We start from the raw sequence: 72,089 nt of genomic DNA, 5'->3' as shown, positions 1-72,089 counted from the left end.
AGAGACAGCATTCTGGAAAGACTGGTTCTTTCCTGTTGGAACATTACTATTATGAAATTTCTTCTCTGTAATTTCCCCTTCTATTCCATGTACATTTTCTTGGTTGAAACAGAAAGCCTGACAGAGCATCATTCACCAGCCCAAACGCCTGGAAGTATTTTTCTCAATTTAAAGCAACCTCTTACATAGCGTGTGCATGCATGAGAGTGGACGATCCCCTGAGACAAAGAATGAAACCGTGATGCTTTTTATCTTGGGGAGGGGGGGAGAAAGAATTTACCAGAAAACAAAACAAAAACAATCACAAGTTATATAAATCTGAACTAATTACCTAAGAGTATATCATCTCTCCACTTTTTTCCCCACAAAGAAGCTGTAAGGATTGGAAAACCTATTTCTTGATCCTGAAATCTGTTGGAAATGAGGGAGGAAGGATTGATGTAATCTATAATCATCCCTCACTCTCTGTCATGGAAACTGCCTTATGTGAATAGCTTCCTTTCCATGGGTTTGAGGGAGGTTGTCTGTGTGATAAGGGGTTAGACTTGGGGGAAGGGATGCCCTATCCTCTCAGTAACTCTCTGCAAACCAAAAAGCCTTTTTTTCTTGCATCAGCAAGAATTTAAATTAGAGCTGTCAAAAAATTTAAAAAAATAATTGTGATTAATCAGTTTTAATCGCACTTTTAAACAATAGAATACCAATTTAAATTTACTATAAATATTTTGGATGTTTTTCTACATTTTCAGAATATATTGATTTTAGTTACAATGCTGAATGCAAAGAGTACAGTGCTCACTTTATATTATTATTTTTTATTACAAATCTTTGCAATCCGCAAGTCAAAACATGAATGGGCATACGAATGTTTAGCATATCAGGCATGTAGCTGGCATTGCAAGGTATTTACAACAGTGTCATGTGAATGTCTGTTCTCACTTTCAGGTGACATTGTAAATAAGAAGCGGGCAGCATTGTCTCCTGTAAATGTAAACAAATGTGTTTGTCTTAACAATTGGCTGAACAAGAACCTCCAACAGATTTCACTAATTTTTGAGGAAACAGTGGAATTTACACTTGGGTACTGATGGTCTCTGCTTATCTACACACTTCCATGGCCATCCTCACTACTCCACACTGGGAGCTCATGTTCCGTTGGTTATTCACCGGTACCCTAAACCTCTTTCAGAGTTACTGCTTTCCAGGACACAGCCCACCATCCCATAAGCAAAACCTAGCTTATTTTTTCATAGCATATGTCTATATTAAAATGCGTCTTTAAATGAGACCAGCTTACTATTCAATCCAGATCACTGCATAGAACTGACCTGTCGTTATTTACCATTTCACCAATTTGTCTCATCTGTACACTGTAGTAGCAATGATTTTATAATTTCCTTTCAGATCACTGCTGAAAGTGTTGAGTAGCATTGGGCCAAGAACAGATACCTGCAGGACACCACTGGAAACACCCCCAATGGTTAAAGAGTCCTTATTTACAATGACTAAGGTTACCATATTTCAAGTTCCCAAATAGAGGACACTGCTGCAGCAGGGGGAGTGGCAGGGGAAGGGGTGGGGGGTGGGCATAGCTCTCTTGCTGCACAGTTCTGATACTGATAAGGCGATACCTTACCATTTCTTCTTTGCTGCTGCTGACGGCAGCACTGCCTTCCGAGCTGGGTGGTTGGCCAGCACCCACCGCTCTCTGCCTGTCCAGCTGAAAATCACAGACACTTGTGCATATTTCAAAAATCCACCCAGATGGAGATTTCAGGACCAAAAGAGAGACCATGTCTGGGAAAAGTGAGACGTATGGTATCCTTAACAATACTTTTTGAGATATTCTAATTAGGACTATATTCTGATTACACATAAATGTAATTAGGCCATGAGCACCATGCAACCACTAATTTTTAGTTCAGTGATCAGTTCCTGTTCATCCATCAAAATGAGGTCCAATATAGAATTTCCCCAAATTGAGAGCAATACTTAAGAAAACTGAAATGGTAGAAAATTTTCTAAACACAGCTGAAAAATTGTACGGATTTTACGTCTGTTTATTAGAAAAAACAAAGTAAAAAAGCTGCTTAAATTAAGACTTCTGTTTGGTTTTGGTTTTTAGAGAGAAGTAAAAAAGCAGCTGTTGGTATTCTAATATTTGGACAGATGCGTTTCCACATGATTTTAAGTTCAGAGAGCCCAGATGCTCCCCATTGTTGCTTTAACCCACATTTTCTCTATCTTCTGAGCTTTGCTTTGAAATATGGCTTCATTTTTTTCATGAATTCTCTCTCTTTTCTATTGCACAACAGAGACATGTCAGGCAAGGATTATTGCTGAGGTCAGAATCAGAGTAACCTTGACAATGCACAGCTTTTTGGAAGTATGTGACTTTTGAAGTACATTACTTTTGAACTCATGGTCTAAATACTACAAATAGTTTGAGAGTGTTGCCTTTAGAACTGCTTTTTCCCCTACATGTGCATGCCAATTAAAGGGGTTAAAAACGGGAAAAAAATAATTAAAAAGAAGCATTTGTTCAAATTAGTAATGAATTTGCTTTGGTCATCATTGGGTGCCTTTTGTTTTCATTTTGAATGAACATTTGAGTGGTCATATTCTACTCACATGAGTACCTGGCGGCTTGAGTATTCACACCAGAGTTGGTATGTTTTATTATGATGGGATACTCCTTTATAAACAAGGAAACAGGGTTCCCAAATCTCCTGGGCTGTGTCTTGACCCAGAGGCAATTAAAATTAAACCTGCTGAGCACTCTGGCCCTGATCCAACAAAGCACTTACACCCTGATTCCGTAAAACCATTAAGCACATTCTTAACTTCCAAGCACAAAAGTGGTTCAATTGAATTAAATTGGATTACTCAGATGCTTAAATTTAAGTCCACACTTAATTGCTCTGTGGGCTTAGGGCCAGAGTGCTCAGCACCTTACATAATGGAGTCTAAATAAGCCAAATAACCACCTGACTGCATAGTCCTAGCTGAGAGGGATGCAAGCAATTAGTTATAATGGACTGTCATGATAATTACACACAGGTAACTGCAATGTCCTTGGTATATTTCATATGAGATGAGACAGAAGAGGGAGCAGGGTTCCCAAAGCCTCTTTCCAGAGCCTTTGCACAGCCGCAGTTAAGCAAGGATCTGACCACACCCTTCAAAATGAATACCATGCATGTCCACACAGTTACTTTGTGTGACTGTGCTGAGAAAAGATTAAATGTGCATTCAGCACCCAGCCAATAAATCTTACACTAGCCCATTTTTTCTAGGAATGACACCTCATGAAGGGCCTGTGTGGCAAGGAAAATACAAGCTTTAACATTTTAGAAAATTCCCCAAGACTGTTTTTATATTTCCCTGAACTGCTCCCTTTCCCCAAGAGATCAGTGTCTTCTAATCCGCCCCTCCCCTCCAGGGAACAGAAAACATACCAGTTATAACAGCTCAAATTTCAAATATCAATCAGTGAAACTTATAAACTGGACTGATTGAGGACAGTTCATTACAACAGATTTTGCAAAAGAAATGCATCAGTGACATTTGAATAGCAGACACATTTGATGGATTATGCCTTTAAGAGGAAAAATTTTACAAGGGAATTATTTGCTCAGCTCTAGTAGCTACACACAGACACATATTCCTCAATTATTGAAACAGGGTCATGTGATTTAGAACTATAGCATATGCAACTATATGTCTGCTAGCTCTGTTTCCTACATACTGAACCTGGAAATTTATAGTAGTCTGCTCTCTGTTAGAGGTGGCTGACATTCTGTGTTCAGTTCAAAAGAAGCTTGTAGCAGTGGAGAAACACACTGTGCTCTTTCATGGAGGCTTAATTTTGTTCTTTGTTTTGTGGACTTTGTGATTGTGAAGACATAATATTGCATTTTCCTTCCTAAGTGGTCAATAAAGTGTTGACCTACCAGCTATTAACTAAAATATTGCTAAACAAATGTGTGTTTAAAATATAGAGTTTCTGCATATTAATATCTGATTTTTCTAGCATTTAGTGATAAAATTCAGTGCACTGTAACCCAGGTTACCCAACTGCAATGAGGTCAGCCACCTCTTGGGTACCCCCTCATGGTCAGAGGTCACTCTGCTGCGCCCTGGACCATTTCTTCCCTTTCCAGGGCCCCTTAACTTTACAGTCCACAGTCCACATTCTGCGCCTGGGGTCCAATTTAACCACTCCTTACATACTGGTCCTCTAGGCTCTAACCCTAGTTCAGTCATTCTGTCACTTTATAGCAGGAGTTCCCATCCCTTCTTTCCAGAGCTAGGTTCCCATTTCAAAGTCTCTCAGCCTTTTCCTTTCTTCAGCCCTCTGGCTTCCAGGCTCCCAAATCCTTCTCCGATTCAGTGTCTATGGTAGGAGCTCGGCATGGTACTCTGACTTCACCTTACCTGGAAGCTTAGCCTTCCTCAGCCCTCTGATCTGGCTTCCTGGCCCAAAATCCTTCTCTCAATCAGGGTTTCTCGCAGGGGCCTCCTGCTCACTGCAGCTCCTCTGTTACAACTCCCTTGCTCTCAGGGTCTTCCCTGAACTCTGTGTTCACTTGCACACCCTCTGCAGTCTCTCTATCATTTCTTGAGCGTTCCCATTTTATTTTATTTTTTCTTTGCATTTTTTATGGCTAAGCAGACTGGACTGAATAGTCTATAGCTGCCTCTAACAATAATTCCTCAATCCTTAGTGGTTTATATTCTCTTGCTCTGCCCTGTGTCTTTCAGGTAATGTAAGAATGCCTTTTGAATAATACACTATTTCTTCAGTGTTTTAGTTAAAACATGTAATTTCTGTTACCTTAGTGTTTGAATTCCTCAGAAAGTTTTCTCCTTCCTTTAATAATAGCCTTACCTATCCAAAAAGGTGATCAATTGTTTCTTCTACCCTACACATTAGACACAAAGATGGATTATGTGCTATTTATTCAAAAAAGATTTTTCTTTAAGCCAAGTGGCCAGTCAGTACTCTAAATAAACATACTTATTAGTCCTATCCAGACCCTGAAGAATGTTGCTATCCCCAACTCTAGGGAGCAATTTGAAAAAGTTTTCCTCTTTTGTCATTAATTGACATTTTTTGTCATTCCTCTTAAATTTTTCTGTACTAGGCTTTTGAATTCCTATTTATTCAAAGATATTTCTTTGTCTATCCTTCAATTTCTTACAGCATTTCTAGCTGCTTTGTCCGCCATTTAATTCCCTGTTATCCCAATATGCACCGAGATCCAAGCTAATGCTACACGTATCCCCATCTATACTAACTCTGCTATTAGAAATATAATTGCATTGATTAAATCATTTACATACCGAGAATCCCTTAGCCATCATCATAAGGTCTGAGACTGAATCTGAAAAAGCAACCGGTGCTGTTGGCCTACTAGATTGCTTAGAGCTCAATGATGAACAGTGTCATGTGTATCATTTGTTTTACTTCCCCACAATGTATTATGACTATTTAGGTCACCACATATAATATGTGGTCTTTTAGCATTCTTCACTGTTTTTGTAGGTCTGAGCTTTCTAATTTCCCACATGGCTTATAGATATCAGAAATCCTTAAAGAAATATTTCTCTTCTGCACTGGAATCTCAACAGCATTAAACTCTAGGCTTACTTTTTCATTCTCAACTACTATGCAGTTTAATCTTTCCCTTATGAAAGTACATATGACTCCTCCTCTTTCTAGTTTTTGGTCTTCCCTAAAGGCAACATACTCTGGAATTTTAAAAGCAAGCTTTTCAACCAGCCATGTTTCCTGGATGCATATGATATCTGGCTTAGCTTTCATTTCCAGGATGTTTTCTTTTAGTTTTTGACCATATGCTATCAAACCATATGCTATGGGTGCATTCCAGCAAAAAGACTGATCTCTATACTACTCATATTTCACTATTAATATAATTCAAAATTGCATGACTACAGTTCATTGACAAACTGCTACCATACAAGTATTTTCCCTTTGCCCTTGCTATAATTTTCATTTTTTTCTGAGTTTCCCTGTTTATCACTTCTATCCTAAATGCAATAAACCCTTCTTTTCTCACTATTGGTATATCATTGACAATTCTTCCACAGTGTTTATCACACTTTTTATAGAATGAGGCTGTGTCTGCAGTTCCTTTCTTCCTGTGCCAATTGTCTCTTCCTTCTCTGCCTGATACTTTGAGATAAAATTGTTAATAAAATCTCTCAGGCGGAAGCTGTCTTTTATATCTCTTTAGCTCGTCTTGCCACAATACACCCTCTATATGCTGGACTGTGATTCCCACTGCAGTTACTATATTTGACCTCCCTTCTATTCAATTTTCATATGAATGTTCTTCCCCACATTTATTTCATCTCATTTTCCCTTTACAAACAGTTGCTATATGCCCATACCATCAGCACTTGTATTCCCCCCTATCCTAAAGTGGTATATGGCTTGGTTCTGAATATCTGAGACCTTAGTGTTACTTTCTCACGTAGAGTCCATCCCTTAAATGTAATCAGCAATGTTGTTGCTGGCTGGCTAGGTTGCTCCTCCTCTTTTATTAATTAATTATCTACTAACCCTTTATCTTATCTTATGCTTTAGATTCTCATCATTGTCCCCTTCATTGCAACTTCCTGCTGCTCTTTATAGGGAACTTGCCCTGATCTCTCCCAGGTGTAGTTCATTCTAGTCATCAGGTTGCTAGCCCCAGCCCTCCAACCTGTAAAGGGTGAGCTACCCTTTTATACCAGTCTTGGGTTAACCAAACTCCCAGTTAAATAAAGATGTCACAGTGCCTTGACCTAGAGGAGACCTCCCCTGCTTAGTGAAGCCTCCCCTTGTTCCAAAGGACTCGACAAATCATTTCCAGTTTGGGAGACAGGAGTGTCCCCTGAATCTTGCTAAATGCTTGGCCTCTGTGATCGTGTATCAACAAGTTCCATGGTCTATGTATGCATTGTGTGGACAAAATATTTTATTAGCTTTGAATTTGCCACCTTTGGTTTCATTTAATGTCCTTTTGTTTCTGTTTCAGGGAGAACAGAAGTTCCCAATCTATCGTCTCTAAACCATTCATTATATTTAGATATTTTTCTCATATCCCAATCTTTTCAATCTCTCTTTATATGAATGTCCATACTTTTGGTCATCCTCATCCCCATTCTATCAACTCCCTCTAGTTTTGCAAGATCCTTTTTGGGATGGAGTGACTAGTACTGCACACAGGATTCCAGAGAAGGATGGACTATTGAGAGCAAGGCAGCCAAGCTCCCATATTTGAGATACCCAGGGAAAGTGGTAAAAAGTGTTTTATTTCCTTACATGGAAAAAAATACTTAGGAGCAAAATACTGAAAACTGAAAAATTTCAGCAGAAAACTCATCTGAAACAAAAATATTTATTAAAAAATGCCATTATGTTGCCTAATGGGAGTTGTAATTCAGGTGCCCCATATCCCCATTCTCTCCCTGGACTCCCTGACCCCACTATATATGCTGGACTCCCTGGCCCCACTATATTTCCCATGATACGTCATGGCCTTCCTTCCCGATGAGCCTTCACAATGCACCATGGAAAATGTAGTCTGGCAGTGAACCTGACTCAGGGAGGAGAATTGGGGCATGGATCATCCAAACTACAACTCACATAAAGCACCATGGTGCCATTTCCAAATCAGAGTTTCAGTTTTCAGTGTTTTGGGGTGTTTTTTTTTTTTAAATATGAAAAGATGAAGTTTTCCATGGGAAGTTGGCACTTTTGGTGGGGAAAAAAAAATCATTTAGCCAAAAACCTAGTTTTGATGTATAATCTTCAACCATCTCTAATATCCAGCACCAAAAGCTAAGTTTCATCTTACAGATTTAGCTAAGCTACTAGGAATAATATTCTACAATATGGGCATAACTGGATTCTAGGAATTTTGAGGGAGTAATTTTGAGGGATAAATACTCTACTCATTTATCCAGTAGAGTAAAACTGGAATTGTTTTTCCGACCCTAGTAACATAGAAACTGGAAAGAGACTTCTACTCAAAAAATGTATGGTACCTAGGAAATATATTTACACTGTCATTTTCTCTCTCTGCCAGTGAGCCCTACACCATCTTGGGAAATTATTCAACCAGGAGTTGCAACCACTGTGTATTGTTAATATTTATTTTATAGTAGAGCTAGGGATAACTGAAAACTAGTATCTCAGAAGGTGACATGTTTCATTCTCCAATGAATTTTACCTTAAAATGCGTTCTGATTTCACCAAGTATTTTGTCATCTGTATTAAGTGCCATTGCCAAGTCAAGAAGGGGAGAAATAGATAACAACTTCAAATGAGTTTTGTGTTTTTTCTTCATTTCATTTATATTTCTTCTCTTACCTCTCAGGTAGATATTTAACATTTCGGTATTCTTTTTTGAAGAGGAAGTGTGGTGACTGAAGAGCTCCATTGTTTCACAGACTCACAATAGTGTAATTCTAATATATTTACTTACAAATAATGAGGCTAGTTCCCACCATAAACCTAAGAGAATTTCCCAGGAACACTGAATATCCTTTAACTGATGTAGAACCATTAGATCAAATAAAAAAAAAATCTCCAGTTTTGCATGCTCAGACAGCTGTGCGTGCAGAAATTGGGCAAAATTGCTAGAGCTGTACAAAGTGTTCGACTCAAACTGCAAAAATAATCAAAATCTGCTAATTTGTTCTGCATGTGACAAGCAGCCTGATTCATTAGTAAGTTGTAAGTTCCTAGACACAATCTGTAGAAGCTTTTTGCAAAGTTGTTTGTTCTGCCTACATATCTGTAAACTTTATCCAGGGTCCAGGATGCATCTCTAGTTTGAATCAGTTTTATTAGGATAAATCACATGGAGGAACTCTTCTATAACTGGGCCTATCCCATGTGATCAAAAGGGTCAGAGGAATATTTTTTACATTGTTTCTTATACGAGAATATATGCAGGGATTTTTTTCTTCAATTATTAAATTCTCTCTGGAAATCATCCTTCTCGTCAGCTAAAATACAGCTAAAAATCTGAAAGATGGCCATTAACTCCACTTTAAGCTGGAAAGAGCTCTTATGAATTCACAGGCATGGAGTAGACATTTGTAATAAATCACAAACACAGGAGTTTGCCCATTCATGTGAACATGAGATTTTTATATTTGTTTAGATGAGAAATATTTGGACATGTACAACTTTCTGTTCAAATGCAATCTGGACAAAGTGAAAAAAAGTTTGCAGGATGCTGTACAAAACCTGAATTTGGTGAGGTTACATGGTTCTAGTAGTTAGGCTCGATAAGTGCACTCAAATTCCACAATTTGCAAACAGTTGTGACTATAAAATGTTAGTGTACAAACGCAGGTGCAAGACTAAAGCTGAATTAAGTTTTAATCGATTAATTTTCATGGATATTCTACCTAACTTTGGCTAATAGGATTACATGACATTGAAATGCTCTGAAGCACTCAGTTAACCCTGCTGCTGGCACATGAATGGAAGAAAATCAATTATTTACTATTTGTCTTCTGTTACACCTAGAGGATTCTGAAAGTCCATTTATACAGTCCATTTTCAGTATGATGAATATGAAACTCCCATAGGCATTAAATGCTAGTCCTTGAGCATTCCTTCCCTCTCCTAAACTAGGTATTTCTGTGGAAACCTGATCATATTTGCATTGCAACCAAAGGAAAAAATTGAATTGCATGATACTGATTATATTAGCACAAAATTAAAAATGTATACATATGGATTGATGCTATGTAGTTGGCCTGGAAATGGGTGAAAGAGTAGCTGGAGGAAGAAAAGTGCAAAAGCGTTCAAACAAGAAGGCCTGTCCAAACACACAGAATCTTTATCCCTAAAGAGACACTTCAAGCCTGGTCAGTAATATTTAAAATACAGTTAGACTCTCTTGCCTTCCAGATTTTCACCATGATCTCCCTCCAATCAGTCCAGAAAGCTGAAGATAAATCCATCCTCCCTTGCTTGCCATTCAGAGAACATCACTGTAACCAGGGTCTCAGTGGGGCAATTTATGGTCATTCAGTTAGGGTGAACTGCAAAGAATGGGGCAGACAATCCGCAAAAAGCTAGTGGATATTCCAAAACTTAGATTTGCCAAGCCATCATAAAACAGCTTCTTTCATACCTTACTGGTTATTCAGAAGTCCAAACAACAGAATTCCCTTGAAGTACCCCAGCCTCAGGCTTCCATCCAGGTACCCAAGTCAAATATGATGCAGATTTCTGAAAATGTTATTTCATCATATAAAAGAAAAGGTTCTACCAATTCCAAAGGATCGGACACATTACCTCCCAGGTTATTGAATATTCCAGATCTTACCCAAATACACACTACAGTCAATTCTTATTAACTAAACTAAAATTTATTAAAAAACAACACACAGAGAGGATGGTTAAAACACCAATATACATACAGACATGAGTTCAATTCATTGAGGTTCAGATTCATAGCAGAGATGGTGAGCTTTGTAGTTCCAAAGTGTTGTTTCAGAAATAGTTCATAGGTTATAGTCCAATGTCTAAATATCATATTCAGGGCATACCAGCATAACTGAGACGTCAGTCTTGTGACTCAAACTTCCCCCAATGAAGCTTAAGCAGATCTGAGATGACAGAATCAGGACCCAAGGATCTTTTATTATTATTTTATTATTATTATCTTTTATTTCATGTCTTGTGACAGGTTGGAGTTCCTCAGGGAACAAAAGGTAACTTAGGATGACTTTGACGGAGTTCCATCATTGGTACTTAGCTATAGAATTAACATAAGGCAATTTGCTTGTTCCTCCACCATTCATAATACATTTAAAAGAGAGATGAATACAGAGATACCCCATGTTTACAATTCATTTAAATGCTAGGATGTTCTTTTGATCTCTGAATGATCAGAACAACAGTCCCTGTCTGTGCTGTAATTACATTGTCCACCCTACTCATACATATGTAAATACACAGAAACACAACGTTACCTACCTACATGTCATTTGAGGGTTATTTATTTTGCAGGATGTTTAACCCTTTCCGGCCATGCATCACAATCACTTCCTTCATTGGCTTCCATTTGCCTTTTATATCAAATTCAGAATTCTCACTGGATGCCTTAGGGTTCAGCATGTCTTTGCTGTTCACCTACAATCCCTTAATGAGGAGCTACTGAGACCTTGGTGAGGCTGTTAATAAGACAGCTGACCTTTGGGTCCCAGGAAGGAAAATCTAAATTCACATTTAAAATCATAATTTTCCAGCCCTTTTCCTTGCAAAATTAGCCTTAAAGTATAAGCACATTTAAAGCAGCAAGAACAGATGGTCAGAATAGAAAGAAAAAGACTAAATCACTCCACTTTTTCTGCAGGAGCAGATGAGATATAATACATGTTTTATGTATAATGAGTCCTTCCTGTTGTATCCATCTGTCTCATCTTACACTTAGGGTATGTCTATGGAATCTTTGGGTGGGCTACAGTTTACTTCACTGCTCCTCCCCCTAGTGCTTAAAAACAACTCCTACAGAAAAGCACATGGAGACCCAGAATTCAATCATTAAGGATTTTCAGCAAGGATTTCACAGGGTCAGCCGCCCCACAATCAAGTCCAAACATAACAATAGAATTAAGTTCATTCCTTGTGTACCAACTTTATAAAAATCTTATGATAAACATAAATAAATAATAATAACTTAATTTCTACTGCATACCAAGGCTACTTAATAATCAACATATTATCTTCAGTTAGACATAAACACAAGACAAGTTAAATCTAAGACGGTCACTCCCCACAGAAATATTGAGAATTAACTCAGAGTTCCCCAAAGCTTAGCCTGAGTTCACCTGAGTCTCAGATAGAGTTTTTGATCACCAAATCCGTCGTCTGCAGAGTCAAAAGAATTGCAATAATATCTACCCTCCTCTTGCTTGCAAAAATCTTCAGTGGGACCCAACACACACACGCACACACACACACACACATGGTAGTACCTAAGGGAGCATTTGGGGGAAGTGCCATACCCTGCCAGCATAGCTCTCCATCTAGGGCCTGGTCTACACCGGGGGGTGGGGGGAGATCGATCTAAGATACGCAACTTCAGCTACGAAAATAGCGTAGCTGAAGTCGACGTATCTTAGATCGACTTAGAATCACTTACTTCGCGTCCTCACGGCGCGGGATCAATGGCCGCCACTCCCCCGTCGACTCCGCTTCCGCCTCTCGTCATGGTGGAGTTCCAGAGTCGATAGCAGAGCGATCGGGGATCGATTTATCACATCTACACTAGAAGCGATAAATCGATCCCCGATAGATCAATCACTACCCGCTGATCCGGTGGGCAGTGTAGACATGGACATACCTAGCAGTGTATTAGGATGAGGAGGCTGAGTGAAGATACTGCTACACTGACCGATAGTCATTCAACCACTGCAGCCCACCAATATCAGCTTGTCCAGCCCCAGAATAAGATGCTGAAGAGTCAAAGCTGGGAGGGAACCCTCATTCCTAAACCCCCACATACAGCCAGGGAAACTATGCCCTTTACCTGGCCTCACCAACACCACTGGGGAAGATCCACCTCAAGCACCAAATGACTTTACTATAGGAATAATAATATTTATGACTATGACTCACCTTAACTATGCACATTCATTTTAATAGTGGAAATGATTACAGGGGGAAAATGCAAGAATATGTTTCTGATGAACAATGTGTTTTAGAGTCCTTGTTGGAGTTGTGTAATTGCTGTGTAAAATCAGTAAAGATGTAATATGATAATGCAGTGTGATGTGCATAATACACATACTTAAATGGACATCTTCCAGTTACTTTCATGCTCAAATTGCATCTTTACCGATTTTGCACAGAACATTAAATAACTCAGACAAAGACTGCATTCTATTTTACATTATATAAAATAGAATGCAGTCTGGTAATGTTTGTTTTTCAGTTTCTGTTCTCTAATATTATTAGACCTATTGAGAGTTATTTACTGGCAGGACCACTGAGACATTGTTGGTACTCTAAGCAGAGGGATTTTATGAAAGCCATTATTGACAATCTAACAACAAACACTGACCCTATTTATCTTGCAAGATTTGCAGACAAGTAGAAAGCTTTCAGTTGAAGGTCAAACAAAATATGTCAGCTTCCCCAGTGCTAAAATGATGAATCTAATATGGCATGCAATTTAGAGGAAATTTGCAGAATTGCATTTTCCAAGAAAGACTTTTTTCCATCCAATCATGTGTTATCTAAATAATTGCAATGTAAAATACAGGTCCATTGCATAGAAATTCTAAATACATAAGCATAGCCTACAATGTTCTTGCTGCTCAATTTTATTTTTTTATATGTTCTAGTTAATAATGTACAGCTGTTTCTAACAGGAGAACATTGCCTCATAAGGCAAGTTCTGTCATACTTGTTTGGTACCATATTAGCAGCAGCTTTACAGAACTGGTGAACTAGCATTTTATTGAATCCATCCAGCCTGTTGTAAAATACATTATATGGGGGGGGGGGGGGGTAGGGGGGGGAGATGATCTGTTGCAACATGTTCTGGTTCCCACATGAAACCTGGGATGGATTCTTTGTAGGTTCTCTCTACTTTCATTATTTCAAACTTAAGTCAGGAATACGGATACAATCTTCATTAAGAAATACAATACCAAAACCTCTGACAGTGTCAGTTGTGGATCCAGGCAAGCGAATCATAGAAGTGAGAATCAGTGAATTTGTTTATTCAGTCTCTCCCCCAACCAGGCATGATTGTTCTCTGTTGTATTTATGTCTGTTCTAGAGTTAGGTATGACAAACTATTGAGCTTCCATTATTGTCTGAGACTGTTTCAGACCTAATACATATAAATGCCAGGAGATTTTATTTGATAGTCTGGTTAAGTTTTCCCTTTCTCAGCTTCAGATCAATACTCATTTATGCGTATAAGACATCCTATTTATGCTCATAAGCACAGGCAACTGGGGATTTAGCCTCTCACCACCACCATCCTCCACCCCCAATTGTAGGGTTTGCATTATAAGCAAACGAAATATTGCATTTGGAACCAAAGTTTATCTTCATTAAGGGGACAAATTTAGTTAGGGTTCAAAAGTACTAACTGAAGTGATATTTGGCAGCTATTTTAACGCTACTTTAACATCCCCACCCCCCTCTAAAATAATTTGTCCACACACCTGACCCTGACTGTACTAAATAATTCTTCTGCCTACAAGATGTTTACAACCATAAAAATATCCGGAGATTTATCACATATGCCTCTTAGCTAAACAAGTGGCTCTGTATGTATGTGGCAGGATTCTCCTGGGAAAAGAAATAGCATAGGATCATATATTTCACGACTGTATCATAATGTATAAGGATGCAAAATTAAGGTTGCACAGGAAACCTTAATTCAGGCATTTCCTAACTTTTGTATGCTTGACTTTACAACTTTAGTAGTGTTCTTTTAACCTACAGGATTATGGGTTTGTTGTTTTTTTTAAATTTATTTTATTTTTGTAACCTGTCTGCAGATTATGTGGGTATGTATAAATATCCCCTCTCCCCCAGGAGTATTATGAGGATAAAGATTTTGAGGTGCTCAGATATTATGATAATGGGGGACATGAAAGATTAAAAGTGCTATGATACAGTACAAACAAAAATGGAAGGACTGTATTTAAGTCTGCTTGTTCAATATGGTCTTAATTTCAGACTATCTTGGATTCACATGGAGTTCAACAGTCATTACCATAGCAACTTGTTTAAATAAACTTCACCATCCACAAAATTCATCACAATTAGGGTAATTCTGTGTTTTTGCATTGTACATATCATGCAACTGCTTACTCCCCTGGGAGACTTTGAAGGTCACACATTCTTTCTAAGCAGGAACTAAATCAGCAGTCCAAAGGCACCATGCCTGCTCACAGAAGGGAAATACTTTTGCAAAATGCCATTATTATCTGCTGTACTTATTTTGAATTAAATATTATTTAATTCAATACAATATTGCACACACTATTGTTTATATAAAGTCTACAAACTGAGCACAATGTCCTGTATATTAATTTTGCCTCAGTGCAGAAAAGGATTGGGATTTACTACTGCATTACATTACTGCTTTCCAGGATGCAGTCCCTATTCTGTAGGCATGGACTGTATTACTCATTCCTAGATTACTATTTTTGCATTTGTCTGCATTAAAATGCATTTTGTTCGAGTGGGCCCATCTTACCAAGAGATCCAGATCCCTCTGTATGACTGCCTGTCCCTCATCATTTCTCATTCCACCAATCTTTGTCTCATCTGCAAATTTGATCAACAGTGATTTTATGTTTACTTCCAGATCATTCATGAAAGTGTTGAATAGTGTTGGACCTAATACCCATCCCTGCAGAATTCCATAGAAACACACCCATCCGATGACAATTCCCCATTAACCACTTGTTAAGATCTGTCAGTGAGCCAGTTCTTAATCTATTTAAAATTAGCATTATTGACTGTGCTAATTTTTAAATCAGAAAGTTGTGTGGTAGTAAGTCAAATGCTTTACAATAATCTAAATTAACCTATGCAGTCATCTTTATCAACCAAATTTGTAATCTCCTCAAAGAATGAGATCAAGTTTGACAAGATCAGTTGTGCAAAAACACAAAACACACACACCACACAAGAACATTAATGCCAGTCAAAGTTATATTCTTATCCTTTAATTTTTTATCAGTTTAATCCCAAACAAAATAATGGAAAACTGATACAGGATTCATGTCAGACTAACCAGGTTAGAGTTATCCTTTTTGAATATTGGTACAACATTAGCCCTGTTCCACTCTACTGGAGTTTCCTTGGTATTCAAAGATTTATGAAAATTATCAGCAATCCAGAGATCTCTTCAGCCAGCTCTTTTAGGACTCTTGAAACAAGTGATCTGGGCCTGCTGATTTAAAAATGTTTATCCCATCCCTAGTGTATGTTGTTTAACATCCTTGTTGGTTATTAATGGACTGTAAAATACTTCATCATCCTCCTTCTTTGCAAATACAGAACACCAATATTTATTGAATATTTCATCTTTTCTGCATTGTTGAAGTGAATCACTATTGAATAATGCTGCAGGCCTCACATTTCTGTGTATGTTATTTTATATCTGAGGTGGTGTTGTAGCGATGTTGGTCCCAGGATACTAGAAAGACAAGGTGGGTGAGGTAATCTCTTTTATTGGACTAACTTCTGTTGGTGAAAGAGATGACCTGTCAAGCTATACAGAGCTCTTCTTCAGGTCCATCCCCATTCATTAAACTTGGGCTGTGTTAGCAATTTCTAGATATAACTATAGCCATGATTTTTCCCTTATAGCATTTTAACGGCGATGAACCTGAACAAGGTTTTCATGAATACACAAGCCAAAATAATAAGTATTTTCCTGAGCCAGTGCACCACCTACTGTGACTATTGCTGTGCATCTGAATCAGTCATGAGACAGCATCTAGCTGAATTGTTTAGAGGGGAATAACACTGCATAACAAAGTAAAGCTTATTGTTTTCAGTAACTGGAGAATGAAAATCCAGTATTTAAGATCCTGCTTCATTGACTTTTCTCTCTGTTTTGTCTCCAGAGTCTTGAGGAGGATCAGATGTCCATGAAGATTATTTTTTATTCCTATCTTCAGCCTTTCATTCCATTGACCCTGGGGTTTTGTTGACTCAACTGCAGGCCCAGGCAGATATGGACTGGAATATTCAAGTACTTCTATTCTTACCTTTCAAAAAGATCCCCGCAGGTGGCATTGGGCAGCTGCTCAGACTTTATTTGAAGGGTTCTGCAAGAGCTCTATTTCACCATCCTCACCTATTCAAAGTGGATGTGAGGCATCTAGGAGAGCCAATGAGATGTTCTAGGTTGTAATTTACTCAATATGTAGATGACATATTGCTTTGTTTCACTATTCCTGTCTATGCTTTGACCAGTGTCTAGCTAAGAAAGGAGCTTGGTGAAAGCAAGCTGATTGAGGGTCATCCAGAAGAGATGCCAGAGGGGGAAACAAACAAAACAAACAAACACCAACCAGAGAATGGGGCAGGTTTAGTGTCCACCGTTAGCTAAAGAGCTCTGTCCACTCTAGAAGAATTTGAAAACCTGAGAGCAGCATGCCATCCTCCCTCTTCTTCTATAGGGACAGAAAGCTTGGCTTCATTTTGAACCAGAACCTAGAAGTCCAGCAAGATTTTGCTCAGTATTTCCCTTTAAATGAAATTGAATCACCACCATTACATCACAAGGCCACTACTATCATTGTCATTCACACGTTGAGTCAATACCTATAAGTTAAAGATAAAAATCAAATACTTTTCTGCAATTTCTCTTAAAGTAGCAATGCTACCACAGAGCTGGGCATCTGAGATATTATCAGTTTGTTTGATTTAATGCCTTGTCATTGTCCTTAATTGTTGTGGTCTAAATTTGAGACACCACCATTTTGACCATATTATTATGTTGCCCATCACTTAGTATGCTAACCATTAAACAGTTTGTATATTTGTCCATACCTTTTAAGCTTGGAAATTAGATGCACAGTTTTACACAAGCAGACTCAGTTTGACCCAGTCCCTTTTACGAGGCTGCACTAAATCGCACCAGTGCCAAACCAGACTCCAGGGCCATCCCCACACCCATTCTTTGGGTGCGGCACTGTTTAGTTCAGCTGCATCCTAGTATTAAGCTATTAGGTTTCCAGTATATCCTGTTCAGATGGGTCACAAAGAAAGGCCTCTCTTGATATTTTGGAACTATGTCTCCAGGAAAAGACTAGAAAGCACAAGGGTATTTGAAGATAAAACAAAAACGTTAATTGAACTATTTGAGTCTTAATAAAAAGCTTTGCTGTATTCCATGGTAGAAGGTAAACATCCAGATTGGTTATTGCATTGGAACTTGTTTGCCAGTCACTCTTCTCAATACCAGCCACTACTGCCAAAGTTTTCAGATGAGGCCTCTGATTTTGGGTGCCTCCGTGTGTATGTCCAACTTGAGAGCCCTTGGATCTAATGTTCAGAGGAGGAGTGCATCCACAACTCCAGCAGAAGTCAGTGGGAGACTCAAGTTCTAGGTGTCTCCAGGTTTGCCTACTCAAGTAGCAGCACCCAGCATCAAAGCTGATTTTTGAATAATGGGCCTAATACTTTATGCTTTGCAACAAATATGGACACTGTTCCTACAAGGCACTGGACACTTTCTATCCAAAAATGGGGAATGAGAGAAACACAAAAGGTAGAGAATATGCTGTGCAGAGAAAGTTTCATGTACATTGATACACCATCAGTGCCTTGATAAAGAGGCAATACACTATTCTATAAGAATAGTCCTAAACATTACAGGTCAGATTCTCCTCTACTCAGTGCAGTAGAGAAAGGTGGCTGTCAGAAAGCTAGTTACAGCTCCCTAATTCTCCTGCTGGCTCCAGGCTTGTTAGAGAAGCTCAGGGGCCACACTAGCCATTCTTCTTCCTATCATCACTATCAGACCTTTTGCACTAGCAGGCTATAGGGATGGAGGCAAAGTAGCCAGTTCCATTGACCCTGTACCTGCTGGAGATTCCACTACACAGGAGAATTCTCACAAAAGGTCAGAGGATGGTTTTTGTTCCCTAAACATTAGCAACACACAGAGGATAATTGGGAAAGAATGTGATACGATAGAGACACTGCATTAGTATGACATTGCTGTAGTATTCTTATAAGGGCAATGGGATCGTAGCTGACAAGTTTGTGAGGCTCAGCGTGAGTTATGCAAGTTATTTTATGAGCTATTTGCATGTTTATAAGTAGCAATAACTTCCTTTTATGGTCAATATATTCTGTCTGTTCTGGAATAGTCAAGGCAACACAGGAGATATCAGTTGGTGTGCGTGGGGCTGCTGAAGTGTCATGGGTGGCTGACTACTGGAGCATGTCTAAGGCTACATGGAGGTGAGAAACTAAGAGAGCCTGGGGTCATTACTAGGCCTCTTTCACCTTCCATCCCAGCTACTGTTCCAGCCACCTCAGCAGCAGGTCTTTCTATACTGGAATATAGCTGAGGGACCAGTGAAGGGGGAGGCTGAGTGGTTGCATTCAATAGCAAAAAGGGGCTAAAACTGAGGGCGGGGGAAATGAGAACTGGAAAACTTGGGAAAGTTTTCATTTTTGAAAAAGGCCATTTTTAAACAAATAGCCTCAAATGAAAAATGATGAGCAGCTCTATATTTGCTCAATCTTATTTTTTTAAAAAAAAGAGATCTGAAAGGATCCGCCTTAATTGTGGAATCCTTCTGCTCTTAATATATTGTTATTTTACCCAGATCTCTCAAAGCACTTTCTAAACCGGTGTTCAGCCCCAACATCCCAGTGAGGCAAGACAGTATATGTTGATTACATCAGTTACTAAGGACTAAGCTGGAGCAGAGAGGTTATATAACTTTGCCAGTGTTGGACAATTAGTCAGTGTTGTAGTCAGGAATAGAAACCAACAGCCCTGATTCTATGTTTGCTGCTCCAACCACAGAAAATTGCCCTTGTAATGAGTAATGTACCATTCTGAATAAATGCTAGGAGAAATAAGGAAGAAGGAAGGAAGACATGGTGGAATTTAAGTAATGGATCATTCAAGAGTGACAAGACTTAATACAACAGGATACAAGTTATATATTGTTATCTACATAACCTGACAAGACTCCCACCGTCTGGAGATTTAACAGGAATTCTATGAGTACAGATTAAAAGAGTTTACCAATAGACAAGGAGGATTACAACAGAAATGTTACAGCTGAACTCCATTATAATCCATCCTCTTTTAGAAGTCCTTGGAAAATGTAGGGGTAACAAAAATACCAAGAGAGAATCTTGTGGGATTATCAGCCAGTGCCTTTATCTAATACAGAATAGGCCTTCCCCCAATTCTTTGCAGATACAATTAAGGATGAAAAATGCATTATATCAGACGCTACAGGAATCTAACCCGTTCATCAGCTACACTCCCTCATTAGTCTGCTCCCATCTTCTACTGCCATCATGCACACACATTAGCAAAACCCACTACCATTCATTAAAGAACCAGACTGTACAGCAAAAGCAGCATGTTCAGTCCCCTGAGGCAGGGAGCACCTCATATTTTTCTGGAGATGTTGGCCAGCATTCAGAGCAGTGTTGATTGGCTTAAGGAAGATGCATGGTTTCCTCAACTTGAGAGGTTGTTACTATTTGGTGCAAATGGGCCACATGACAGGGGTTTCTGAAGACTCTCCCCCAACACAAAGAAAAAAAGCAATTTTTAACTGGTGAAAAATAGAGCATGCTAATTCTAACAGATGAACAAATAATGCATAAATTGTCAGGATCCCAACAAGGGCAGTCAGGGCCAACGATTAAAGCAGGGGCAAACCTGGGTTAGGAGTAGCCAAGGAGTTTGTAGACAGTTCCAGGCCAGGGTTGATAGCCAGGGTCCAAATCAGAAGGCAAAGGCCAAAACAAGCCAATGTCAAAGAACAAGAACAATCACAGCAGTAACAGAAAATCCACACTCTTACCTAAACACTTTCTGGAATGCCCCTTGGGTTTATATAGGGCAGAGAGCCAATTAGGAGCCATAGGACTGCTGCCAAACCCTTGAGATGGAACATCCCCTAGCCTCAGACTAGTAGCCATGTTAGTCTGTATCAGCAAAAACAACGAGGAGTCCCTGTGGCACCTTAGAGACTAACAAATTTATTTGGGCATAAGCTTTTGTGGGCTACAACCCACTTCATCAAATGCATGGAGTGGAAAATACAGGAGCAGGTATAAATACATGAAAAGATGGGAGTTGCCTTACTAAGTGTGCGGTCAATCTAATGAGACAATTCAATTAATAGTAGGATACCAAGGGAGGAAAAATAACTTTTGAAGTGGTAATGAGAGTGGCCTATTTCAAACAGTTGACAAGAAGGTGTGAGTAACAGTTGGGGGAAATTAGTATGGGAGAAATTAGGTTTAGGTTTTGTAATGACCCAACCACTCCCAGTTTTTATTTGGGCCTAATGTGATGGTGTCCAGTTTGCAAATTAATTCCAGTTCTACAGTTTCAGATTGGAGTCTGTTTTTGAAGTATTTTTGTTGAAGAATTGCCACTTTTAGGTCTGTTATTGAGTGACCAGGGAGACTGAAGTGTTCTCGTACTGGTTTTTGAATGTTATAATTCCTGATGTCAGATTTGTGTCCATTTATTCTTTTGCGTAGAGACTGTCCGGTTTAGCCAATGTACATAGCAGAGGGGCATTGCTGGCACATGATGGCATATATCACATTGGTAGATGTGCAGGTGAACGAGCTTCTGATAGTGTGGCTGATGTGGTTAGGTCCTATGATGGTGTCCCTTGAATCGATATGTGGACAGACTTGGTACCAGTGTTTGTTGCAGAGTTTGGTTCCTGGGTTGGTGTTTTTGTTGTGTAGTTGCTGGTGAGTATTTGCTTTAGGTTGGGGGGCTGTCTGTAAGCGAGGACTGGCCTATCTCCCAAGGTCTGTGAGAGTGAGGCATCATCCTTGAGGAAAGGTTGTAGATCCCTGATGATGTGCTGGAGAGGTTTTCATTGGGTGCTGTAGGGGATGGCTAGTGGTGTTTCCCTAGTCTGTGTCCATAGTGGGTCATGGGAAGTGGAGTGCAGGCTGGTGACAGTTGATGCTAGGTGGCAGTCTGGAGCTGTTAACTATCTAATAATACTACAAGCCTAGGATCTAGACCAATGAGACCTCACGTGAGTAACATATTGGAACAATGCCTACAAAATAGCACTTTGAGAAATATTATGTCAGTGAACCTCTGGGGACAAATAGCATGAGCAGTGGTACACTCAATTTGCTACTACTAGTTTTTTTTTCAAAGCCCATGACAGGAGTGAAATATTGTAGCTGTTATTCATAAACTGATAATCACTTAGTAATACATGTCCCCTGAAATATATGTCATGGTTGGAAATTCCTTCTAAAGATAAATAACTTTTTATGCATACCTACCAACCTGAACTACAAAGGATTCAAAACTCTATTTTTCCATTGAATAGAGTGGAAATGGGGAAGATAAGCACACAGCCCATGAACTAATTGCCCCTATTGTTACCCAGGGTTTTCTGAACCCAAAGCAGTGGTAACTTAACTGTTTCTCTCCAGGAGGTTTCCGGAATAAATCAATGGGAACACAGATTTCCATCTGATAAATGATTGATACAAGCAAGTGTGCTCTTATCTAAAACTACTATTTGTTAGATATTAAACACACATGCACACATACACATGAGTTTAGGAGATCCCAGATTAGTTATCCACAGTCTGAGATGGTTTCAAGTGATCACCAGCCAGGCTTCCGGGGACCCTCTTTCCATTTGGCTGATGGGGAGTTTAGATGCCTGCTCCTTGCCCGAAGAAAAGCTTCCTGGGACTGCTCTGAAGTATTTACTTTTACCTGATCTTTTATAGCTAACTCTAACAAAGCACATAACCTATAGTGACTCATAGCGGGTCAGAATAGTAACCTCTACTGGATCACCAATTCTCCTAATTTCAACAAACTACTCATTATCTCAAAACATTTCTAGTATTTCTAGCCACAACAACAATATATCGGGGCACCTGAAACCAAGCTCCCTAGTCATTCACACTCTTCCATAACTTTCTGTCCCATTCTCCCATTCTGATCAACAAACTGCAAGTATGCAGCTGTCTGACCTTGTCTCACAAAGGCCTAAGATAATACCTAGTTATGTGATGTTTGGTTTTCAGCTGGCAGTGGCTGAAACATACAAAATGGCTGACTGCAGTACTGTCAAGTTCTGGGATACAGTCAGGAATGTCAAATTCTGGGGTAACATTATTTGCCATGGAGCTAAGCTCTGCTGGAACATTCTTTGGTAGCGAAAGTGAGGTTCCTTCTTCACATAACCCTGTGTATTTCTTTCAGGCAAAGCCTTTTGACTGAGGCAGTACATGTGACCAAGATATCAGAATATTTGAGGGTGGGGATTTTGAAAAGCATTCAGGATTAGCCTAACTCTGCTCCTGATGAAATCATCCCATTGACTTTAGGCCAACTTTGGATACTTTTGAAAATCCTACCCTGAGATTCTATATACAGTGGCAGGCTTTCATTCTAAGCAAAATATTCATGGCTGTATAGCCTGTAATGGAAGGGCTAAGAGAAATGCCAGGCACTAGAATCCTTCTGTAAAGGAAGTATACCTTCTGCAATCAAGTGCCTCACAAACTCTAGACAAGTAGATCATAAGCCCTTGGATTTACTTGATTATTTAGTTTAAATAAGGTTAAGTGTTGTTTTCTGGGGGTTTTGAGCAACATGCTGTATAATCTACCTATTTAGGTTTTCATTGTGCTACAATATAGCTTCTAAGCAATGCACAAATGGCTACCTGTGCTTCATTGCCTATGTATCAGTTTTCACTGGTACAGAAGGTTTCTTTCAGATCTATTTTTATTATATTTGCTGATTGATTAATATCTCACTTCTCAGCAGCAACTGAAGGCAAGCATGGGATGTTTAAACAATTTACAGTGAATCTGTAGCACACTTGGATACATGCCAAAGGCTTATATAAGCACAACAAATGATCAACATTTCTGACATGGCCTTCAGCAACACAATTTTGCTAGGTAGCTCTACCGTTGACAGAATGGAATTTCAAAACGTTGTAGGATTTTATTTAATAAGCACACAAAATCCAGCAATTTTCTCCAGTTTTGAAAAATATTAAATATCTATATTAATGATCAAGCATATAATATTTAGTTCACTAAGATGAAACTCTTTTTTAAAATATAGTGGTTCTCTATATTTTCTGTTGCAACATAATTAAGGGCCACAATGAACTTCACAAGTATCAGCCATTCAGAACTTCATAATGCCGGAAGGGACCAAATTCAGAGCCTGCTGCTCCAAAATCTTAGAGCCCTACCACCTGAGTCAAAGATTTTCCTTTCAGTGAATGAAGTATAGGGCATATCAGACACTGAGTAGTTCCAATTCCATCCATTAGAGGGCAGTGGTCCAGTTCAATACAATATGGTGGAATGGTGCCAAACCCTTTTTGATAATTGGAGGCATTAAACCACAACAAAAATTAACTTTAAGGTTGAATAATAGAATAGATATTAAAAGGATCAAAATGTAAATACTTTCTAACAGTAACCTTTTGGAGTTGTATTTTCCCTCTCACATCAACAAAAGACTATGTTCACAGGAAGAACAAAAGAGATATTGGAGTATATGTAGAGCATATTGTGTTGTGCCATGTGCTTTTTATCTCATCACAATTGGCCTATTTTGAAAGATTGTAAATGCAATATATATCTGTATTTTCACAAATATTTTACATAGACAGTAGGCCACATTCCACACTGGCATACCTGTTTCTCAGTGTGTTAGAAGCAAGATATTCTGAACTGGTGTAAATTCTAAGAGAACTAATTTAGATGCCATTAGACTCACATCCACTAACCAATAAGCAACTTTCTCCCCCTACACATCATCTGTGACTTTGGCCCACTGAATCTAAAATTAGTGTAAATGACATGGTGAGACCTGGTAGAAGGTATAAATTACACCTTTAGGTTTGCTTAAAGAAGGTTGTGTCAGGTAAAACAACTAATACAAGATCATAAGAAGGTGTAAAGTAAAGTAGACGGTGGTATTTAAATAATGGAAGAGAGCTGTTAGACCATCTCTGCCATCCTGCCAATGTGAGACTGAACCCGGCAGTATCCAGCCAAATGATTTCACCACTTCTCTTGGGAGACAATTTCTTAGTCTAATATATCTCACCAGCCAGATATTTTTCCTTTATTTAACCTTTTGTTCCTTAAATGGACCTTGACCCCATAACATTCTGACTCTGAAGAGGAATAGTGCTACTCATTGAGCAATATGATATTCTGTACTGTGCTAAAATGGATGGCTAATAAATTATAGACTAGAAATCCTGTCTAGTTTGATTTATTAGGAAGTTGGTGTATTCTGACTAGACAGGTTTTGGGAACAGTTATGGGAAGATTACATGACCATGCTGGACAGCATTGCTTATGATAACTTTAAATATGGTCCTTATAAGGCAGTGCAGCTGCTGAAATGTTAGAAGTCAATTCTTGACTCTGTTGGACAGACTGAAACTGGGATTTGTAATTATCCAGATTTGGGGGTGTTATTCTGTGCCTCAGGGTCCTTCAGCAGAATTACATGCCCTCAGTGAGCACAAAATAAATGAGGAGTGATATTCTTAGTGACTGAGCACTTCTGAGGCAGCACACTAATTAATGATAATGAGAGGCACCAACAGGGCTCAGCTCTAGGGAACACCCACCACTAGCTAGAAGCATCCAGAAGAGAGAATTGATTGAAAATATAGGAGGATTAAATTGACAAAAACCTACTTCGTTAAAATCCTGTTTAATAAAAATATAATTTTATGTAAATGATTGGTAAATTCTACACCACATTTTTGAAAAAAGAAATAATTTATTTGCAGCTATCAAACACCTTTATCAGAAGCTTTTTTTATATATATATGTTTTAGGTTAACTTTGTTGCAAGATGAAGTGGGTCCCTTGGGAAGTCAATGGGAATTTTATCTGAGTGAGCACTAAAGGAACAGACTAGAAATAAGCTTGGACTAGAACCTCAGCTGGTGCCAACTGGCCTACTTTATAGATTTCAATACATCAGCTTAGGTTTATGTGTACAGAATTTTACTAATGAGTTTTTTTTATAGCCTGGCATTTTCAGGGTTAAATCCACCCCATCTATCGAATCAAACCTCAGTAAGAAAAAAGGTGGAAAAGGAGGAAGTCTTCCTATTATGTTGCTTCTACATCAGTATTAAGATTGCTGCTGCTGCACCCATGTTCTAGGGGGAGGTAATGACCTATAATTTCATAGATTTTGAGGCAGAAAGGACCATTATGATAATCTAGTCTGACCTACCATATAACACAGCCCATAGAACTATACAAAGTGAAATGTAATTACGGAGCCCTTGGCCTGCCCTGTGCACCTAAAGCTTGCTACATTTAATGCACCAGAGCCCTCCGCGTGCTGACCCCAAGGGCAGAGATGGGGTGTGGATGCTTTGTGTTGTTTATCTGAATCTTGTCCTTCTATCACTGCTGCACAGCAGAATTACAGTGGTTCCACTGCAAGCAGGGCTCTCTATGGGCCCAGAGAGGACATGCTTTCCCAAGAGTCTTTATTAAGAACAGTATTTGTAAAGTGTTGCATTATGAAAGGATCCGTAATGGTGGAAGAGTTTCAAACATTAATTTTTATTATCCCAATATCATGGATGGCCTTATATTATCTTAGTCACTCTTTATGGTCTCGTTTTGTCATTTTACATACTTATGTGGCAGTGACAGTGTTTCTCTTTGGAGAGATTTTGACAGGTTATTGAAAAACATTTGTCAATACGGAGACACTGTGTGGGGATGCAGCAAAGTGATGATGTGTTTTTGAAGCTTGAATCTCACCAAGATTCCCTTCCCCCTCAAGAGACTGAGCCTGCATATGTTGTACAGTGGCAAAGCTAATAGCCGTACAGTGTGGTGAAGGCCCCCCCAGCAGCCTTTAGGGGTATGTGTGGTGTCTTTTCAAGCACCCACCACCTGCAGCAGCACCTCCACCCCGCACTGAAACTAGCCCAGTGTTGTGGCATGGCAAACAGGATCACATAGTCAGAATACATAGTCATGATAATGTATGAAATTAGCAAACCAATAGATATAATTGAAATGGCACCATACATGACCCATTGTCCCCACCCCCAAATGCAAAATCTGGCTTTGCCACTGATGCTGAAGGCTTATATATAATTCTAATTTTCTGCTTTGGGTCATGCTGCCAGTGGAATTGGGCCATAAAATTGGTATAGCCTCTGGAGATCACTCCAAGGTAGGGTGTGGAGAAGGGAAAGGGTGCATGGTCAGGTCTATGCTTTACTGAGCTGATTAATAACTGCAGTTCCTTGAGCCCATTGCCAGCTAGGGTAATTTACAGCGTCTTTTGGAGCAGTCTTGCATAAATCAGGCCCAGGATTTAGGGATGGGGGGTTGGCTGCAAAGGTAAGCATTACAACACTTTTACATTGCTGGCCTTTGCTGCATGCTCCTCTCTTTATTTATAAATGTGGGGCCTGATATAATGAAAGTGCTTTGAATAAAATCAGAACAGAAACAAGAGTTCTGCTTCAAAATGATTTATTTACAAAAGAGGCAATACATAAAAGAACATTTTCAAACATACTGTACCACATCAGAACATCCCAGGCAGTGCAAACTCAACCTTAGGTGTTCTGTCTCTGCAAAAAACCTTCTAATCTTCAGTCCTTATCTTCCTGCAGGTGGGCTTACCTCTTCTCGCTTTAATGAGCTACTTCCTAATTGATCCCTATGGGGATAGTGTTTGCCTCTGTGGTACAAATTCTCGCCCAATAATTCCATACATCATACTCTTAGTTTCTTGGGTAAAAGACATCTCATCACATAATGGCCATTGGACTTCAATAAGATTTTGCATATTGTTATTATGATGGTTCTGTAGTAAAGTTGTACATGAATAGCATAAAAGGAATTATGGTGTATGCCATCAATGAGTAGAGTAGCACGGAAAACCCATCTGACATTTAACATTTTCATTAATTCTTTGGAAAAACTCTGTCGAGCTAGTACATCTGGTCTTAAGATGCCTAATGCTGCTTATACATCTCGGTAAAAGGAAAAATTGTGGTGGAACCTATCAACACTAGTGCAAATTAAAATCCAAAATCCATGACCAGAGCTGGCTGAGGAGCTTGCTGTCCCAATAATGTTGATTTTCAATAAGTCTTGGCATACTGGGGAAGTTCTAGAAATAAGAACGAAAGCTATTGTTGTGCCAATATTTAATAAGGATAAACAGGATGACCTGGATAATAATAGGTCTGTCAGTCTTACATCGATTCTGGGCAAGATAATGGACCAACTGATACAGGGCATAATTCATAAAGAATTAAAGGAGGGTAATATAATTAATGCCAATAAACATGGGTTTATGGAAAATAGATCCTGTCAAAGTAACTTGATATTTTTTTTGTTGAGATTATAAATTTGGTTGATATTGATGTAATATACTTCGATGTCTGAAATGCATTTGACTCAGTACTGCATGAAACATAGAAAAATATAAAATTAACATGGCACAGTTTAAATAGATTAAAAGCTGGCTGACTGATAGGTCTCAAAATGTAATTGTCAACAGGGAATCACCATCGAACAGGTGTGTTTCTAGTGGGGTCCCACAGGGACTGGTTCTTGGCCCTATGCTATTTAACATTTTTATCGATGACCTAGAAGAAAACATAAAATCATCATGTTTGTAGATGACCCAAAATTGGGAGAGAGGTAAATAATGAAGAGAACAGGTCACTGATACCGAGCGGTACGGATTGCTTAGTAAGTGGGTGCAAGTAAACAATATGCACTTTATTATGGCTAAATATAAATGTATGCATCTAGGAACAAAGAATTTAGGCCATTCTTACAGGATTGGGGGATTTTTTCCTGTGAAGCAGTGACTCCTTGAATTACTATGGTTAAGTGATGAATCAATATTTTGTTTTATAATAATAGGCCCTCAGATAATGGGCTAATGATTTATTTATTTATTTTTGCTGCATGGAAAATAACACAGGAAAAACAGTCTGATTATGTCTGTCCTTCAATACAAACACACAGGATTATCAATTATTTTTTCATAGAAATCACTGTGATGTTATTGACATGAACTGTGACTGTAAAGATTATTGTTGCAACCAGGGTCCTATGGTTGCACCAGGTCAAGAGCTGTCTGAAAGAAACTGGAACAGAGGACAGTAACTACGTGGATGTGAGTGATTGCTGGACCCAGAGTAAGTAATTAGTACCTGGGGGAGTAAACAGCTCTGCATATCTCTCCATCAGTGTTACAGAGGGAGGACAATTTATGAGTTTACCCTGTATAAGCTTTATACAGAGTAAAATGGATTGGTTTGGATCCCATTGGAAGCTGGGTGTCTGGGTGCTAGAGACAGGAGCACTTCTTAAGCTGTTTTCAATTAAGTCTGCAGCTTTGGGGCACGTGGTTCAGACCCTGGGTCTGTGTTGGAGCAGACTGGCATGTCTGGCTTGACAAGGCAGGGTTCTGGACGCCCAAATTAGCAGAGAAAATGGGCTCAGAAGTAGTCTCAGTACATCAGGTGGCAGTCCCAAGAGGGTCTCTGTGACCTAAACCGTCACAATCACAATAGCACACTTTATCAAGAGTTGTGGGGAAATGCCAGTTACTTTAAAATAGTCAGAGAGTAGATATAATCTATGTGGGCTTCTGAAGAGTATTGATAAAAGGTTTCTTTTCTTATAAGAGCCCTTTAAAAAAAAATTACCTATTTTCAATGTGGAAGAACTGGAAATGGACATAAAACCAAGTTAAAGAGAGATGGAACAATAGTTTAATGCATTTAAAAGCTATCATATAGATGAGATTAACATTTATATTCCCTGATATTTATTTTTAAATTATAATAAAAACTGTCAGTCTGAGGCCCAAGATGTTACTCATTTTAAATGGATATCAATAGAGCCCAGTCTGATCATGGATCTGCACACACTGGCTATGGAGAATAATGGAGATAATACCATTTTGTATGTACAGAATATGATATGTTTCTCAGTTTACTTTCTTGATATTAGTCTGACTAACTACACAGAGTTAAATCAAAGGGGCTGTTAGGAATAGCAAAGAGGAAACAAAACTCTAGTAGAGATCAGACACCTGGAATCAACAGCTTTGAAGAGGTTAAGATAAAATAGCTAGGCTACTAACTTGGAAGAGGCTGTTTTCCAGGCACCCACAAAATTATACATATGTTTTGACAAGGCCTTTTGGCAAGGCCAGAGCCTAGAGATCAAAAAGGACCATAAACAGTTAAGAACCTTGTTCTAGAGAGGAGGGTTGGGGTGAGTGGGCACCAGCTACTGGGAGGAATTCTGACAGGGAGACACAGGCGCTGACTTCATGGGTGCTCCAGGGCTCAAGCACGCCCCCGGGGGAGGGGGAGGGGAATAGTGGGACACCCAGGAGTCGGAACTTGAGTGTGGAATGTGATGAGTTCTGTGCTGCTAACAACTTCTGCCCTTTGGGCAGGGAGTTTGTTTATAAACGGAGGGAGGGTGATTAAGATAACAAAAGTCATGTCATTAAATTAAATTAAGGATGGTTAGATGATCTTGAAAGCATTCCCAGGAACTCCAGTTAAAATATGTAGAAGTAAATAGTGGTGTCCTCTGACGGGCTTATACTAGTCTGGAACCAGTGCTGTTCAACATATTCATAAATTATCTGCAAAAAGGGGTAAACAGCGAGGTGGCAAATGTGATGTTGCACCCATAATGCTTTATAGAAATATGCTTATGAATGTAAATATGACATAACTGGAATATGTTTTATGCTAGATATGCCATGTAACATATCTGTGCAAAAGTTATGTACTTCTGCATGTATTCATCCTATTTGTATAAATGTATCACTCTTGTATCTGAAACTAGAAATATGGAATATAGCTAAGAGGTCCTATTGTAATTATGCAAAGTGTGGGCCATTAATGGTGACTTGGAATCTTGATGGCTCCCATTAACCAGGACAAATGGTTGTAGATGGCTCTGTTTACTTGTAAGTCTTCCTGTATACCTGTGTGCTGGCAAGTGGGTAATGAAGTCTTACAGTGACATGTGATCATGTCACCTGAACTGGAATCCATCTTTAACCTGGTGCTTTTCCATTTAGAAGGAGGGGTGGGAACCCAGAAATGGACAAAGGATTCCTGCCTTGTACAAAAGCTATATAAGGGAGTGGAACAGAACAAAGGGGGCTAGCTACCACTGAGCTGGAACAACGACTGTACCAGGGGAAAGGATTGGGCCCAGACTAGGAAGGCATCCAGTCTGTGAAAAATAGCCTATTGAAACATCTCTGAGGGTGAAATTTACCTGTATTCAGTTTTCTTACTGTATTAGGCTTAGACTTGCGTGTTTTATTTTATTTTGCTTGGTAATTCACTTTGTTCTGTCTGTTATTACTTGGAACCACTTAAATCCTACTTTTGTATTTAATAAAATCACTTTTTACTTATTTATTAATCCAGAGTATGTATTAATACCTGGTGGGGGAAAACAGCTGTGCATATCTCTCCATCAGTGTTATAGAGGGTGAACAATTTATGAGTTTATCCTGTATAAGCCTTATACAGGGTAAAACAGATTTATTTGGGGTTTGGACCCCATTGGAACTTGGGTATCTGAGTGCTGGAGACAGGAGCACTTCTTAAGCTGTTTTCAGTTAAGCCTGCAGCTTGTGTGGGACGTGGTTCAGACTTGGCTCTGTGTTTGCAGCAGACAAGCATGTCTGGCTCAAACCAGGCAGGGGACTGAAGTCCGAAGCTGGCAGGGAAAACAGGCTCAGAGGTAGTGTAGGCACATCAGGTGGCAGTCCCAAAGGGGGTCCTGTGATCCAACTTATCACAACAAAGTTTGCAGATGATACAAAATTACTCAAGCTACTTAAGTCCCAAGTAGACTGCAAAGAGTTACAAAGAGATATCACAAAACTGGGTGACTTGGCAACAAAATGGCAGATGAAATTCAATGTTAAATGCAAAGCAATGCACATGGCAAAATATAATCCCAACTATACATACAAAATGATGGTGCCTAAATTAGCCGTTACCCATCAAGAATGAGACCTTGGAGTCATTTGCAGTATTCTGGAAGCACTATGTTTCCAGAGTACTACAAACTCATAAGACTCCTTCTCACCATGCCTGTATCATCCTGAATTCATTCTCCAGCTTCAGAAGACTTAAAAATTATCTCTAGTCATCGACAGTGCGGAGATAAAGGAAGAAGGAGGCAAGCCTCGGTGCCCTATTTCACCCCGGGGTGTTCGCTACTTCCAACTACCCAACACAGATGTAATGAGGTTAAGTGGTGTCCGTATAAAATAAGTAAGAACTACTAATACTGTAGCTGTCCTTAACTTGCATCAAAACAATACCAGGGAACTGAGATGTAAATATGATTGCTGATAGTTTCATCCAGAAAGCTACAGTGAGACATAATGTCTTTAAACTGGGACATTAGTGAAGACAGCTTGTAGGTGATTGCAATGATTTTAATATACTGTAATTCATGATAATGTAATTACGTAGTGCATAACAATTTGGAGTAGTGACAACAGTACTGTCCATTCATGTTATAGATTACCCTTACTGCTGGTTGTTACCCTTTGGTAAGCTTCACTGTGCAGGAAATAGGAACTGCTAGCTTCTTTGTTCCATTGATTGCACTGCCCGTGATACACCAGTAGTTGCCATAGATCCAGTTGTTTTTAAGAAAACCCACTGAATGGACAGTAACCAATTTTTCAAATATTGCTGTGTCAGGATTAGTATTGGTACCCAGACACTGAACAAAACTGATAGGGCAGACACTGAACATGTTGTTTTGAATAACATGTGCCTTAGTTAGGATGCAGTGTTAGTAACCCAAATTATGAATGGTACTAACAAGGAATTTGTTTACCCAATTTGTAGTTGCTGTGTAACTTAATTTCTTTACTAATTTGTTTTTTCCTTGCCTTTATGTTGTTTGCTGCCATTTATTTGTTGTTTTTTACTTGCGTGTTGGTTAAACAGTTCAGCAAGGCTATGCACATTGTAAATGTTGTACAGCAATAATGCAGTTGTTTTTACAGAGTAACCAAAGTTGAAATTAAATGACCATTTATCCTGGTTCAGCTAGTGGTTTTTAGCTGGTTGTTAACTTAATTGTCCATATATGGTAAACAGAGGTGTATTTGACCAGTCTTTTATTTATAAAGCACTTCATTTTTCTTTTCTTGATGCATGGGGGTTTCTTTACTGTATACTGATATCATCCGGTATTTTTGTGGTGTGATATCTTCGGGTGTCTTTAGTCTATGGGATGCAACTTAAATAGCTAGTTATTTAACATAATCAAGTTTGGGTTTTTTTGGTTTTTTGCATTTCATTTGTTTTTAGTGACCCAAATTTAATACACAGATTAATTTAATGTGTTTACAATGTAATAGGAACCAAGTCTTTTATAACACAAGATATACTTTTTGCAATTGTTGTGTAGCCATTCATTTTTATTTGAGGTGCATTACTAATATTTTATACTAAAGGTAATGCTTAACAGCTAAAATAAATGCTCACAATCTTCCATGAGAAGGTGTATTGCTTTCCCTTGCTGAACATTTTGTTTCAGCAAAAGAGTCAGTAATATAATTTTAACAAGCCTTTTAGAGTTAATTTTCTGGTGATACGAACTTCACTTTTGTTAACTGTTTAGAAGCACAAGCTTTAACAACCATTGCTTCCCATTAACATAACATAACAAAAGCGTATAAAATTAAACCAACTATAAAATTAAACCAAAATAAATTTTAAATATAGGTGCATGCAAATACTTTGAGGGTATTAAACTTTCATGATGCTTTGTTATGTTTGGGAGCCAAAGGGTGGAAACCTATTGAAATTGTTTGGTTAGCTTTATACATAAATTGTTATTTTAAAACATTTTGCTATTACATTCTTATAACTATATTCAAAAGTGCAAATAAGTTTATAAAAAGCCCACACAGGAAATTGACATTTTGTTAATATTATCTTTACCTTAATATTGAGGTTTTCCCTTACATTTTTTCTTTGAATAACATTTTTTTTAAAAATTAAAAAACAAAACAAACTGTGGTTGATAAAAGAGAATTCTTTTCTTTGCAATTGTATTATTTGTTGAGGCAGAAATATATGTACATATATTTGTAACTGAAAACTTTTTGAACTTTGCACAAAAAATTGGTGCTAATAATACTATGATTATACCCCAACCATGATCTTAAAATAGTATGGTACCACATATACATATATTTTTAAAAGGGTATAAAATTGACTTTTGTTGCAACAAAATAAAAATAGTCAAGTGACACACAACATACAACACACATGACATAGAGGACAAACTTACAATTAAAAACAAATGGTGCCAGAATTCTATTTATAACTATACAAAATAAGGCAAACAAAAATACAAAATAAACAAAAGGGTTAAACATCTAAATAAGGACGTTATTACCTTGTTATTTAAAACTTTTAATAAAAATTGATAAAATTAATAGAATTACTTGCAAAATTTGCTGTATTAATTTAGTAACTTAAGGCATTTTTTATTACTTCATATTTAACATTATTTTAAAACTTTGCTATATGGAAATAAGAAAAGAGTGTGCATTTTTGCTGCTTGGCAACCATATCTTTAAGAAAATTAGAAATAATTCCAGCTGTTGCATTCCTGAAGGGTTAAAATAATTAATTTAGTGGATGTATGTCAAGTTTTTACCTTGTTTTCTCTTTGTTTGTTGTTTTGTTCTGTTTTTAATTGCTTTATCCTTTGGAGGTTTCTGTAAAAACTATAACTTTTAACTTTTAAAATAAAGAGAGAGAGAGCCAAAGTGAGGAGAGGCGGGGGAAATGGGGGTGAAGAGCAACCTAGGAAGGTAGTGAGATGGAAGTACAGGCGGCAGCAGCGAGTTTAGCAAACTGAGAAAGCATATAAAGGACAAAACTTAACAGGTATGTAAAAATATTTGAGAAAGAAGGTTATATTTTTAGATATGAGTGCGGAGTGTGGTTCCGTGGGTCAAAATAGTTGGGAACCTGCACAGTTGGGAACTGCGCCCCTGATTTTTATCCTGTCTTTGCGAGGAGAGTGGGGGTAGTTACATACTCTTGTAAAACCTGAATTTGTTCCCCCAGTGACTGTTGCTTTTGTGTGCATGCCAAATGGATGGCAGGAGTGGTTTTTTTGGCTGTAGTTAACTGTTTTGGGGCAACTCATTGTCTTAATGCACCGATTTTAGGTGTTAACCCACTTAATTTTGGTTTTTTGCTTTGAAATTCTTTTCTATTCACTTCCCTGCGATTGAGTCACAGCTCCTGTCTCCTAATGTGCTCTGTGAACTGCTCCATTTTTTGCTTCATTTGATTTACCAATTCAGTGAAAGTATTGTGTGCTACTTTTTCCATTTGTGCACTTACTTGTCCCGTTTTGACAGCCACCAATCTAGGTCTCAGTTTAAGTGTAACCAGAACCTGGCTTTTATTATAAGGTGCTGGTTGCAATGCAGTGGACCCAGTTTCATCTTTTAATTTTGCTAGGGCCACCTTTTTCCATTTCTGTCCCCATTTTTCAGGCACAGGGTAGCTCCCTGAAGCCTGCTGTTTACCAAAAATATTTAAAATAGGGGACGACGCATGTATTTTTTGTAGGTTCCTTGCAGCTGTTTTCAATGTTTTATTCTTTTTCTGTGATGGCTGTCTTTGGGCTGCTTGCCACCCTGCAAGGCGGGTGGGAGCATTCCTGGGCTGTGTAGCTTCTTTTGATTTTTTTTTAACTCCTTCCTTGTTACTGTTACTTGCCCCGCCAATTTTGTGGCATGTTGTCTTAACCATTTAGCAGTCATGGTTATAGTTTGCAATACTTTACATTTTAAGGAAGATAACAAATCACTCCAATAGCAAACAAAAAACAAAGGCCAGAAAAAATCCAGGCGGAAATTAATTCTGGATCGGACCATAAACTCATTTAGCTAATCTTCAAATACCACGGGGGGAAATAAAACCATACAATTGTGGAACTGCTAAAGAACTTAATACCTGGGGATAATTGTAAATTTACAGTGACAAGATAAACCCCAGCACAAGACAATTTTTATAACTTATGCTGACGCTGACATTATCACTGTGGATCAAAGGAATGGCACAAAAGGTAAACTATGTGGCAGAGTCTTTAGAGGCTTATGGGTTTCAGGGCAGATGGGTTAAGTGTCTGACTGCATCCCCTTATCCCAGATTTTATGATCCCACTTCTCACACCATGCGGAGATAAAGGAAGAAGGAGGTACGCCGCAGGGTCCTATTTCACCTCAGGGTGTTCGCTACTTCCCACCACCCAACACAGATGTAATGAGGTTAAGTGATGTCTGTATAAAATAAGTAAGAACTACTAATTATTCCTCAAGAAAGGCTTTTAATGATTTTCGACTATAATAACAGCATAAACAAAATAAAAGAAGGAAAAGCAAAGACCAGCACCGATAAGAATTAATACAAAAGGCAGATTATATTGAAGACAAACACAAGTACATGTAATATTGTGGACCATTTGCGAGTTCCTGAACAGTGACTCTACATATGCTGGTCCTGGCAGGCATAGTGAAAGCCCCGAAGACAAGCATAAGTAAAGCTCTTATTCACCAATTTTATATTTCTGGTGACAAAATATTTCAAAGGCAACACAACTATACGTATAAGGAGCTAATGAACGACAGCACTACATGCATCCGCTCAGGCTACTTGAAAGACAAGCACAATACATGCCAAGCTATTCTGCATCAGCCACCTACTATTGATTTTATGCTACAGTATCGATACAACTATGATCAATTCGGCTCAAGCGACTAGACTTCTTTACTCCATAGACTTACACTACATTCGTCCGAAAATACGTTACCCTTCCGTCGGCTGCTTTCCGCACTGGCCAGGTACAGACAGTCGGGAAGTGCATGTCCCTTCGGTTCAAGGGGTGTGGATACCAAAAACACACATACACAGTCCCATGCCTTCGTTCTTTTTAACTGGTCTGACGGCCGTGTTTTAGAACAGACCAACCAATCAGGGTGGGTCACACTGTTTATGTGGTTGCCCTAGTTGTATAATGGATGCTGTCAAGGTTCCTTCCCCACTCTGAACTCTAGGGTACAGATGTGAGGACCTGCATGAAAACCTCCTAAGCTTATCCAAGGTACAAACTATTTTACCTTTGGACTTCCACTGCCACCACCAAACTTTATCTGGTTCCTGAAAAAAACGTAGTTTGGAAACATCTTCCCCCCGCAAATCCTCCAAACCCTTGCACCCTACTTCCTGGCGAAGGTTTGGTAAAAATCCTCACCAATTTGCATAGGTGAACACAGACCCAAACCCTTGGATCTTAGAACAATGAAAAAGCATTCAGTTTTCTTACAAGAAGACTTTTAATAGAAGTAAAAAAGAATCATCTCTGTAAAATCAGGATGGTAGATACCTTACAGGGTAATTAGATTCAAAACATAGAGAATCCCTCTAGGCAAAACCTTAAGTTACAAAAAAGACACACAGACAGGAATATTCATTCTATTCAGCACAGCTATTTTCTCAGCCATTTAAAGAAATCATAATCTAACACATACCTAGCTAGATTACTTACTAAGTTCTAAGACTCCATTCCTATTCTGTCTCCGGCAAAAGCATCACACAGACAGACACAGACCCTTTGTTTTTCTCCCTGCTCGCAGCTTTTGAAAGTATCTTGTCTCCTCATTGGTCATTTTGGTCAGGTGCCAGCGAGGTTACCTTTAGCTTCTTAACCCTTTACAGGTGAGAGGATTTTTCCTCTGGCCAGGAGGGATTTTAAAGGGGTTTACACTTCCCTTTATATTTATGACAGATGCATATTTAATTTTTATGTCCAATTGTTAGTTGTTCGTATAATTGAGGCCTATTTATTTTCAGTAGCCAATTAGATCTTGAATGTGGGTAATTTGGGGCTGATAAGTACATAGGAGTCAGCATAAATTGTTATCTGGTTGCAGGGCATCCTGACCACAAGCCACAAGCTTAAGCTTTGTTTTTGCAAGGCTTACATTTTGAAGTATACAGAAGTTTGAGGCCTAACAGTTGCAATACTTCTATTTCGTTCAAGCTTGACAAGACAGTTCAATTTATTCACAAATAGGAGAGACGCAACTGAATGCTGTAGTTGTCCTTAACGTGCATCAAAACAATACCAGGGAACTGAGATGTAAATAAGATTGCTGATAGTTTCATCCAAAAAGCTACAGTGAGACATAATGTCTTTAAACTGGGACATTAGTGAAGACAGCTTGTAGGTGATTGCAATGATTTTAATATACTGTAATTCATGATGATGTAATTATGTAGTTCATAACAACTGAATCATTATTAAAATAGTAAAGATACCAATAATAGACACATTCAATAACTAGAATATGAAAGAAGTATATAAATATATGAAAATAGCCTCCCCCCAAAACTGGCAGAGTGACCCCCTCTCAAACGCACACACACACCTCTTCAGAAGCACTCACCAGCAACAACAAAAGTCAGCAGCTGTGCAGGGAGACACAGAGGAGGCAACAGCACAGTCGGTTACTCCCAGCCCAGAAGTTTCTCCCAACCTGGGCTGACTGGAACTTACCGAAACCGGCAAAAAAAAAAAAAGTGGGGTGGGCAGGAGAGATAAGTAAGACCTAGATGTGCAGGTCTTTTGTTGATTTATCCCTTGTCTCTGTTTGTTTTGCTACAATTGGTTTGAATACAGCTAGTCAGGAATTTTTTGACAACATGTTTTTATGTCAGAAAATGCTGATTTGTCAAAACTGAAACTTTTTGTGGAAATGTAATGTTTGGGCAACTTTTTTGTTGGGAAGGTTTCTCCGGCCCAGGATGGAATTTCTGGTCTAAACAAAAGAGAGAGACTACCTCAGTAGTCCAGGAGTCAGGGCACTCATTTGGGTGTGGAAGAGGCAGGTTCCAGTCCTTACACTGAATCAGACAGAGCAGGGACTTGAGCCTGGGTTTCCTCAAATCCCAGATGAATGCTCTAACTACAGGGCTATGGGCTATTCTGGGCCGGGTAAGTAGATACCACTCTAGTTTATCCTGAAAAGTTTCAAAAAGGTCTCTGTTTTGTCCCAATGAAGAACGAAAACAAATGAAAAAACTTTGAATTTTGTCCTAAAACAGAATTCCTGTTTTCTGGCCAGCCCTAGTTTTGAGTTCCTTTAATTGGCCATTGATCACGGGCTCCCAACGGAGAAGATTTTTTTCAGGTGATAAGTACAGGTGGATCTGTTGTATTTATACAACTGGGAAATAAGGGGGGCTGCAACCCACAGATCCAGTAAGAGTAATTGAACTGTGGAGTTCCACTCTTGAGAGAGCTGAAAGAAGCCAGGCCTGTCACCTGAAGGGTGCATTCAAGAGAGCCCAAAGGGGTCCAAAATGCAGCTCTAACCATGAAACTTGTGCAACATTCGGATATAAACCAATGCAAACTATTCCTGAGTGCAAAACTTTGTGAATCTGGGACAATCCCTGATTCTCTTTCTCTCTCAGAAATGATGGTGAAGGGTGTAAATCCTGCTTTTGTGTGATTTAGGTTATCGAAGGGGAAAATGAACACATTTTCTTCCAAGTAACACTATGAAGTTTCAAAAGATAAAAAGTTCCCAGCATGAGCTAACAAAAAAGTGTATTTTCCACTAATAGTCTATCACGCCTTTTAAGCAACCCTTGATTTTTTTTTCTAAAGTTCTCTTTTGTAACCACTTCCAGTGTAACTGAGAATAATGGCCTGACACTAAGCAAAGGTAAATGTAGGCTGAGAATCAGGACAAGTGAATGGACAGGTAGCATCTATTCATTTTTGGAACAGACTCCCAAGAGAAGTGGTAAAAGCACTTTTATTTGAGTAATTTAAAACTGGAAGACACAAATGCAGGAGTTCTCTATAATCTACATTCTCTGGTCGATTCCATTGTTTATATGTAAGAATATCCCTTGATCTGCTTAGTTTTTATTATTATTTTGTGATATCTTAATATTAATAGCTGCAGAAGAGGAAAGTCTGTTACTACTATGCTGCTGCATAGGGAGGCAGCCAGGGACTGCCTGGCTCTTATAAAAAGTTATACAAGATGAACAGAGATCCACTGGAAGACCTGAAGAGGGGCACAGGGACGGCAAGAGTGACATCTCCTCACAGATGCCTAGCCACCTGCTGAAGCTCACTACGGAGTTGATCACCATCCTGCCTGATGCTTGATCACTACGGACACCATCCTGCCTGTCACTCAGCCTGTAACCTGAGTGTCATCTTTGACTGTCCTCTCTGTAGGGCCTCACATCCAGGCTTTGTCTAAACCTTGCTAATTCTTTCTGCATAATGTCTCTATGAATGGTGTTTCCTATCCATCCACACAGCTAAAATTCTCATGCAGGGTGTCACCTAACATCCCAGTTATTGCCACATCCTTCTCTTTGGCAGTCTGGCCCAGCTCACAGCCCTTCAGAAAACTACTGCAAAGATCATTGTCCTAGCCCATCATTTTCATAATGTCACCCTTCTCTTTGCAGTCCTCCACTGGTTCCTCTTTCTCTATGGTAGTGGCTCTCAACCTTTCCAGACTACTGTACCCCTTTCAGGAGTCCAGTTTGTCTTGTGTACCCACAAGTTTCATCTCACTTAAAAACTACTTGCTGCTGCACACACTACTGAAAAATTGCTCACTTTCTCATTTTACCATATAGTTATAAAATAAATCTATTGAAATATAAATATTGTACTTACATTTCAGTGTATAGTATATAAAGCTGTATAAACAATTCGTTGTCTGTATGAAATTTTAGATTGTACTGACTTTGCTAGTGCTTTTTATGTAGCCTGTTGTACAACTATGCAAATATCTAGATGAGCTGATGTACCCACTGGAAAACCTCTGTGTACTCCCAGGGCTATACCCCTGATTGAGAATCACTGCTCTATGGCATGAAACATAAGCGACTTGCCTTCACTTTTAAGGCCTTTCATGGTCTATCCCTCCCCTAAACTATCATTACTTTTTCAGTAACAAAAGTTTCACTCCGGCCTTCAGTCAGTCCATGTTACCAGCCTCCATCACCCACTTGCTAAATTTTCAAACAAGCACCATAAGAACAGCCATAATGGGTCAGACCAATTGTCCATCTAGCCCAGTATCCTGTCTTCTGACACTGGCCAATGCCAGGTACTTCAGAAGGAATGAACAGAACAGGGCAGTTATTTTGTGGAATAACTGAAATTAGAGGGGGTGTTTGAATTTACAGGGGGTATTGGAAAATGACTAAATTGGCAACACTGCTAACTAGTCATCTTTTATTTATTTAAAATGAATTTAGTAATGTTATATTACACCACTATGGGTTCAGCTCTGCGAGCTACAGTTTCAAGCTTAACAGAGGGAAAGTCACCTCTGCTATCTGCTTCAGATTTAGAGCGTCTAGGAACACAAAAAGACCAAGGATGGTGACCAAACATACATTCACAAGTATAAGGTCTAGTTTATTTTACAAGTTTTATTAAAGTTATAATTAAGGTTATGATTTCCCAGGCATATAGAAATCCTATAAAGACCTATGCACAAGTTACAAATATAGTCATACTCACATCCTTTATGATATTCTTAAGGTTTGATGGATGCCTTGCCAACTGATGATCAGCAGAGGGTTGGTTCCTGTTGGAGTTTTCCCATGGGGAACTCATTTTACCCAATCTGGGAGCCCTCTTTTATGTTGTGATTCTGACTACACCTAACACTCTGCCTATGTGCATGAAGATGTCCAGCCTCTTTTTCCTTATTTGTATTGTTTCCCCTAAGAATATTGGGGAACTCCATTCTCCATTTATGGTCTATAGTTCCTTTTTATTCTCATTAGTATTGACACATAACCTGTACCTCTAGGGCATTTTGTGATCCAAAATTAATCTTGTGGTAAATTTTTCACAATAGCACCCATTAGCACATCTTTTCCCCTAATCTTGTGGCATCGGGTTATTCTTTGGTCACTTACTTATGTCAAGCATTTCTTAAGCCTAAGGCCTAGTATGGCTAAAATCTTATAGGCCTCAGCCTGTAGGCCTTGCGTTTCAGCCTACTTACTTAGATACCTAATGTATATTTATCACTTCTAAATACTTACCAATCTTATACTTCTAGCATTCTCCAACTTAAATCTGTTTAGCATACAATGATTATATATGACATAGCATATAAGTTCATTATAACATCACACAATAAATGAATGATAAAATGAAGTAATTGGCTACAAACTAGTTTCCCACTAGAAGGGGAATGGGGGAATTTGTGGGGAGGCAGGGAGTTCCCATCCCCTGCTATCCAGTCCCAGCATCTGGGTGTCAGAGGCTTTATACTTTCTCCCCTGGTGCCCATCATGCTTGGGAGAAGCTCCTCATGGACATCTGAAGAGCTACTTCATTATCCCCCTCCAAAATCCTCCTTTAAATTCTCCTTTGCTGTAATGCCTGTGAAAAACTTGACAATGGTCAGGCTGCTGCTGTGCTGAGACTACTGCCTATCGTGCTGACCAATGTTGTGTGATTGTTTCCTTGTACCACCCCCCAGTCAATCTCTCTATTTCCGTCTGTTAACTCCTGTCTTAGACTTAGATTGTAAACTCTGTAAGCAGGGACCACCTTTTTGTTCTGTGTTTGCAGTGCCTAGCACAGTGGTCTTTGACTAGGGGTCCAAGGTGCTATAGTCATAGAAATTATAAACATTATTACTAAAATTACCAGATTTATATAGATCTCAAGATTCCTCCATTTGGGGGGAAGGACCACTCTATCATTGCATAACGGGCAAACTCATGTGGGCACAACAGAATGAAGGGGAGGAAATTCCTTAAGAGATGCAGAATTTTCTGTCCCTTTCCTGGGGAAACCCCACATAAAGAAGAACACTTAATTTTCTCCTTTTGTTAGATATTTTTTTATGATTTAAAACACTTCCTAGGCTTCTTTCCTGATTTTTTTTTTTTAAGTTTTGGAATATTTTAGTTTGCATCTTTTCTGCCACTCTCTCATTTGTTATAGTTGCTCAGATGGCAGCACTTGTGTAGATAGCTGGCCTTGAATAGGGCGATTCACTCTTTAAAAAGTCAAGCCAGACCATAATACAGTTACTGCTATAGTTCTGGCTGCAACAGGCTACCACATCATCGCGAATGACTACAACAGCTGACTGACTGACACTAATGATACTGTCCAGTTACGAATTAAATATGTGTTACAATTAAAATTAAAGGAACTAAACATAAATTATTTCCATGGAACCTGCACTAGATTGAGTTTTAAAACTGAATTCCCCTCATGGATTAGTTTACTTCTGGAGCAGTTAACTATTCCCTGGTCTGTCATGTTGTGATGGGTTCGGTCACAGAGACCCCCTTGGGAATGTCACATGACGTGCTGAAACTACCTCTGAGCCCATTTTCTCTGTCAGCTTGGGACTTCCAGAACCCTGTCTTGTTAAGCCAGACATGCTAGCCTGCTGCAACACAGACCCAGTGTCTGGGCCACGCCCCCTAAACTGCAGACTTAATTGAAAACAGCTCAGCAGGTTACCTGTCTCCAGCACCCAGACCCCAATGGGATCCAAACCCCAAATAAATCCATTTTACTCTGTATAAAGCGTATACAGGGTAAATTCATAAATGTCTGCCCTCTATAACACTGATAGAGAGAGATGCACAGCTGTTTGCTCCCCCAAGTATTATTCACTTACTCTGGGTTTATTTATAAACAAAAGAATTTTTTTTAAGTATAAAAAGTAGGATTTAAGTGGTTTCAAGTAATAACAGACAGAACAAAGTAAGTCACCAAGCAAAATAAAGTAAAAACACACAAGTCTAAGCCTAATACATTAATAAACTGATTACAGGTAATATCTCACCCTCAGAGATGTTCCAATAAGCTTCTTTCACAGACTAGACTCCTTCCTAGTTTGGGCCCAATCCTTTCCCGGTACAGTCCTTGTTAGTTCCAGCAGACATCTCAGGTAAGCAGGGGTTTTCTCATGACTGGCAGCTCCTTTTGTCCAGCTCCACCCCCTTTTATAGCTTTGGCATTCGGTGGGAATCTTTTGTCTGTGCTTGTCCCCACCACCGCCTCATCAATGGAAAAGTATAAGGATTAAGATGGATTCCAGTATCATGTGACATGGTCACATGTCACTGTAAAACCCCTAGTCTCTATTCTTCCTGGGTTGGCCCACAGGTACATAGGAACACTTGCACGTAAATAAACCATGTACAACCAATTGTCCTAGTCAATGGGAGCCATCAAGATTCTAAACCACTATTAATGGCCCACACTTTGCGATAATTACAATAGGACCTCAGAGTTATACTTCATATTTCTAGCTTCAGATACAAGAATAATTCATGTATACAAATAGGAATATATTCAGTAGTTTATAACCTTTGTTATGATACCATATAAGAGACCTTTTGCATAAAGCATATTCCAGTTACATCATATTCACACTCATAAGCATATTTCCATAAAACACATGTATGAGCATATTGAAATGAGATTTTCTTTTTGTAGAATTTCCAACCAGGCACATGCATGCACATTCACCTATATCCCTGTTACTTTGCTTTCCTATTTGTTCTTCATTGTCTCTATTCTCACCACTGTCAGACTCACTAATTCTGCCACACTGTCTAGAGTGGCTCACAGCTGTGGGTGCCTACCTCAGCACAGACTGTCAAAAACAGGGCAGACACCCCAAACTGATGGTGTGTTCTATAATTAGATTTCTCCAAGCCAGTAACAAATGTGAACTCTTGGATCACAGTAACAGTCTTACCCTGGAGTCACAGACAGTCCCCTGAGACTCTCCAGTCTATCTTGCCACCCAGACAAACTGAACTTAGTGATAAATGATCACTTACAACAAAAATCACACAATATTCAGGTTGCTTCCATTACCAAGAGACCAGTCACTTACCCCAGATCAGTTGGTACCCTAGATCTCACACCAAAGACAACACCTGTAGCCAATTCTGTAATAAGCTATCTAAAAGTTTATTAACTAGGAAAAAGGAATAAGAGAGTTACTTACAGGTTAAAGCAAGCAAACATATGAGTTACCATCTAGATCCTAAACGGGACAAAGTTGTAGTGATCTGTCAATTCAAATGTCTTTCAGTGCAGACCCAGGAGTAACCCCAATGGTATCTCTGAATTTAGTTTGGGGTCTGTAGTGCAGTCAGAGTTCAAACAGCAAAGAGAGCTGCAAAATGGAACAGAATTTACAAGTGAGATTAATGCATGCAGCAATTTACAAGCATTTCATAGAGTCTAAACACTAAATACATCCTTATAAAACGAATACCTATTTTGAGCTAAACTAACATACAGGTTAACTGGTCTCCAGCTATAAGTTTGTCACTTCTTACCTAATGCCTGTAGCCTAGGCAAGAGCTGGCACCTGGTTTGCCAGGGTCAGAGATTCTACGTGGCAATAATATCAGGACTCAGGATTAGCTAGAGTAGTTTTTTTATTTTAAAAAAATCTGTCTTGTTCCCCTCTTGTGTCATTTATTGCTGATTGCCATTGTGAAGGAGTGATAGGGTATAGCATTTCTCACTCAGCAGTGTGTTATAGTGGTCTGAGCACATGACAGGATGCCAGGAATTTCTGAGCTATAATCCCAGGTGTGACACTGACTCTGTAGATTGGGGAAGTCACTTAATTTTCTTGTCACATTTTCCCCATTTGTAAATAGGGATAATCATACTTGACCATTGCAAGGGTTGGTGTGATAATTAATTAGAAATATTTTGAAGATTAAAATCCTTCTCTGATTAAAATAGTATTCTTTATTACTATAATTAGAGATCTTCATTTTAACCCAATGATGATACAACTGCTTGATTTTTCTTAAGGTAGTCTGCAATGAAATGGAGGATTCTTCCAGGCCAGAGGTCTGCATGCACATGAGGTAAGTATTCAGTTATTACAAACATCTCAGTGGCTACCTAGCAATGTAGTGAAGCTTATCACGAGCAGTGAGGTTTCTTTCCACTTCTAATATAGATCCCAAGGCCAAGATTTGAAGCATGGGTGCTTTTGATGGTCTCAGGAATCTTTATTATCTTAATCTTTAGACACCTAGATAAATTATCTGATTTTCAAAAGTGCCAATCACCTCCCATTCACATCAACCATGTGCTGAGTTCTTTTCAAACAAAATCACTCATTTAGGTGCTTAAGTAGGGACTTAGAAGACTAATATTAGGCATCTATTTTTGAGAAAAAACAAACCCCTGGCTCAAGTATTTAATCAATAGCCCTCTGAGTTTTAACAGAACAAATAGGTCACACATGAGTGGAAAAGTGCTCAAGGAACTAGAACATTTTCAAGAGCAGCTGGGATGTGTATTTCATTCTATAACAAGCCCAAACACAGCAGAGAGAATTTTGACACAGCTGCTTAAAATTGCAGGATCATTTTCCATCTCAAGAATTCCATTTCATCCAGCCTTATACCAAGCATTTATCAAATCCATTCCAAATTCTGACAAAATAGCTTTTTTCAAATGTATCTGAGCTTTCAAGAAGCTCACCAGCCTAATGCAGTTGCCAAGCTAACATGTAACAGAGAAATGAGCCAGACTGTAATATGCCTGCCATTTCAATCTTCAGAACAGGAATATTTGAAAAGAAAAGATGGAAAGAATATTATCTGGTTTGTAATTATATTGTAATTCAAGATACTGCATTTTGTTTCTAAGAACAGTTGTTCGACCAGCAATTGCAGCCTTAATGTCTAATGATGAATTTTCAGTTTTTAAAAAGTTTGTCCCCTGAATGGATAAATGAACGAAGAATCTGAAACATTGCAAAAGTATTCTCCAGTAGTGGAGGAAAAGGAAAAGAACCCAGAAACTCAACAGTAAAAGTGAACCCATATGATGAAGCTTGTTGTGTTAAGACTGACTTCCATTGGCTAGAACATTACAGGAATGGAAATTTAATAGAAATAAACTCTTTTGAAAATTTATTATATTCACAAACAGACAAGAGTATGACAATGTGATCTGTAGCTTTAGATTCTTCTACAATCCACATGAAGACAAGGGCAGTACATGTTCTCAGTTATACCAGACTTGGTAAGATGGTTGTCAGGTCAAATGCCAATTATCTATACTTTGTGTGTATTGGTAAAGAAATCCATGAGAAAGAATGTCATATTCTGATCTCATTTACATGCCTCAGTGAAGTCACACAGTTACATTTGTGCTAGAGTCATTAGGTTCCCCTCTCTCTTTCTTCTCTCCCTACATTGCTAAGTTTTCTTCACACCCTTTCATGCTATGGCTTGACAACGGTGCTTAATACCAATGAGAAAATACTCTTAGATCAAGTAAGTTTCACTCATCTTAATTTTGATTACTGAACGGCTGACTCATACTTCCCAACATATCTACTGCATTAGGGGATTACTAATGAGAATTTGTGGTTTAGCAGCAGTTTTTCATCTCTTGCCCATCATTCATACCAATTTAATCTCCCAGACATAATTTTCCAATTAACTCAGCATTACTGTTTAATCCTCATGACAGGGGTATTAATATATTTACACTGATTTTCCAGCGTTGTATTATAGTTGATTCATTGCAGGGTGGGTTTTTTTTGCCACTATCATATACTTTGATAAAAATCTATAGTTAGAGGGCCACATTTATCCCCAGTGTAAATTCAGTTGAGTAAGACCACTGCTGAACTTAATCTGACATGACATGATATTAGCCTCCCCATCACAGCACACCAGTAAAATATGGAGAAAAGAAGGTGTACAAAGAGGGAGGGAAGAGCTAGCAAAAGGGTGGTGATGATGATGATGATAAAGTGTCATAACAACATCAAGAGGATTCAGCAGAAAGTATAGGTGAACAGGTATATGTGAGGTCAGACAAATGCGAGAACTGCTAACATGGTTACATGTAGGGCAAACAAGATTGTCCATGACCATTGCAGGCTGTTGTATCCTTGCTTTGCTCTGTTAATGCTTTTTGCTTCAAAGAGGTTAATGGTAACATGACAAATCTGCTACCACCTTGCTCTGTCGTGAGTTGTTGCTTTCCACTTGCTGGGGTCAACGTGACATGCTTTCAGTTTTGACTTCTGTGAGTCTTTATATTGTTTGTACTGGCCACCATGAGAACAGGTGAACTGCTTTAGCTGACCATAAATATGGCCTTAGATACACTCAAGTCAGCCATATAGACGAGATGCCCAGACCAAATGCAGCTGAGCTTCTATGAACATGCTTTAAATGGCAGGCATTTGACAATGATTAAGGATTTCAATACTGGAAATCTAGTTTCACCATTTGACCCTGCAAACAGACCAAAGACAGCACATAGGAAACTAATCAATTTTCCTTATATGGTAGGGATATGTTTCCATGTCTAACACCCTACAAAAGCAGTCTAAGCATGACTGACCAATAGACATTTAGCTTAGTGCTTATTTTGACACCCCTTTTTTATTTTGGTCTTGATCAGTTTTAGGCATCAATGGAGAGTTAAAAGTACCGACTGATAGCTGAATCTTTGGAGAAGACCACCGTGGAGGATCTGGTTAGACACAACGCTTGGTGGCACCTTACATGCTATAAGAAGTGTGTCTAAAAACTGAATTTGGAAAGGTAGGAGAGGCAGTACACCGAGCAACAGGAAAAAGTTGAAGATGCTGGGATAAGTGCCAGCTGTACACAAGACTCACCTTTTGCTGTCTCATAGCATGTGTTTTGAGAAGACCACCTACTTCTTCTGTGGTAAGCCAGAGGCTCAAATGCATCCATTAAGCACAGTTTCAACATAAGACAGTTGAAAAACTGTATGAAACAGTCACTCAGTGAAAACATTACATGGAAAGTAAAGTGAAGTGAGTGCATTGACACAAAAGATATCCCCACATGCAACATTGCATATCACATCTGTGGCTACACCAAGAATGCATGTAATGTGTTGCATCAAAAGTAAAAAGCAAGAGAAACAAATACTGATTTTACTACTTGCAAGTGGTTGTGACCAGGGTCCCAGTGGAGGCCAGCTATGGTCACTCAATTAGGGTGAACTGCAAAGAATGGGGCAGCCAAACCCCAAAAAGCTGGTGGATATTCCAATACATAGATTTACCAAGTCAGCATAAACCAGCTTCTTTATTACCTTACTGGTTACTCAGAAGTCCAAACAACACAATTCCCTTAAAGTGATCCAGCCTCAGGCCTCCATCCAGGTACCCAAGTCAAATATGCAGATTTCTGAAAATCTTATTTCATCATATAAAAGAAAAGGTTCTACCAATCCCAAAGGATCAGACACATTACCTCCCAGGTTAATGAATGTTTCAGCTCTTACCCAAATACGCACTACAGCCAATTTTTATTAACTAAACTAAAATTTATTAAAAAAAGAAAAGAGAGAAAGAGTATGGTTAAAAGATCAATATACATACAGACATGAGTTCAATTCACTGAGGTTCAGATTCATAGCCGAGATAGTGAGCTTTGTAGTTGCAAAGAATTCCTTTAGAATTCAGTTAATTGGTCATAGTCCAATGTCCAAATATCATATTCAGGGCAAACCAGCATAACTGGGACCTCAGTCTTGGGACTCAAACTTCCCCTGATGAAGCTTAAGCAGATCTGAGATGATAGAATCAGGACCCAAGGGTTTTTTTATACAATGTTCTAGTATCCACTTGACCACACAGTTCTGGTTAAACAATAGGCTTTTGATGTAACCTTTTGCTTTCTAAACACCACCAGTAATTAGTTACACAAATTAATATAGGGCAATTTATCCATTAGGCAGTCTATTACAAACTTCAAAGAGACATACAGACAGTGACATTATTTTTCCCAAGATTCATCGAAATGTTAATATTCCCTTTTGATCTCTGAATCAATAGTTATAGTGACAGACTAGAACTGTCTGTTTACCAGTAGCATCTAAGATACACACAATTAGTATTATTTCTAACAATATAGGTTTGCATTTCAAAGTTCTAGCCTATTTAGCATGAATGGCCCTAATTATCATTCACATACCTTTCTAACATGGCTTTAAAGATGGGCTCTGGGTCATTCAGCCTGCAAGCTGTTTAACCCTTTCTAGCCATGCATCACACTGGGTGACTCACTGGAGTTGGTAAATCTCCTCACAGAGGTTGCAATGGATGGGAAAGCGGTGGTGATGGCCAGCACAGAGGCTAAGTACAAAGAAATGGGGTTGAAGAGTGCTTTGAATGGGGTTGAGGAGCACTTATTGAAGATGACCCTTAGGATATGGATGTAGTTTTTAGCACAGCAATGAATCACAGTGCATATCCCTAAAAGTTACAAAAGACATGGCACTTCCAAAGCAAGCTGAAGGAAGTGCTGATGTCAACAGTAATATGAAGACAACATTTGGAACTGCTACATTTTTATGAAAAAGCTTTTGTCCTGCAGTATGTAGAAGATCAGTGATCCATAGCTGATGCCAGACCTGAAAAAAAAAAAAAAAAAGTACAGATCACACAGTATTAAGTGGCACATCACTGGTCTCAGGGACATCAGTACCAGCAAGCATGACAGCAAGCAAGTGGAGCACAAGGCTGTCATTTTATTGCAAAGCCTCATGTACAAATGCTTGAGTGAAAGGCAGGTTTCCAACACATACATGACAACTATGTGGCATATGCATGATCTACTAGCACAAGTGTGTGTTAGTTTAACAATTCATTCTGTCCAAAACCCGTAGCAAATTCCTTGTGCACTTTATGTATAGTATAGGCTTCTCCACTGACTACAACAAAGCACTTTGCTTGGAGACTGCAATTGCAAATGAGGGTCTTTACTACATGGAACTCAATAAAAGGATATACACTTCCCCAGACCTCATCGAGGATAGGTTTATATTTTGTGCTGCTGTTAATTTAGATTTCTTTGAAGATGCAGCATAGAACAAAGGAAATCTTCATGCTAGTTCTGTGGTTGCCTATAGGAGCATATTAAGGGGGAACCAGTCCCAGCCTCAAGTGCTGTCTGGATCAACAAAGAACATTCCTTGAAGCAACATCCTGACTCATTTACTTTCCTGCCAAGGACCACAAATTCTGAAGCCAGGAAGTCCAGTTTCCAATGAAGCAGCAGTTACATTGACTATAGTAGAGCTTTCTACAATCAGTAGCCTTGACCTCACTTTGTTATTGTGCAAAAGTGGGATGCACTCCAGAGGCTAAAATGATGGCGTACAGCTTCAGCTAAAGAGCTAGAAGACACATCCTCCAAGCACCCAGACACACTATTTCAGCGGAAAGGTGCATTCCACCATGGTCAGCCTTTAACTTGGCACTACATGAAGTGCCAGAATAAATGGCCTGTGTATGCATCCTGCCAATCAGACCTGCTGCTAGCCCCACTGATCACTCAGTTCACTCAGAAATATTTCCACCAATAAGGAGTGCCTTTCTACCTGCTATCAAGATGGCAAATTATCATACACTGGAATAGCTCTGAGAAATGGATATAAATTGGTCATCGAGAAGTTTAGACTTGAAATTAGACAAGGTTTCTAACCATTAGAGGAGTGAAGTTTTGGAATAGCCTTCCAAGGGAAGCAGTGGGGGCAAAAGACCTATCTGGCTTTAAGATTGAACTCGATAAGTTTATGGAGGAGATGGTATGATGGGATAACATGATTTTGGCAATTAATTGATCTTTAAATATTCATGGTAAATAGGCCCAGTGGCCTATGGTGGGATGTTAGATGGGGTGGAAATTGAGTTACTACAAAGAATTCTTTCCTGGGTATCTGGCTGGTGGATCTTACCCATATGCTCAGGGTTCAGCTGATCGCCATATTTGGGGTCAGGAAGGAATTTTCCTCCAGGACGGATTGGAAGAGACCCTGGGGGTTTTTCGCCTTCCTCTGTAGCATGGGGCATGGGTCACTTGCTGGAGGATTCTCTGCTCCTTGAAGTCTTTAAACCATGATTTGAGGACTTCAATAGCTCAGACGTAGGTGAGAGGTTTATCGCAGGAGTGGGTGGGTGAGATTCTGTGGCCTGCATTGTGCAGGAGGTCAGACTAGATGATCATAATCATCCCGTCTGACCTTAATATGTATGAATCTATGAATCCAAAACGACCCTCCCCTAACAGGCATGGATGGGTCTTGGAGGATGGACTGATCACACCAGTTATATGTGAAATACTATGCGCTCCCTCATCTATCCTTCAACTAATCAAATGCTAGTGTGAAAAGACCAGATGCTCACTACTCTGCAAATGTTTGACCAACAGTCTGAATTGTAGAGATATGCAAGTACAGCGTGCACGAGGATCAGTGTAACAATGTGTCTAGCAGTGTTGTTTTAGCCAGAGATGATACTGATGATAAACTCTGACACATAGGACTGAAAATATTTATTCATCAAGGTTATTTTTCTTTCTTTAATGTAAGCAATGCATCCCCATGTTAAAAAGTATAATTTAAAAGAAGATTTTTAAACATTTTCTCAAACATAAATCTACATAATTGTGCTTGGATTTTCATATTTGGTACCATTGTGTTCATGGGAGAAAAGGGTTTTGAATGATATCCAACTCAACCCATTTCTGGTGATGTATTATCAAAATTTCTACCAGTCAGAGGACCTGGAAGCCAGGGGTGGAGATGAGTGAATCCCCTGTGCCACACCACAGAGGGTGACACCATTGTAATTATCAAAAACAACAAGGAGTCCTTGCAGCACCTTAGAGACTAACAAATGTATTTGGGCATAAGCTTTCATGGGCTAAAACCCACTTCATCAGATGCATGGAGTGGAAAATACAGAGGCAGGTATAAATATACAGCACATGAAAAGATGTGAGTTGCCTTACCAAGTGTGGGGTAAGTGCTATTGAGCCAATTCAATTAAGGTGGAAGTGGGCTAAGGTGGAAGTGGGCTATTCTCAACAGTTGACAAGAAGGGGTGAACACCAAGGAAGGAAAAAATCACTTTTGTAGGGCTAATAAGGCAACTGAAATCAAGGTGGCCCATTTCAAACAGTTGACAAGAAGGTGGGAGTATCAGCATGGGGAAATTAGTTTTTGGAGTGACCCATCTACTCCCAGTCTTTATTCAGGCCTAATTTGATGGTGTCCAGTTTGCAAATTAATTCCAGTTTTGCAGTTTCTCATTGGAGTCTGGTTTTGAAGTTTTTTTGTTGAAGAATTGCCACTTTTAAGTCTGTTATTGAGTGTCCGGGGAGATTGAAGTGTTCTCCTACTGGTTTTAGAATGTTATAATTCTTGATGTCTGATTTGTGTCCATTTATTCTTTTGCACAGAGACTGTCCAGTTTGGCCAATGTACATGGCAGAGGGGCATTGCTGACACATGATGGCATATATCACATTGGTAGATGTGCAGGTGAACTACCTCCTGGTGGTGTGGCTGATGTGGTTAGGTCCTATGATGGTGTCCCTTGAATAGATATGTGGACAGAGTTGGCAACGGGGTCAGTTGCAGGGATTGGTTCCTGGGTTAGTGGTTTTGTTGTGTGGTGTGTAGTTGCTCGTGAGTATTTGCTTCAGGTTGGGGGGCTGTCTGTAATTGAGGACTGGCCTGTCTCCCAAGGTCTGTGAGAGTGAAGGATCATCTTTCAGGATCGGTTGTAGATCCTTGATGATGCACTGGAGAGATTTTAGTTGGGGGCTGTAAGTGACGGCTAGTGGCGTTCTGTTACTTTCTTTGTTGGGCCTGTCCTGTAGTAGGCTACTTCTGGATACCCTTCGGGATCTGTCAATCTGTTTCTTCACTTCACCGGGTGGGTATTGTAATTTTAAGAATGATTATAGAGATCCTGTCGGTGTTTGTCTCTGTCTGAGGGATTGGAGCAAATGCAGTTGTATCTTAGAGCTTGGCTGTAGACAATGGAGCGTGTGATGTGGTCTGGATGAAAGCTGGAGGAATGTAGGTAAGTATAGCGCTCTTAGAACTACAATACTTCCAAACACAGGAAGCACCTGCCTGCCCTTGATTAAGGCAGATTTTTGGCAACTTCTCATACTAGTTTTCCGCCAACTGTTGTTATCTTTTCCACTGTGGAATTGATATTTCAATGTCAAAATCATGTCACCTAAGAAACACAAAAAGTTGTTTACCTGCAGGAAAGCAGTGATAGCAGATAGTTTATTCCCACATAGTTCTAATTAGAGCTTGTTAGAACATTTTTGCCAACATTTAATTTTGGAGAAATTTGCTGTTTCAAAGCGAAAATGTTTCGCAAAAACCTAGCAGTTCTCAAAAATTTTTTGAGAAGAACGGTTTTGTATCTGGGGTATATACCGTGTGTGTATATGTATGTATGAAAGTGAGAGAGAGAGACACTCTATGTAAATGGGGACCTGGCAGATCTAAGTTCAAGTTCCTCCTCTGTCTGAATTGAAGTGATCTGGGATAAAGTACTCTGAATGAGGCAGAACACGGATTTACACCCGAGCCTCCAAAATACCAGGCCAGTACCCTAACCTAACCATCAGGCTATTCACATGTGCCACACAACTCTGTTTTTCACACACAAAAAAAACATTCAAAAGGCTTTGTTTTCATTCCAATGAAGAATGAAAACAAATTTTGAAACTTTAGAAGTTGCTGTGAAATGGAATTATCCTCTGGTCACCCATTTCTAAAACACATTTCTGAGCATTTCAGAGGACTCTAGCACGAAAGACGCAGTCTTATACAAGGTTTCAGAGTAACAGCCGTGTTAGTCTGTATTCGCAAAAAGAAAAGGAGTACTTGTGGCACCTTCGAGACTAACCAATTTATTTGAGCATAAGCTTTCGTGAGCTACAGCTCACTTCATCGGATGCATACTGTGGAAAGTGTAGAAGATCTTTTATACACACAAAGCATGAAAAAATATCTCCCCCCACCCCACTCTCCGGCTGGTAATAGCTTATCTAAAGTGATCACTCTCCTTACAATGTGTATGATAATCAAGTTGGGCCATTTCCAGCACAAATCCAGGTTCTCTCAGCCCCCCGCCCCCCCACCCACACAAACCCACTCTCCTGCTGGTAATAGCTTATCTAAAGTGACCACTCTCCTTACAATGTGTATGATAATCAAGGTGGGCCATTTCCAGCACAAATCCAGGGTTTAACAAGAACGTCTTGGGGGGGAGGGTTAGGAAAAAACAAGGGGAAATGGGTTACCTTGCATAATGACTTAGCCACTCCCAGTCTCTATTCAAGCCTAAGTTAATTGTATCCAATTTGCAAATGAATTCCAATTCAACAGTTTCTCGCTGGAGTCTGGATTTGAAGTTTTTTTGTTGTAATATCGCAACTTTCATGTCTGTAGTCACGTGACCAGAGAGATTGAAGTGTTCTCCGACTGGTTTATGAATGTTATAATTCTTGACATCTGATTTGTGTCCATTTATTCTTTTACATAGAGACTGTCCAGTTTGACCAATGTACATGGCAGAGGGGCATTGCTGGCACATGATGGCATATATCACATCGGTGGATGTGCAGGTGAACGAGCCTCTGATAGTGTGGCTGATGTTATTAGGCCCTGTGATGGTGTCCCCTGAATAGATATGCGGGAACAGTTGGCAATGGGCTTTGTTGCAAGGATAGGTTCCTGGGTTAGTGGTTCTGTTGTGTGGTATGTGGTTGCTGGTGAGTATTTGCTTCAGGTTGGGGGGCTGTCTGTAGGCAAGGACTGGCCTGTCTCCCAAGATTTGTGAGAGTGTGGGGTCATCCTTCAGGATAGGTTGTAGATCCTTAATAATGCATTGGAGGGGTTTTTGTTGGGGGCTGAAGGTGACGGCTAGTGGCGTTCTGTTATTTTCTTTGTTAGGCCTGTAGTAGGTGACTTCCTGTAGTAGGTGACTTCTGGGAACTCTTCTGGCTCTATCAATCTGTTTCTTCACTTCCGCAGGTGAGTATTGTAGTTGTAAGAATGCTTGATAGAGATCTTGTAGGTGTTTGTCTCTGTCTGAGGGGTTGGAGCAAATGCGGTTGTATCGCAGAGCTTGGCTGTAGACAATGGATCGTGTGGTGTGGTCAGGGTGAAAGCTGGAGGCATGTAGGTAGGAATAGCGGTCAGTAGGTTTCTGGTATAGGGTGGTGTTTATATGACCATCGTTTATTAGCACTGTAGTGTCCAGGAAGTGGATCTCTTGTGTGGACTGGACCAGGCTGAGGTTGATAGTGGGATGGAAATTGTTGAAATCATGGTGGAATTCCTCAAGGGCCTCTTTTCCATGGGTCCAGATGATGAAGATGTCATCAATATAGCGCAAGTAGAGTAGGGGCATTAGGGGACGAGAGCTGAGGAAGCGTTGTTCTAAGTCAGCCATAAAAATGTTGGCATATTGTGGGGCCAGACTGGAAGTGGCTAAGTCATTATACAAGGTAACCTATTTCCCCTTGTTTTTTCCTACCCCCCCCCCCCCACTCCTCAGACGTTCTTGTTAAACCCTGGATTTGTGCAGGAAATGGCCCACCTTGATTATCATACACATTGTAAGGAGAGTGGTCACTTTAGATAAGCTATTACCAGCAGGAGAGTGGGTTTGTGTGTGTGTGTGTGGGGGGGGGGGGGGGGTGAAAAAACCTGGATTTGTGCTGGAAATGGCCCAACTTGATTATCATACACATTGTAAGGAGAGTGATCACTTTAGATAAGCTATTACCAGCAGGAGAGTGGGGTGGGGGGGGAGGTATTTTTTCATGCTTTGTGTGTATAAAAGATCTTCTACACTTTCCATAGCATGCATCCAATGAAGTGAGCTGTAGCTCACGAAAGCTTATGCTCAAATAAATTGGTTAGTCTCTAAGGTGCCACAAGTACTCCTTTTTTTTTAGTCTTATACAAACAAAAGTTATTTTGTAGTACACTAAAAACTTAGGGATCTGGCCTTCCTTCACCGCACATCTAGAACGAGAGCTGTGCTGAGATAGGTAATTCTGTTTCATGGAGGATTTCAACATTTGATTTCCTTCACAACCCAAAAATTTGAAAATACTTTGTGAAAAGGAAAGAAGCCCTGTCTGAGGGGCAGTCCATCTGGTGAGCTGCCCCAGAGCTGTAGATCCAGCCCTCTAGAAGCCCTCCAGGCATGCTGCTGACGATCCAGGCAGGCAAACTGCCAGGAAACCAGGCAGGGTTCAGATGGAAATCCTGCCTCGCAATCAGGGTTCCGTCACAACTTCATCAAAATAACAAACAGTCACCACAAAAAGTTTGGATTTTGATGAATCAGCATTCTTCAATGGAAACACATTATGTTGGACAACTTCTGGCCAGCTCCATCTATAAACCACAATGATGTGAAATTGCTCTCAATTTCAGGAAGGTAGGTTTTGTCATTAAGTTACTTGGTGGAAGGCTTGTATATGTGGGAAAGTGATACTGGTGTAAGCTAAGGTGTGAATTTAAACTGCTATAGTTATACTGGTGTAACCCTTTGTTTGGGAACTCCTTTGCCATTATAAAAGTGCTTATGTCATTCTGGAAGAAATTTTAGCAAACTTAAGGGAAAAAAAAAGACACACTAATTCCAGGATAAGAATGGTTGCATCAGGAGTTACACTGGTAGCACAATAACAGTTTATAGTACAATAGCTGTGGAAACTTTCCAATGTAGACAAGCCCTGAGACGCTCGAGATTGGTGTTCAATTCGCAGCTCTGCCATATTCTCCAAGTGTGACCTTGGGCAAATAACTTTACTCAGTCTATTCATTCCCCATCTGTAAAATGAGAATGATATATCTTTTCTGTCTTGCCTATTTCTCTCTTAGAAGCAGGGACTCTCTCTCAGTGTGTGTAACTCTAATGCCTAACATAATGCCCTAGCCTTGATGTCAGTTGGATTTTTAGATGCTATTATAATATAAATACATTACAATGTGCCTATTGAGGGGCGAACAAACAGATTATCATTGAAGGTTACTTGGTAACCATTGGTCAATGAGACAACCACCCCCTGTAATATGAAAATATCAAGACCTTCCTATCATAAGGGGAGCAATGGAGGAGTAGAAGAGAGAGAGTCCAAAAGCCTGACAATAAAGGTGAACATATTTGATGAATATTTCTCTTCCCACATCACAGTGTGAGCTAACTAACATGCTTCTGTGTCGCCCTAGACAGACATCTAATCTCCTGCATTCTTCAGTGTTTCTGCAAGCAGAAGTGTTGGACATCTACGTGTAGGGCCAGCTTTAGGGAAAATGGTGCACTGGGCGAACTTTCTTTGGTGCCCTTTAATACTGCTCCCTGTGCAGCAGGTGGGTGCTCAGCAGGCAGAGCAGCAACAGGTGGAGCAGTGCCAGCTCTGCAGGTGTCATGCTGCTGGGTGGACAGAGAAGGGACATGTGTGAGCACCTGGCTCCTGCCCCACAACCCCCTTTATGCCCTCCCCTCACTTCCTGAGTGGGCAGGGCCCTTCTGCAGAATCTCGACCACAGCACGCTCCTCTCTGACCATGGCGCCATGGGCACTTGCCCACGTCAGTCACCCTTAAGGCCAGCCCTGTCTACCTGCTGCTGCAAACCGGGAACAATCTGAGTGATCTCATGCTGTGCTACTCTTATGCCAGTATTCACTGATAGGTAATAACTTTCTACCTACCCAGAGGACACTCCCGCCTCAAAGTGGACTCTCTACATTCACTGCATTTGTGGATCACAATCATGGTATAAACTTAAAAAAGAAAGAGACTAGACAATAAAACTATACATTAAATAAAATTCTCAGCACTTACAAAACGAAATAAAAAAATATAATTTATGCTTCAACAAACAAGGTTTCATTTACAAGTAATGTTCACGGAAACTTACTTTGGAAAGAGGGTCCAATTTTCTTTATTTTAATTATGAAAAGCTACATTTCCAAGGTGAGTTTGTACAAGAAATAAAATAGAATATCCTTCAACTCCTGTTGCATTTTCAGTGTTGAATGGTAATGTGCTCTTCAGGGGTTATGTTTCCATTTTCATATTTATGTTGCTGCCTGCTATTTTAGTAACTACTGGGAAGTCAATAGTTCAGGGGTTTTGGCTCAGATTGAATACTCAAAGACTGAGATTTTCAAGGTCAGCTAGGGGATTTAGCCACACAACGCCCCTTAAAAAGAATGGTTTGGAAAGTCCCAGACAAAGGCTGTTGCTTCTGTTTAGCAATAATTTTAAGTTTATTCAGATGGTCTGCATACAGATTTTTAAATCCTTCCTTAAATGAAAATTGAAATGTTATCAAAACTCCAGAGATTTTGGTAAAGTATTTTTGATATTCCAGGATTGCTGGTGTGGTGGCACAGAGTGTAAGTCAGTTCATAATTTGGCACTTTGGTATCTGTTCTCAAGCATACATCTACCCCCAAAAAGTTTAATACTGCAGAAAAATAAAAAAATAAAAAAAACAGACTATGGTAGACGTTTGCCTCTTTTTGTTATGTTGGATGCCAGAGTTAAAGGTGAACTATCATTAATGTTACAAAACAAGGTGTTTGCCAGAAAAGATTATAAATAGATTCATCATCATAGTGGTTCAGTGTTAAACAGTGGCTTAATGAGGAGAGGAGGTGTTAAAAGTTCTACGGCAAGAGTAGGTACATTTTGGGCAAAGACAATGGTACCAAGTGTGTCAGTTACTCTAGCCATTTCCCACATTCTCTTTGACCCTGCAAGGTGTCACTCACTCACAATTTCTACACAATTCAATGGGAGTTGGGGGAGACTACGCATCTTGCATGATCTACCCAGATACAGTCATCCAAATCCTGCTCTCAGCAACCCGGGTACAAATCAAAGCAGAATTTGGCCTAATATAACCAAACTAGTAGTAACTCTTGAGTATTGGGTAATGTTTATAGACTTTAAGACCAGAAGGGACAATTATGAGTATGGAAATGGACTTTCTACATAGCACAGGGCATAGAATTTCACCGAGTAATTCCCGTACCAAATCCCTCAGCTTGTAGTTGGGCTGGAACCTATCTCTTAGAAAGGCCTCTAATCAGTTCCTATGTGTTCCTATTCTAGATAATGATTAAGAAAAAAGGGAATATTTCAAAGATGGCATTTTATTTCTGATTTAGAAATTCTGAAGTAGGGATACTGTATTGAGCACACTGAACCCTCCCATCCAGAACTGATAATAAAATAATTTTGGTCAAATACATGGGGAGAATGTTTCAAACATTAATCCCCTGGGGATTATCTAAAAATAACACAAACCTCCCAAATCAAAGAGAAAACTTCTTTGGCTCAGTCTGCTCTCATTAGTTTTGTGCCAGTGTAAGTCATCTGATTTCATTGGAGTTTCTGTCAAACTACACCAATATAGAAAAATCTGGCACTATGGTTGAGATTTTCAAAACCAGGTAGGGAATTTAGAGACATCTTCCATAAATCCCAAAGATACCTGCATAATGTCAAGGCCCAAACAGGTCTGTAGTGCCAAGCAAAATACTAGATCAGGAACACCACAAAACTTTGCATGGATATACAGGCATTCCTGTAGACCAAACCCCTTTCTAGCATGGGAATATACACTGATGTCTAATCTTCATGGAAAAGCCACCTCTTTGTATTTCAGCCATTATAGAATGGGGAAACCCAAACGTACCTCCTAGTCAATTATATCACAACTGTGAGGCTAACCGAAGCCTTGACGACAAGAAGTCCAATAGCATACACTGAATACCAAATTAGGGAAACCATTTTTTTTACTTCATGATTTGCTTACGTACAGTCCTTTTGGGGGGAATATATTCAGTTTTACAGCATTTTCAACACATATTGTGAGTGCCCAATTGAGCATTTATGGACTGCATGTGAGGTATTTTATGTTAATAATCCGTACTACAGCTTTGAAATTGGATACACAAATCACATGGTGTAGTTCCATTCCCTGATCAAATGCTCTCAGCCTTCTAAATAGGTGACAGGTCTGAACAAAACTCGTGGGAATCTGCAGATACAAGGGGAAATAGATGAGGGGTCCCTGAGACTAAGGGCAAGCTGGGGCTCAATGGGGGTGGGTGAATATTTAAGGGGGTAAAGGAAGGGTTTCTGGGGCTAACGGGGGGGGGGGGGAGCTCAATGGGAAGGAGGAGGATGGGGCACCTAGAGAGGGGTCCCTGGGGATAGAGATGGGGACTAGGGTGGAGGCTGGAGAAAGAAGCAGTAGGGGTTGGAAAGATCCATGGTTTTGTGTCACTGAGTTAGGATGGAGAAGTGGGGGTTATTTGGAGGCTGCAGTACTGGGTACATTTCAAAGTATGGGGGAGCCTAAGGAGCTGACCAGGATATTTTGGAATGGGTAACTGTAGTGGGGGGAATTTCACAGGGCTTTAGTAATTACACACACACTTATTATTATAGCTCAAGACCACATTCTAAGTGAGTGGTCTTACAGGGTCACATTTTCTAATATATGCCTGCACTGCAAACACATGAATGCTAAATATGTAGCTTTCAAACTCTTCATTATTTTTGAGATTTGCTTGATTTTGATATTTGACCCTGGTTATTGTGATTTCCCCTCTATAGTGTCTGAGATGGTCAAGAGACACTATTCTAACTTGTGGGCTTTCCTCAAGTCAAATAAATCATAATTTCCATACAGCCAAAAGACTAATACAACATTCACATGCATTTTGGAAACATGAAAGAACTCTGGTTCTTTAGTTTTTAATAAAGTGGAAATATTTTAGTATAGTAGAAAAAGATACCTGGAAAGGACATATGCTGTAGCCAGAATCTGGTTCAGATAGGCACACAGAATAGGTCCAGATTTATATGAGAGTTCCACAAGTACCCGAAATTTCAGTTAACTATGTCTCATATATTTCAGGATTTGGGTTTTGTTTGGATAGGTTTCTTATTCTTCCAAAATGATTCACCCATCTATCCATGATGTTCAGTACACAACATGTGAGGCTTGATATGTATGAACATCACTCTAGTCCACACTTTCATGTCTACACTTAAAGCAGTCTTCTTCCTTCAGATTCCATTTCCGTTTTGAACAACCTTTGATCAATAGTAGTGCCATCTGCAGCAGTATGTATTAGAGGAGTTCAAAGTATAAATTCAATGATGGAGAAATGAAATATAGTTATTCTGAAAAAGATGACAGAGAGTGGACAAAAATATTGCTGTATTTTAGTGCTTGTGTACATTGTTATCTCCATATTAATTACTTCTAATAAGTGTCAGGTATTACGGGGCATCAACCTAACTTAATTAGTGATTTGGTTTGAATTGTCAAGAAGTCATTGAATTGTGCATTTGACTTTAGTCATCTGGAAAGATTTAGAGTCACATGCAGAATAGGGAAAGAGTCATAGAGATTTCTTGGCATTCTAGTCAGTGCTTTGAGTGTCTTCTCTTGGCATTTATCACACATTGTCCATATAATTTTGGCAAATGAGAGTCACTTCTTTCACGTGTTAAAAAATATCTTCCTCTGTCATTCTTAGTTCTTTTATGTTCTCTTAGTTATTGCTTCTTCAATTCACTCTATACCCCCCTTTTCCTGTGTTTACATCTGGCAACCAATGGCCAATTTGGCACCAAATCCTACATTCTCTTCAATGGGGGTTGCTTGCATGAAACAGCTGCAGAACCCAGACTTAAATCTTATATCCTCAACAATGTTTTTAAATGTATTTTGATTTCTACCGTAGGTATTTATAGGGCCCCCATTACTAGAATAGGTGCTCACAGTTGTTATTGTATGTATCTTTGTAACACCCCTAAGACAAGAAAGCATAATTCTCTCTGTTTTACAGGTGGGGAAGTGAGGCACAGAGAGACCAAGAGAATTACCAAAAGTCACCTATGAAGTCTGTGATGGAGAAAGGAATTGAACATTGGTATCTCAAATTCCAGACTAGTATCCTTACCCCGGACCAGCTTTCCCTGTGCTCTTCAGCTTCATCCTGTAGAAAAAAATACATCTTTTATGAGATTCTCATAAGCATTATGGTGCTTAGTTCTGTTAGTTTTCTGGAGTCTGTCAGTCTTCAAACACTGACACTCCCTGCTAGGTGCAGCCCAGCATAGGACTTTGAAGTTTAAAAGGGATCATTTTCTGACCCAATTAAAAAATATAAAATAAAAAGCAACCAAGTGCCTTTCTTCACTTCTAACTGCTGCTTCCTGTAGTTCAAATTTGGGAATTTTTGGTGGTAATTCAATTGTAATCAAGTGTGCCTGGAACATCAAAATTGGAGAGGTAGCAAACACACAGGAGGACAGACCCAAACTGCAAAGTCAACTGAACAATGAGGACTGCAGGCCATGATGGGAGATACAGCGCTAAGAAAGGTTTCAGAGTAACAGCCGTGTTAGTCTGTATTCGCAAAAAGAAAAGGAGTACTTGTGGCACCTTAGAGACTAACCAATTTATTTGAGCATGAAACAAAGTCCTACACCCAAGAAGAGGAAATAAATAACACAGACACAAAAGAAGGGCATAAGCGAGCAGCTGCAGCTGTCACATTAAAACAGCTTTGCTTCATCTCACTCTCCTTAATATTGACCACAATTAGGGCTGGGCAAAAAATTTTGGTCAAAACTTCCCCCCCACCCCGCCCCAATGAAAAATGCTGATTTTGTTGGGCAGAACTTTGTGCCAATACATGTCAATTTCAGCAAATTGTTTTCGAAGAAATGTTGAAAGAGATCACACCTAAATTTCCAAACCAAAAATTTTTGATTGGGGTTGTGGGGAGGGCTGGATTCACAAGGGGACTTAAGCGCCTTTCACAAAAATCAAGAAAGAGGAGGTGGTGCCCTCAGGCTATTGGCTATTCTGGGGCGAGTCTCTCTCAGTCTCTCTTGTTGAAACTGTTAGACTTTGTATAAATAAATATTCATTGGATCAGTGAACAAGAACAACTCTATAGTCTGGTGAATAGGACAGTCACCTGGGAGTGGGGACAGACAAGTTCCAGTCTCTTCAAATCCTCACTCTTTAGTACTTTGGTCTCCCACATCCCAGGCGAGTGCCCTAACCACTAGGCTACAAGGCACAAGTTGGGGGGAGGGAAGGGGAGATCACTTCCTCTTCTTTTTTTAAAAAATGGTGCCAAAGCCCTTAACCGTTGATTTCCCTCCCGCCCCCTTTTCTTTTTTAAACAAAAGCAAAGTGTTCAAGATGCCTAAAATTGAAACAAAATGTTTCCTTTTTGGCTGAATCAAAATCTGACTTTTGATTAGCTCAAAATAAAATAAAATAAATGGTGTTTCTAGTTGACCCAAAAACAATTTTTTTCTCTCTCAATGTTTTGGAAAAGCCAGCATACAAAAAAAAATCCGTTATTTGCCCAGCTCGATGACTACTATTACTGAGATAGATTTTAACTTTATTTTGCTGGTAAAGTTACAGATCACTTTTAAAAAAAATCATTAAGACCCAGTGTCCGATATTTCAACCTTTCCCCTAAAATGGTCAGTGCTACAGATACTCAGCACTTAAGCGTATGTTAATCCCACTGAACTGAAAACCTTGTCAAAGAAACTTTTCAATACTTCTGTGAACTTACGGAAATAATAGATTTCAGTTATAATGTTTCTTTACAATACTAGCTGAACTGTTGTTCAATGGATTGTGGTGCCCTTTCTTAATATCCAGCATGTTAGTGCAAAAAAGGCGAAAGAACTACATAGTGCATAGCACAACAAATGCCGCAGTAATTTTTCATTCTTATTCCCTTCTAAGTATTTTTGGGAAGCATTGGGTATAAAATAATACTATCAGTAGTGACATAGTTGTCCTGAGCAGTTTTTTTGAAAAACTGGGGAACTGGATAAATTCAGAACCTGGGGTATTTTAACGATTTATTAAAATAAATAGTGAAAAGAGAAAATTAACATGGCACCGTATTTGAAGTGTTAAGCATGCAAGAATTTGATTAATAAATTAATGCAAACACTACCCAGCTCCAACTGGTTTACAAAAAATGTTTTTCCAGAATAGAATATAACTTCCCCTTCCTGTTTTAAATATGAATCAAGCAATGTTAACATATGGTCTCCTTTCTCCCTTATGTTCCACCGTTGGCGGAAATACTTAAGAACTATTATGCTGGAGACAGTTCTCGTTTTCTTTTCATACTGGATTCAAATCTATTCCACAGCATCTATTCCACAGCTTAGCTTACTCTGATTTCAGTAGTCTGCTTACATACATAGCAATCATACAGAACTGCATCAATTTCTCACTGTGACTAACTCAAAAGGGCAGAAAGAGGCAGCCACACCAACAATACACCTGCTGCCCTTTTTGCATAATAGGTATTTTTATACATGCCAGTCTGTTCACATACATTTTTTTTTGCTAGCAATAGTAGGCATTTTAAAGAGCTGCAGTATGGATGAACTAGCTTGGCTAAAGGAAAAACTGACCAAAATCTTCATCCAACAAAGCAAATGCAAATTAAATCTTTTTGGAGGTTCTGAACAGTTAAACTTACAGGTTGACATACACTGCTCTGCACTTTTCAATTTCACCCAGTGTAAGAAATTCCAACATACCTACCCACAATGCAATATAAGCCTGCTGCACTTCTCACCAATCTAGAAGTAGAATGTACCAGAAATCTCATATGCTGTATCAGCATATTTCCCACCCAATTTACTAGCTCAGATTAGATGTTTAACCAGACTATCCAAACAGTCTTTGGAAAGCTTCTCAGAACATAGGTGTAACGCCGACAGACCCCGTTCGTCGGTGTACCGCATGAGCTAAAAGCCAACTGGTTGTTAACGAAGGCTGTAGAGAAAACTCATTAATCTCTCTCTCTCTAAATGGTCTCGGTGCCAATAGATGGGACAGAACACCATACTTAGAAGGTGTGTGGCTTACATAACTTCCCCTAGATGAGGAAGCGCATCCCAAGCTTCAGAGACCTCCCAGCTGAAATCCTGGACGAGCCCTCACTTGTAACACCGACAGACCCCGGTCATCGTTGGGCAGGATAGAACTTGGGGCCTCTGGAGCTTAGTGCATGAGCCTCTACAGAATGAGCTAAAAGCCAACTGTCTCTTAGCTAAGGTTGTAGAGCTGATTCATTAATTTCTCTCTCTAAGTGGTCTCGGTGCCACTAGATGGGACAGAACACCACACCCAGGAGGTGTGTGGGTTACAAAGGAACAGATTATTTGCACTGTTCCTGTAACTCCCCAGCGGGCATAAAGCAGAGGAGATGGCTCCTACATCTTCCTCACTAAAGCAGAGCGTGGAGAGGGACATGTCAGGAGCATTGCCAGTACACATCATGTTCCTGTTATACCCAACATACCTAGGGTCCCTAAAGGGACCATGCCAAACTGGTATAAGTTAAAGAACCCAGCTCTAACCTGCACCTGGGCTGAGAAGAAAGTCAGGGAGTGTCACTGGCTCACCGACAACCCAACCCTCACAGAGTTAGATGAAACTGAAACGTTGCTCGTGAACCTCCAATGCTTTTGATTCACGATTAAAAAAATGACCATGAAATGGAGCTCACTGCTTTAGAAAACATTCAGAATGTTTAATGGTATTATAACCTCAGGAAAGATGTTTCACCAAACTATCCAAACAGACTCCAAATTAAGGGCCCACCAATTTTATATACTCACCAAAATATTTGTAATGCTGCAGTTATTAACACGGTATATACATAAGATATCAGTGAAGACACAGCAAGTCCAGCATTAGTGGAATTTCAAGTTTACTCTTCATTTGCAGCCTATTGGCTTGGTGAACCTCACCAGCAGGTAGAGGGGAGCAACTTATATTCACTACACTATTGTGGGAGGCTTTATCACAAGGCAAATTCACCCATGGAGGAAGGCAGGAAGAATTTGCACCCCTGCCATATCTCTGTTCTTGGTCAGGGCAGCTTTCATTTATGGTCAGGTCTGCACAGAAGTCATCTCCGTTGAGGATACACGGACTTTCTAAGCAACTTGAAAATGAGAATAGGTATATTTGAAAGCAACAGCAGGCAACTTACTGCAAAGGGTGATTGAGGTCTCTCGATTAAGTACTTATTCCCTTCTGAGCCTTTGTATTGTACAGAGATTACCATCTGTGCCCAATTGCTTGTTATGATTTTGTAACATCAGCATCTGCTGATGAGCAAAATAAGGGAATGTATGCCCAAAATAGTGAATGCTTCATTTACCACACCAGAACTCACTTTCTAATTGTTCTTTTTTATTTATTTTGATCAGAGTATAGGTGCACTGCATTCCCTTTCCCATCTGAAATTAGCTAGGGATCAGATTCACCCGTGACCGTCTCTATTTAGTTTTTTTGATATTTTCTCTGGATTTATGCAAAAGTAAAAAGGAGTGCCTAGTTTTAGCTCCATGTGCTCCAGTACAAGAACAAAAATATATTTATACATATGATTTTTATGGTTCCATATAAGGAGGCAGCCACAGGCCCCCATTCTGAAAGGGATTATTTTAGACAAAAGGAAAAACTAGGGAACTTGAAAGATCATACAGCATGTGCCTCTTTCATTGCCAGCTGTAAAAATTCAGCACAAAATGGCTGCCTGTCTCTGTAATTAGAGATTTAAAGGCTGCGGTACATGGAACATGACAGCATAGCTATTACATAGCTAAATCTCCGTTTGCTTGAGCTCGGCATATAGCAATGTTGGGGGGCAGTGTGGGGACATGCCACCCTGGAAGGAACTAAGGGGAGTGGTGTGTTGTGCTTCAGGCAGTCATAATGCCTCAGTTTGGTTTGTACACAATGTAGTTGTGTGGTTCAAATGTTTCTCTCTCTCACCAACAGAAGTTGGTCCACCTCACCCACGTTGTCTCAGTTTGGGATAGAAGAGGGCAAATGTGGCTCCTGCAGCACCCTTTGAGAGGCTACAGCCTTTGCTCCTTTCCTTGCCCTTTAGGAGAAGTTTGCATTGACAGTGCATTTGCATTGTATGTGTGTGAAAAATTCTTTGCTTCCTCTCCCTCCTGTTCAGATCCTCAGTAGAGGCCAACCACAACCCCACACAGATATGTTATAATGTAGATATATTGCCATTTCTGAGGTGAGATCTATTTGATAAATTGAGCCATGTGCTGCATTTATTGTATCTTTGACTTTTCACCCTCTTTCTCTCCCAACTAATTCATCTCCCCTTGGACTTATCTGAACATCCCAAGAGCCCTCAGCCGCTTCAAACAGAGGAGTCAACACACCATAGAAATGTTCCTTTCTTCTCCCTGTAAATGTAGGGTTCCCCACCCCCCACGACCAAAAAAGTTAGCCTTTGCCTCAGGCCAAGCACATACAAGATTCAGAAATGGGCCATTGACATGTATTCGCTATCTAAAAATGTCCTTTAACTCACAACATTTCAGGGGAAAAAACTGAGAACTCAACCATCAGGAAGAAGGATTCTCAGCTTCCCACTGGGACCCAGCAATCACTTCCAGCTCTGCGAGGGCAAAAAGTATCAAATTTTAAATTTCTGACATTTCAGTGTCTAGCAAAGCTACTCTAGGTTATTTTGTAGGATACTGTCTTTTCCATCTCATTTTGCCTAGAATAAGATCTATAGTCCAATTTGAAGGGGAGAGAAATAAATATGACTAATGGATCTGACAAGTTCAGTTCCATTAGAATTTTTAAAGAAATTTCTTTTGGGCTTGCTTTCCACCTTCAAATCAAACTGTTTACTAGCAGGCATACCCTGGGAAACTGAGTTTAAGCATAAAATTGAGAATATTCACAGAAAGCAAGCATTCACACCTGAAATTATAATCTAAGAGTTGCATTCATTCATGCAGGGAGAAGAGAACATATGTATCTTTGTCAGAAAAACACCAGTTTGAACTAGTGAAAGCTTAACTGTTCCAGAATGGGCTACAAACAGAATAATTCATACTGGCAAATAATTCTGAAGAATAAATATGATTCAGAAGGAAAAACCATAAAGTAAAAAACACTTCATTGTTCCTGGAGCGGACAATTTCAATTTAAAATAAGGATTATATTATTCCCTTGGCACGTTTCACCAGGACCCATATTTACCAGTAAACAGCTAAATGTTATGCAACATCTAAGCATTTTGAAATAGGTAAATTGAGGATAACCATGCTATAAACACAAGTTTTATACATTAAAAAATAGAAGATCCTGGTTACAGTGATTGGACCAATTTTACATTTCCTCATAAATGGCTGGTTATTAATAGAATATAGATTATAGTGTTTGTTGACCAATCATTCTAAGCAGTATCTCCTTTTTTAATGCATAGAATTTGTGTTTATAGCATGGTATTTCTGAGTTTACATATGTACAACATCTAACCATTGACAAAATTTGATGTTTTAAAATATAACATGCATTAAATATCTAAGTTCAACCTTTCAACCCAAGAGGGAGGCTTTTAAGAACAAGGTAAGCAAACAGAAGTTGAGAATAAGAGTGCATCCTTATGTACACATTTAACTTGAGGCACAGTGACAGTCTCAGCTGGCGTAAATTTCCAGGGCTCCATTGACGTCTACCCCACAGTTTAGTCCCATTAAAGTAAAGTGCAACATGTAAAGTGCATAAAGTGAAATATGTACTTACGTCTCTGCAGGATCAGGCCTATGGGATTGATCCTGTGCCCACTAAGTCAATGGTAAAATTTCCATTGATTTCAGCAGAGCAGAATCAGGCACTAAGGCCCAGATCCTCAAAGGTAATTAAATTTCAGTGGGAGTTAGGTGTCTAAAACCCTTTGAGGATCTGAGTCTAAATGATAATACAATATTCTTAGTTAATAGGAACTCAAGACTATTAGACAAACTCCAAATTTCTTTACTTGGCCTCCCAAAATTCAAATTCTACCTGCTTTTGCAGTATTTATATACACTTATATTGTTCTGGAAGCAACTACACATCTGCCCGGGCAGAAAATTCATTCTAGGAGTATGAATAATCCAAATGCGGCATGCTGAGTTGGGACTCTAGTAAAACATTTGGACCACAAACCTGACCCTGATCACCCCCATTGGGTCATTACATGGGGGAGACTTACAAAACTTGACTTTGAAGTTTTGGACAACCAGGACGGGGGTAGCAGAACTGCAACTTGCAGTTCTGCTAGGGCTTTTTAGATCCTCCAGGTAAGCTAGCTTTCGATCTATTTCCACAATTGACAAATCTTCATGGTATTTTTGTAATTGCACATGCACAGTTTACAATATTTTTAATAAGAACAATTATAGCGATACATTAACCGCAAGGACACAGAAATGGAGACAAATCTGAACGGAAACTACAGAAATTAATCTCCTGAAATTTCTATATGTTGGCAGAGCTATTAAAAGATATCAGATCAGATCTGGCTCCTAAGTTAGGTAAAAAAATAAGGACAACACAAATATTTTCATGGTTTTTGAATTTTTAAAAATCCCAGTGGAAACATTTCTCAGCACAAACATTCCCCTGCAGCAAGTACAATCCAAAAAAAAAAAAAAAAAAAAAGTCGGACGGTTACTGAATAAAAGTCTGAAAATACAAAGGTTTAGAAAGTGATAGTAAAGAAAAACTGATAGTGAATGTATTCGTTTAAACTTAGGAAAATGGAGCAAACTGCATAATATCACTTCTACAAAAATAGTGAAAGGCAAGATAGCTCAAGGGAAGAGAGATAATCAGAAACCTATAAGGGCTATAATAATAATACTTGGCTTTTACACAACACTTTTCTTCAATGGATCTCAAAGCATTTTACAAAGGATGTCAGCATCCCTATCCCCATTTTTCAGATGGAGAAACTGAGGCAGAGAAAGGGAATGTGACTTAGCCCAAAGATCACTCAGAAGGCCAGTGGCAGATCCAGAAAGAGAAGCCAGCTTTCGTGAGTCTAAATTGGTTCAGGGCAACAAGAGTTTAAACTACATATTTTTAATGAGATCTACTGGGATAGAGCTACAGGTTGCCCATTAATATTAGTGTAGAACATGCAGATATATTATTTCTAACCAGATGTAAACATTTAACTCTGCAAGTACAAGAGAGTACTCTGTCCAGAGACAGAGAGGAGGAGATTAGAGGATCAGACAGTTGGTAATGGGATATGGAGCTTTTCATTTCTAGGTCACTGATTCAAAACCAGACTGAAAGACGTTACTATCTGAAGGCTGTATAATGACATATGTGAAAAGAGTTTGAGGGTTGCTGTTCCCTTGTTCTTAATGAGCAATTGTATACATCACAGTTAATATTAATTATTCTTCTCATTGGTAGTCTCAGCACATAAAAATAAAGGTTTAAATTGACTTAATCCCTGGCTGGCCTTCTACTTCTAAAGATGGTTCTTCTAGGACAGGGTTGAAGCACCATAACAGCACCACATAGGAAGGCTTGCGCTTCCTCTGCTTGCACTTTCATCTGGCCTGTGAACAGAACACTTCAATCTCAAGTGTTATCACTCCAGTGCATTTCCCTACCACCAAATTCATCAAAGAACAAAATCAGAGAGGAGATTGGAGAGGAACAAGAAAAGTTCAAAAGAATGAGATTCATTGCAAGATCAAGAGCCCTCAAGAGTGGAAGACTGAGAAGACCTATGACCAGTGATCCTGAAGATGTTAAATCTATAGTTAAGGGTGTGCTCTTAAGGTTAACGTTTCCATAACAAAACTTGCCATTCCGTATTAAATGCTCCAGGGTCGATGACCATGCACAAGTACAAGAGAAATGCCAGTGCTAAGTTAGAAATAGAAAAGAGACCAACACCTGAAACTGAAGTAGCCATCCAAGGTCCCAAACAGGGGACAGGCACTGGTGTTGACCGAATTCAAGCAGGAGGCAGGAATTGAAATTCTTGTTGAGCAGTTAACAAAACTCTAATGAAACAGAGGTGTGGGAGTGGGGACTTGGAAAGACTAAGAAAGCACAAACAAAAAATGACCATAGAGGTCCTTCTGGTGCAGCCATGTGCTTTGGTGAAAGTCTATCAGGAAAAGGGAAGAAAGGGAGCCATGCAGTGCTATACAGAACTGCACAACTTGTAAGGCGGTGCTTCTGAAGCATAAGGTTTAGACTTTTGCTGCAGTGTAGAAACAGTCTTATTTAACTTGCTGCAACTCTTTTGCCCCCAGGAGGTCAAAACACTACACCAAAGAGACTAACTGAGAAAAAGTGTGGTATTGCTATCTGAGTATCCACACAACAAGCTACTGTACCATAGCATTTCATT

At 39.4% G+C, this 72,089-nt stretch overlaps 1 long non-coding RNA gene across 1 annotated transcript; it reads right to left on the bottom strand.

Moving 5' to 3' along the window:
- Window positions 1-25,801: 25,801 nt before the first annotated feature.
- LOC122462275 lies at window positions 25,802-45,313 on the bottom strand. The gene is made up of 3 exons (XR_006284745.1): window positions 45,119-45,313; window positions 43,744-43,752; window positions 25,802-25,813 (listed from the first exon to the last, which is right to left on the bottom strand). It is a non-coding gene; the product is annotated as an uncharacterized LOC122462275 (long non-coding RNA).
- Between the last annotated feature and the right edge of the window lie 26,776 nt (window positions 45,314-72,089).

The sequence above is a fragment of the Chelonia mydas genome, chromosome 1 (assembly GCF_015237465.2).
Source record: "Chelonia mydas isolate rCheMyd1 chromosome 1, rCheMyd1.pri.v2, whole genome shotgun sequence".
NCBI lineage: Eukaryota > Metazoa > Chordata > Testudines > Cheloniidae > Chelonia > Chelonia mydas.
This window is presented reverse-complemented; position numbering and strand designations above follow the sequence as displayed.